General features: G+C 39.2%; 2 protein-coding genes and 1 long non-coding RNA gene across 4 annotated transcripts; 1 reads left to right on the forward strand and 2 right to left on the reverse strand.

The window, feature by feature from the left end:
• Positions 1 to 18149: 18149 nt before the first annotated feature.
• Positions 18150 to 41831, forward strand: CCDC39 (coiled-coil domain containing 39). The gene is made up of 20 exons (XM_055723633.1): positions 18150 to 18270; positions 18701 to 18820; positions 20880 to 21026; positions 22007 to 22165; positions 23138 to 23230; positions 23316 to 23444; positions 24618 to 24809; positions 26483 to 26586; positions 26925 to 27057; positions 30170 to 30364; positions 31063 to 31227; positions 32516 to 32653; positions 33989 to 34197; positions 35445 to 35568; positions 36839 to 36998; positions 38074 to 38180; positions 39436 to 39576; positions 39737 to 39913; positions 40155 to 40243; positions 40873 to 41831. The coding sequence occupies exons 1-20, from the start codon at positions 18160 to 18162 to the stop codon at positions 41036 to 41038; spliced, it is 2859 nt and encodes a 952-aa protein (XP_055579608.1). The 5' UTR covers positions 18150 to 18159; the 3' UTR covers positions 41039 to 41831.
• LOC114016671 (uncharacterized) lies at positions 23520 to 40901 on the reverse strand. Of its 2 annotated transcripts, none has more exons than XR_008734459.1 (4): positions 40765 to 40901; positions 29326 to 29382; positions 25822 to 25906; positions 23520 to 24009 (listed from the first exon to the last, which is right to left on the reverse strand). It is a non-coding gene; the product is annotated as an uncharacterized LOC114016671 (long non-coding RNA). The 2 variants fall into 2 exon arrangements; XR_008734460.1 differs by lacking the exon at positions 23520 to 24009 and adding an exon at positions 24842 to 25205.
• A 194-nt stretch (positions 41832 to 42025) lies between the features above and the next one.
• TTC14 (tetratricopeptide repeat domain 14) lies at positions 42026 to 51502 on the reverse strand. Its single transcript, XM_055723634.1, has 12 exons — positions 51291 to 51502; positions 51091 to 51212; positions 50699 to 50898; positions 50225 to 50309; positions 50014 to 50143; positions 49173 to 49325; positions 48431 to 48502; positions 47042 to 47161; positions 46835 to 46957; positions 46023 to 46140; positions 43938 to 44047; positions 42026 to 43489 (listed from the first exon to the last, which is right to left on the reverse strand). Exons 1-12 carry the CDS (start codon positions 51446 to 51448, stop codon positions 42499 to 42501), a joined length of 2382 nt encoding a protein of 793 aa, XP_055579609.1. The 5' UTR covers positions 51449 to 51502; the 3' UTR covers positions 42026 to 42498.
• Positions 51503 to 70534: the final 19032 nt, after the last annotated feature.

Genomic DNA, 70534 nt, shown 5'->3' on the forward strand with positions numbered 1-70534 from the left:
TCCTGGTTTTCCAACAGACAATTGGTTTTCATTTCTTGAGGGTCTTTTAAGTCCATAGTTCATGGTGACTTTAAGTTTAATTTTCTGTTAATGATATTATTTTGCTCTTTTAAGATAAAACTTTCTTGTGATGTGCTGAGCAACAGTGGCAATCCCATTACTGTGTGAGGAAGGACACCTCAAATTGCATTCTTTTAATATTGTCTGTATTATGCTATTTCTAATGTCATTTTAACACTTTGAGTTTGTATTTCATGTGCATTTAAACTGATAGCTACTCTGCTCCTTGAAAAAAATACAAATACACAAAAAAATCAGAAAGCCATTGTGGTCACCTGGCCAGTCAAAGCTCCCTTTGAAGTAACTGGTTGCCGATTCTAATCAGGTACTGGTTTAATGCCTTCCACTTCGGTAGACTGACTCCTGATTAGAAGTGGTGTGGGTTAGTTTGGGCCAAGGACATGCCCTAAAGGTTTCAGGCTCAATCCCTCTATTTTCAAGCCCATTAAATTTGCATCCATACCATATAATAGTGCATTAAGCCCGTCCACACAGCAGGCAATTTTCTAATGCTAACAACAATTTTGTCCATAGCTGACATCCACAGCGCTTTGCTAAACCCAGCCAATCAATGCTGGCACCGCTAAGAAATAGTCTCTGCAGTTCTTATACTAAAGCAGCTTTCCTAATGACTTCAAGCAATTATTTCAGAGGAGTTTTTCACTAAATTTACATAAAATGCATATTTGTTTGTTATCTGCCACAGGTATTATTTCATTTCACATTGCATTCTCATAGGGAACTAGAGACATACAATGCTGGCCAGCTCCCAGGCTGCTGTTTCACATTAAAACCCTGCAAATCTTAACAGCTACCTGCCACTGCGGAGGGCCGTCCTGTTGTTCCTCTACTTCCACTGCACCAGCTCCCAGTTCACAGAAGGGGAACACACCAGCGAGGCAGTTCACAGAAGTAAACTAGGAGAAAACCGCCTCCCTGGTTTTGGTAAGGTTAGTTTTCTGATAGTTGAGGTTCCTTAACTGGTTTAGCAGGGGTCTGAATAAATGCCAGAGTGGGGTAACAGAAGCGGAGACAGCATACGGCTGGCAAAGGGAAGGGGGAGCAGACCCTGTTAGGCAGCAGGTAGCTATTAGACTAACTTAGGTATGATGTGTGAAAACAATTTCCCTGGATGTCCTTAGCAAATTTGAATTCTGGTGAAGAACAAATGGTTTCTCAATGAGGTATTTCAAATGTCCATCTATGAAAAAAAGGCTCTGGACAGATGGGAGAATGAAAAATTATCAGTAGGTGTAAAACTAGACACAGATTGCAAAGAAACTGCAGAGCTCTGAAAATCTGCTGGAACCAAAACTCAAAGACTTTGTTCTTTATAAAGTTGAGTAACGAAAAAGAGAATCAGCTGAACAGTTTACGTAAATTTGGTTTCCGGGTCTTAATTTCATGTGAACACAGAGCGAGTAGGAGGTGCTGAGCATTGGGTTCTCTCTATGGCAGTTGGCACAGAATGTAGTGGCATGGCTTTGGTGGTTTTTTGGACTTGGCAAGCTTGCCCTCTGGTGATGTAATCCCCTGGGCCAGCATTCAAGATTTTAAATTCAGGTTTAAGCCACTTTTATGCATGGCCACCAGAAGTACTGTCTGTGGAGAATGAAAGTGGGTCTTCCTTTGTGGGCAGATAAAGAAATACGACCATTTAAGCTTTACTCGTCAGTAACTTTTGCCTTACTCAGGGTAATCATGTGAGAAAAGCCAAGCAGAGTGCTTGGGACTGGGATCTCAGAGAACAAGTTCTGATCACAGGAATTCATGTGTTTATCATCCCTGAAGTAACCCAGAAGTTTTTCATTCTTAAGAGTGCTTCCTGATGCTCAGTGGTGGTTGCTAATGCGGAGGCTGGTTCTATTCAGTAATCCATATTCCTACATATGTAGCTCTATAGAAACAGGATAAGTCAAACACGTTGTGCAAGGTACATTACGAATCTTTAAGAGTTTCTGCTTGGAATGTGCAATGCAAATGCAAACCATTGCATATTATATTTCTCATATTCCTAGCAAAAAGTATTTTTTTAACTGCCTAAAATGTTTCTAGAATTGGTTCATATGTACAGACCCAAACATTACTGTATACTATACAACTCTGGAAATCTCAGAATAAGTCACATAAAAGTTGAAATCTTTTCTAATACAGAACAACCTCAAATTCCTTTCCCTATTAATTTTCAAACATACACATTTGCTTTCATTTCTTAAAGTTCTGTTATCTAATCAAGAGGACAAGTGGCTAAACCACCAGTTTTTACCAATATCAAAAACATTTAAAAACTCATTACTCAGCTCCTTAAAAATAATTCAATGTTTCAGCTATAAATACTGTTAATAGCTACAAATACTACTAAATTTGTCTCTGATTTTGAGAATTTTAGACTGTACTTCATAGTCTCCAGATTTAAAACTTTGCATGCATCTCCCTCCACCTTCAATGACAATTTCAATTATCATAGATTCTTGTGAATAGAGGAATGTTCTTTAATGGAAAGTACATGTTGCAAAATTTATGACAAAATTGTAAAAATTTTCAGGTAGGGTTGTAATACTGAGTTTCACACACACACAGAAAAGGTATATTATATGGTTGTATGCTTGAATAAATTGAAATGCAATGCACTAAACTTTACACAACACTGCTGTCCACAATATCTGATTATCCCCTGCAGTTTCCTATCCCTCCTGACAACTCAGTATCTGTAAATCACACCATACATTTTGACCCTACGTAGTCAAGGCCTAGGCAGTTCATCCTGATGCCTTAATGGAACACACATAATGCAAAGGTTTTAGGCACAGTGATACAAACCACCTGTGATGAATTTCTGTAATTTATGTCTTATGTTATGGGTGTACACAGTGGGTCTGGACCCCACTATGATAGATGTTAGACAAACAGAGAGAAAAATGGTCATTCTTCCTGCCAAAAGTTTGCAACCTAAATAATATAAGTTGTAGACAAATCTGTGAGCATAACACAATAAGCTACATAAATAGCTTGTGAGGAATCCATAGACTGCAACACATTGTCCTATAACAATGACAGATAATTTTGAACAATAATGAGCAATTGCATTTAAAAAAATTAAACCCCTCTGTTTCCAAATTGTTCTTGAACACAGCAATTAGAGTATTCACTTTATATAACTTACCCGGATGCAGCAGACAACACTGAGTAAAAGCCTGTCATGAATTAAAAACATTCTAAACAAAAAGGACACCAAAAACTATGACTTCTTTCCATACCCTCTCAAGTACAGAATGTCCTGTGCACTAGTAGAGGACATCCTATACTATAAGGCTGTTGAAATGCTATAATTAAAGGTCTGTCAGAGTTTCCATTAAATCCCTGATTTTCAGGGTTTAATTAATAATAACAGTGAAAATTAATGTGAGTAGAATTAAAGCCACTGTCATAGCTCTACTGCATATTAATTCCTGATTTTAAGTCTCTACAACATGTGGAACTGATCCAGCTTCCTCTCTTCAGGCAAAACTCCTATCACAGGGGAAACCTCTTTCAATGTAAAATTCCTCGTTGGAGAGAGCGGATATTTGTCTGAACACAGAAAGTGCAATCAGGCTCTGAAACTCCTCTAGCATTTGTATGGCAAGTTAAATGAACATTTCAGAAATTCCAGAATGACTGAATTGCATAAAGTTTAGGAAGAAACGTGTTAAGCACGGTTCAAACTCATATACCCTGAAACTTAAAACTGTGAACTCCTCGGTAAATTCCTTCCCATCATTTGACTCGATGTAAGTTTATCCATTTATCTTTGAAATATTAGTATTCTTAATTACTTCTATTTTTTTTGAAGTAAGAACTAAGAGGTTGGCCCCATAATGAAAGATGGAGGACATACATAAGTATTGGGAAATGGGCTTTCCCTGGCAGCATGAGAGCAAATCAGATGTTCTGTCACTAAAACAAAAGCTACTGGCATTTTGGATTTGAGTGCAAATAATTTGGAACTCAGAATGTTCCATGAGATTATTCCCTGAAAATAAGCAGTGGTATCTCACCATACAACACAAGGAAATTTAATCTTTCGCATAAAAGGATCAAATAAAACTACCTCAGTGTGGAAGTCTAGTGAGGGACCTTGCAGAATACTAGAGGATATTCAGTTCTCTTCGAAGTAAATAGTATTACAGCTGAAAAATGTGAAAGCATGAAATTTTCTCAACACTGCTGTGAGAAACAGACCCAGAAATACCAGATGTATGCAAAATACTACAGTGAAGGGTAGAGACAGTATGTTCAGAAATTGTTCAAAAATGTTAAGAATATTTTGTTTCACATAAAAGCACCTATTATAAAATATCAATTTTTTAGTCCAGATGCCAAACTAATAGGTGGCATTATTTTCTCTTACTTTAAAAACCTATGTTGTAAACCTATGTCACACACTCCAGAGGTTAACAGAGAAACAGGGCTCAATACTATTTGCTGTTGGGACCGCTAAGTAGGTCAAGGAAGTTCACAAGTAAAAAAAAATTCATGTTAAAGAAAAGTGGGGTTTTATATGGTTAATGAAATCTACACTGTCTACTACTGAAAAACAAAGTCCACCTAATTAAAAATTCACATTATATCGTATATAATCATAAATAATACGCTGAAAGTAAACGGCAGAAAAAGTAATCTGTTTTCAGTAAAGCTGAATACACTTGCAGTACAACATGGAAAGTGTGACAGAAGGCAGGCAATCAAAAAAAGCATACTGCTTCTATTGTGATCTTGTATCAGTACTGCCTTGATATCTAAATGCAGGGATGCACTGCAACTGTCACTGTGCAATTCACTAAAAGATACAGTCTTTGATCTGGACAGTTTAAAAACTAAACATATAATATGGACAAAATGTTGGAAAAGAAAGAATTATCATAGCTTTATCAATCTAGAAGCTTTATCAATTGAGACTATAGTTCCAAAGCAACCCAAACCTGAAATGTAACCTCCAGCCCATGCCTCTGTCCTCCCCTCTCTATGCGCCTCCTAGGCCACTTGCAGAGCTGCTCTGGTTCACTGTTCCAGCATAAAACCAGCCCTTCAAAACTGACATGCTTTTGCCAGACTAAGGTAGAGACATAGATCAGTAAAGGAATTGACGAATACCTGAGGCAGCAAGGGACAAACGTGTGGCCAGATGGGAGAGGATGGCGGGGAAGGACTCCTGCTTTGGGATAAGTCAAACGTAGAGATCAAGTCATTTATCCAAATTCACTTAGAAATTCTATGGCATGCATTGTATAATTTTTCCAATATGAGAGTAAGTAGCTATAAACAGATCCTGAATAGGTTTAGGATGGACACTTCAAGAAACATTTTAATCCCTAGAGTACCAAAAGTTTGCGTCAGCCATCCTGTGAGGTTAATAAGAGAAAAAATCATAAGGAGATTTTAGATGGTACTTTGCATTATACGAGATGGTTGACAGAGATGATAAAGGGTTACGACTTGAAAACTCTAAAGTGTCCTTTCAATTCTATGCATTTGAAATGGCTCAACTAATTCATAACTAAGAGAAGCTGGAAAAAGCTCTTTCAAGTACACTGTGTTGGAGGAAGTTAAATCAAATGAATGCCAATGCTAAAACCAGGAAAAAGATAAGAATCTAATTCTGCAGCCTTTAGGATCCCAGAATAGTACTTGTTAAGATTTACTAACATCACTATAAACCAGGAAACAAAGAAGAGTTACGCTCTTGATAAAGACAAATTACCAACCAAAGCAGAGTAATCTATACTATTAATCTGGAGCGCATCTTGCTCTGCTTCCATAGTCTTTCAGAGTTTAAACAGTTCAGGAACCAACCCAAAACTTCACATGGGGACACAGTTTGCTGTAACCCGTGTCATGATAAAACTAGGAACGTCTCAACCAAAATGAATGAAACCAGTAACTGTGTATACCTATTACTGAGCTATGAGCTCTTGTGTTAGATTTAAGCAAAGCATCGCACCATCCACTTTCTCCCCTCTTGTATTCTCTAATGCTGAAGTCACATGACAAACATCTGGTGATCAAAGCAAAATCATGAACTGGATAATTCCTATTTGGATGTTATTTTTTGGCTCCACTTATTGCTGCAGCTGGAGCACTTCCTTCCATCAGCTCTATGCTGTTTTGTGACCAATGCTGGCAAAGTGCCACAAATTTATGAGAAACTTGGAAGGGGCTTAGTGTTAAAGACTTCTACTTTCAAATCAGTACAGCCTGAATCAGTAACACTGCTACTAAACAGGCATAATGGAAATTTTAGAAAGCAAACCCATCTGTACGTAACACCAAAACCAGCACAAGGTCCTCCTTCTGTAACAGTGCAAATCACATTCAGAGTAAGGCCAGAGAGAAAAGGAAGATTACTTTGCATTGATTTGCTGCAAAGTTCACTACACTATTTGCTTGATAATGAATTTCAGTCATATTGTCATGTACTTCAGGCTTTATCAACAGAGTGCTACACTGCAAAAAAATATGATTTTAGCACACTGGAACAAAGGTAAAAAAGGAAAAAGAGTACACATCATTATTTGATTTTCTGCAAGTAATAATTCATAAAAATATTATTTTACTATAAACTAAATTCACATTTCTTATGCATATTAAATATGGAAGCAGAACTCCTTCACTGGATTTCATGTTCTTAACTTTCATAGTTTTATATTCATTTCAGCAGGTTTTTGGTTTTATTCCACTTCCGTACCTGCAGACAAAATACAGTATGCATTTTTTTGAGAGAGAATAAAATCCAGGAAGAGATGAGACTTTTTTGTAAGATTTTTCAAAATAAAGTTTGAGAAAACACCTTGCTCTGTCTAACCACAAATTCCCAAAAAGTGAAAGAAGTGAGAAAAGATGGAGAGTGCTGCTGGAAGAATGAACATATATTTAGGCATATGAAATTCTAATTCTGTGGTAAGATTTTTCTTCCATCAAAAACAATAAATGAGAAGAGATTGCTAAACACATTTCCGCTGCAAAGGGAAGAAAGCAATTTCTGGCATGTTGCACTTGGAACAATCTGATTTTTTTTTTTGGCTTGCCGTTATTTACAGTATCTTATCTACATTAGTAATAAATAAGACAAACATCACCTTCTGTTGCCTCTCAAGCCATACTTCCAACGTGCTCTCAAGACCAGACATACTAATCATATAAGCATGGCTTCAGGCACACCCAGAGAAAGCCTTATGATCAAGTACATGCAGTGCCTTGGTGTGTTGGAAGGCCTTCCAAACACAACATGCACACATTTTCTGTAGGCACTCCTGACAGCAGTTGGCGTGGATGGAAGAAGAAAAGCTCAGAAAGCACATGAAGCTCCTGACTTCTCTGAGTGTGCTTTTTAAAAGCTGTGCACGCTAACAGCAACTGGTTGAGTAGGTACAAGCAGTCTTCTCCTAGCTTTTGTACAAGTATGGACCCAATTGTAAGTAATGAAAGGATTTATTGGTCAGGTCAGGTTACAGAAGCTGTAGCACACAATAGGGGATAGTCAGGTTTGTGGCTCAGATTCCCATGGGATAGAATAGTTACAGTATTACACAATGCTTGGTCCCTCTCCTTTCCCCTTACGTGTAGACTCTGGCTGCTTTTGCTCATACAGCTGCTCTTCTCAAGCCTGCGGCTATGCTTTTGAATTAGCAGAAGTAACTGGACATGGAGGCAGAGAACAGTTGCTTTTACCACAGGTCTTGTAAAGAATTTGCTGGGAATTCTTCAAGAAAACTGTTCTCAGAATTGAAACTTTTCACAGGAGTTTAGCAGTTTTAGTGAAACTTCCAGAGAGAAAAGTATCTCAAGTCAAAGACAGGATTTCTGACAAAGGTAAGAAAGAGAGACCTGGCCAGCATCCCAGGATATAGGTACCAGCCTGGAATGTCGAAGACAAACATTCAAGTGAACCTGAGGCAGTGTTTGTAAATTTCTAAATACAATATTGCACTTATCAAAATATCTAGATTTTCCAGATTGTTACCAGAAGGTGCTTGGGGGCACGAGACTCCTGGGTGTTGACTCAAGTTATGGCCTTTACAACACTAACACCGTTCATAAAGAACCATCTTTCCCAAGAAAGTCAGAAGTACGGTGCTGGTTGAATGCCCAGCATGCCTAGAAACCTCAGTCTTAGGGAAGATGTAAATAGGAGCTTATCATCAGCATAGAGAAGTGACAACTGGAAAGTTGCCTAAGGACTGTGAAAGTGCTGTTGCAACATCCATTTGATAATAAAATTACTCCAATGAGTTCAGTGAAATTATCCTTACTTTACACAGGGGTCAGAGAAAAGTGAAGGTGCTTAAACTGTAAAAACCTACCTTGTACATCTTACCGTGCAAATTAAATTAAAAAAACCCCATGAAAATAGTCCAGAGAACTTTCTCTGCATGTAGCTGTGAGTCATTTAAGTCACTCAGTGAGACGGGATAATGGCCATTATTTTTCACTTGGCCAGTTCATATTGTGACACTAGGAGAAAGACAGTCTGTCAAGTTTTTGTCTGCAGCGTCTAATTTTTCACCACACTGCTCCTGCCCTCCCTCCATTGTGTCAGGAGTGCATTAGGTGTTGGAAGGGCAACAAGAGACTCAACCAGTGGGTAGAAAGGCTGGAGAAGGGGGACTGAATTATAGGCAGCCTGCAGAGTGTGTCTGAAAGGCTGTGCTGTTTCTCTTTATGGCTGATATGTATCTGTGTCCCCATGCCATATTACATGGAAGGGATTAGAAATAGGATTTCTGATATTTCAGCTGACATGTCAGGAGAGATCATTTCATGCAACTGCCTGTGTTGCAACCAAAATTCAAATATTCTGCCTTCTAAAGAGATTGCGTGTATTTTCATTTGTACTCCCAGGCTTAGAACCTTATTCTGCAATGACTGATACTGCAATGAAATGCATTTCAAAGAGCCTAATTCATAGGTAATATTCTGTATCTGTAGGTCTACCCTACTCACTCCCCAGTGACATAAATGACTACATGAAATGGGAATAAGTGTTAAAATAGCGCCAAAATCTATGTGTATCACAGTTTGTGAAAGTAAGTTCAGAAGTTCTTTTGTAAATCAAAAATCAAACAGTATTTTGGGGCTTCTTTTTAACCAAGGCCAAGAAAAATAAAGAAACAAAGTAACAGAAAAATATCTCAACTTAACTGTAGGTGCAAGGTATCAAGGTCATCGACTATAAATATAAATAACGCTGCTGCACATAAATCTTAAACAGCTTACTGCAGCTCCTAATACAACTGTACAGTATTTACAGGATTAATCTTTTTAAAGAAAATTACAGGATAATAATATCAAATAAGATTATGCTATGTCCTATATACTATTTTACTATACATATAGCAGTAACATGACAGCAAATAGGCACTTTAGAGACATCAAGTAACCACTGCATGAAGATGGTAACACTGCGTGCCAATACTGAGCACAGCAACAAGTTTTAGTATCATCTGATCTCCCTATACAAAATATGTTGTTAAACTCTTGACAGCCTCATTGTATGTCTAATGGCAAATGTATCATTTTTCATGTCTCCATAGAAATATGCATTCACTATTCCAACTATAACATAGAGATGTAAAGTTTTCTAACTGTTGGCTGCTGAGGCAGTAGAAATTCCAGAAATACTACAGTGCAGAAAGAATCCTTGGATCCTGCCCTTGTGACAGAATGCTAGGTTACAGGCATTTCTAGCACTCTTGCAATTGCATTTTTCATGTTGAATTCAGGCAGACCACAGTCTGCACCGGATGCACTTAGCATAGCTCTGTTGTTTCAGGTGAGCTATGTGCTTTATACTAGTTAAGGATCTGGTTCACTGTTTTTAAAGTTTGTCCAGCATGCAAAACAAATGTCCGGGTGAAGGCAAGGAGTATCACCATAAGAATCCAGTTAGTAGTTCAGACCAATAGACACCCTTCTTCTGGAGCACTGAATAGTGGTAAAAACACTAGGCAGAATGCATTGCTTGCTAGAAGTTCTAGGTAGTAAAGAAAACCAAGCATCCCTTCCCTTCCAAAACTGTAAAAAATACTTGATTTATGCCAGTAGTTTAACATGGCCACATAATGACCTTGCACAACAGAACAAACACATAGAAGAGAACCCCAGTTTGGGCTGGGGTTCCTGCATATACATTAGAATGTTTTTGTCAGAAGCATAAGGTCCATCTCATTATGTTGCACCGTGTGTTAACTTCTACTTTCAATAAGCCACAATCAGATACTGTTTGCAGTAAAGAGACCACGCACATTTGTATGACATACAACAAAAGACCTTGGTTCTCTGGAGGACATTCCTGTCACTTTCTCTTCTAAGGCTCCCCAAGCAAAAGCTGTTGCCTTGACAACTCTGGGGCATTCTCTGGCTCCACATATGCCAGTAGGAGGAAGCCCAATTTCCTTCCACAAAAACCAGAACTGCTAAGAAATAAACAATTAACTACTGTTCTGATTCCCTCAGTACTGCCAAAATGAGGAAGAAAATGAAGAATCTTATTACAGACCAGAATTTTATAAGCCAGAAGCGGAAGGATTCAAGTGCTGAGGATTCACAGACACAAATGGGGAACAGAAGAAAATCGCAGTTACTTGAGACCAGCAGAACACTGGGAATGGCTATGGCTAAGGTCAAGCTAAGGCTCTTCTTCGATCCGCTTCCTATAACTGTAAGGCCACTGGCCTTCCATGGCATTGCCCTTGCTTTACCATTACACCTTTTATAAAGAAAGCGATTTAAAACCCACAATATAAAAACAATACTAAAAAAATTAAAAGGACCCATTTGCAATTTCCACTACTTTTGCATATAACCTTTCATAATATTAAGTGGCACTAACTTTCTTTACCTCTAATTTTGTGCTCCATTTTTCTTTTTTGAAGGCAACTCTTCTTCAAGTGTATTTCTGAAGAAAAAAGAAGACATCAGAAAACTGATGGTCAGGAAAGAGATCACAGTAGCTGCACTCTACTAGAAAGAACAGTGGACACAGAGGCTGCTTCTATGTAACAGAGAAAACTATAAACATGTTGCCTCGAAGCTCTGGTGTATCCTGTAACTGAGCCAGGGGCCATTCAGCTATGGAATATTCAGCTGTGTGGTCACTTTGTACCCAAAATCTCACCACAACCATGAGGAAAATCACATTCACTGGAAGTCAAAGCTTGTGTGTAGAAAGACAGATATGCTGTTGTAATCTTTAAATTCTTCATTACCTTAAGCATGTATCATGGCTTTTGGCATTTCTCTCTTATTAAACCTTCCCCTCCTTTAGGGGTCAGTCAAAGCACAAGCTATCTGTACTGCCACTAGATACCTAATGATAACCCGTTATGTGTGTCCTTCAGTAAAATGAAATTATTTTGGCAAGTAGCTATTAGTAATTAAATCTGGATTTTCAGAGTCAAAAGAAGTGAAAAGTACAGGAGAACTATGAACAATTTCATGACGCCAATCAAATCTGTAAAAAAAAGCAGCAATGCACTCTGTATTCCAAAAAGACTGCAGTATATCTATAGGCAAGTCTGCCAAAAGCACCTAAGACCACTGAAGCTCTAGCATGCATTTTATTTGTTTATTGTATTTTATTCAAGGAAAGGATAGACAAAGGCTACTGTAGTAACCCTTCCACTGGCAGTTAAATTTAACACGCAAACCATGTATGGCCAGGCTTCACGATACACCAACCTACTAGTCAAACTAATAGCATTTCTATTTTAAGTTAAATGGAAGGGGATTAGGGTAAGAAAACTCCCTCTATTGACCACTGACATTGTTTATTACATAAAAGGTAATTGCTTAGAGAAGATTCCATCTCCTTTTGCTGCAGAAAACACCTTGGTTTGCCGTTAACCCTTCTCCCATTACAGCGTAGCCACATATGTACCACTGCTCTCAGAGGCACAGAGAGCCTTCTGCAAGATTGAGGGCAAGAACTTTGTAATGCACTACCTTTATCTGTCATACTTTGGTCTGCAGCAGTAAATTTTGTACGCTTCTACTGACTAGTCCCTGGAAATATGGTAAAGATGTGGCCTTTTATGCAAAGATAAGGTACACAGAAACGATATCCAGAGAAAATACGGTAATAGAAAAGAACAGGCTCAAACAACAATGAACAGCTCACAGTCAAATCCAAAAGCATTAGAAGATTTCAGGCTGTGTTGGTAGAGTACAAATCCATCTTGGATCAAATTATTCACCCATTTACTGTGGTCCCTCGCTTGGCCTGGCAATTAGTTCAACTGTGGAATGCTACTTAGGAGTACATTCACAATCCCTACATACTCTCTACAGCACAAACGGACTTTAGAAAGAACTGGATACAGGCTACCCTATGTAAGCAAAATAGCAATTATTTCATATAGGTGTTAAAGTTGTGCCTGAAAATAAAATGCAAATAAAAACCCCTCATCTCCTACTTTGTATTCTGAGCAATGTGAGACAAGCCGCTTAACTTCTTTGTGCCTCTGTTTCATCATCTTTAAAATAAGGAACATGCTCCTGCCTTTATTGGACTCAGTGCCGATTTTTTGGATGTGATAGGGTCATGAATTTTCCCGTTACATTTACATACACGTGAGCCTTGTAATTCTGTGCACTCTTGTAAGACAATGCTCTCTCATTAGATCATCTTAACATGGAAAAAACTTATCTGACAAGTGAAAAGTTACTTTAGCAAAACTCACTTCGGCAAAACCATATCCACAAATAGGGAAAACCCAAATCTGATCTTTAACACATCCTTGAGGAACTCACCTTAGCAGACTGAAGGTAGAAATTAATGTCATTGAATAGGCCTGATCTGCAGAAATTTTTTCCATCCTGTTTAAGGAAAAAAAAGACGGAGGATGCTGGTTTTAGGATTACAATTTGAAATACCCAAGTTAGAAAACTTATGAAATGCAAAAGTATATTTTATCCTCTTTTTTTCCTACCAGTTCTGGTTCATCAATGCCTCACACAAGTTTTACAACTTACAGTAAATATCACAATTAGTTTAATCCTGTAGGGGTATAAGCTACTTTGTACTGTGTAAATAAAACTGTGTTATGCTACACAGTTAAGTCTCAGTCTCTTCCCCAAAAATGTTTAAAATAATTTTTGTTATAATTAGCAACGCCTCAGAACATAATTATTCTATGACTGGCAACTTTGCAGTAAAGACTCCCTTCCCATCAGATGGGTTTTAAACAGAAAGGTCATTTTGGCTAATAATTTCTATGATTTTATCTCCCTCACCCCCACAAAGTTAAAAGCTTGAGTTAACACATGGTATCTTAGGGGAAAGGAACATGTTTTCTTCTGGTCTTTTAGAGATGTAGTATAACCTTGACCTACACTAATAACTTCTGGAAGCAAAAGTGCAGTTCAGTTTCTCAGAGTAAGTCCTTGGCTTTACTCCCAGATTCCTCAGAAGGCTGCTAATCATAGCATCAAACAAAAGGGTGATTTTTAACAAGTTTTGTGCTCGAGTCTGTAGGATTTGCTCATCTAAAGCACAGTGCTGCTTTTCTTTTGCATTTTCCTGCTTCCACCCAGTGTAAGCAGGTCCTTAGTTACCTTTCAGCTGACTAGTGTCAATGATAATAACAATAATTTTTTATTTTTAGAATACTCAAATCTAAAGGCCAGTTAGCTTTGCACATGTATGCACGCACACACAAATGTAAGTAATATCTGAACGTTTCCAAAGGACAACAAGTCCTTTTGGAATAGTAATGAATAGAGAAATCATCTTGTGCCCTGCATGAGATAGGTGCATTTCAAAATTTTCCTGTATAGCTTCCATGAAAATTGGCCCCTAAGCAAGGGTGTGAGTCATTGATGAATACAGCTCTAAGGCTTCATGCTGTGCAGCACGAGCTGTAAAAGGCATTAGAGGAACACAGGGGAGGAGGAGGAGAGAGAGAGGGGGGGGGGGGGTTATGAGGTTATTAAATAAAACCTAGTAATGGTTTTACATGAACATTTTCTGCAGTGTTTTGAAAACGCACATCCTAGCCCACTGGGTACCGCTCAGATTGCTGGCTGCAGTGCCCTCTGTTGTCTGACGCTCAAAGGGGGTGTACAAGTACCGACCCTTCGCCACCGACATAAAATAAGCTTTTGTCTATACGTAAAGGGATTTGTTGTTAACAGCTACCCTACCAGCCTCTTAGTGAAACTCAGGTTGGACAAGTATATTACCCTATGTTGGTATGGCTTATAGTAATTTTTCAAATTAATATTGCCACAAAAGGATGGGTTTTTCTCCTCTGCACCCATATCCACCACACAAAAGCCCATGCCCGCAGCACTGTACCAGCATAAATCACAGCTTTTACCAGCACAACTATGCAAAAAGTATAGAACGGGCCAAAGAGAACTACTGGTGACAAATTTAAATTTCCTTAGACTTCAGAGGTACTTGATTTCAGCTTATATTTGTCTTTTTTTTCCTAAGAGCAATGTATTAAACTTGGCGTCAATTTATATCATTCACTGGTTAGCAGTAAACTACATGTAACTGCTAACAGATCAGACCTGGATTATGAGCAATTTTCCTTTTTATGCAACCAAGTTTTTTCCTATGTCAGGAGATCCAGGTTTCAAGACATCAGATTGTAGTCAATACATAAGTCATTATCGTGCCAGATTCTCCATCCATCAGACTTCCTGCATGTTCTGATCTCATACTTGTTTGGTCCCCTCAATCTCTCTTCCCATTTTGCTTCTTCTATTGTGTTATCAGTCTTAGTGCACCCATTTGAAAGAAAAGATACAATGTGGCCCATTACCCCCCATTATCGAACACCCTGCGACTCAGAGGAAAAGGTTCACGTGAGAAATTTATTATAAACAATGGTTAAATGACACTAACTGGCTACACTGGGTTAGTCATAAATAATCAAATAACCTTTCAAATGAGTCCTATTTCAGTAGGTGGCTTAGATGTATAGCCAGGAAAAAAACATTTCCCTGTATTTAGGTAACAAAAGTATCACTTCTTAGAAAGCAAATCATAATTGAAATCTTTGTTTTCACACAGATAACCATTTAAGGTGTTGGGGCATAAACAAACAAGAAATGATTTTTTATTTTATATTTTTTTTACCAGGCACAAGAGGAGCTGTAAGTCTTTTAAAGGCCAGAAACGGTAGGATTACATTTATATAATTTGAACAAAAGGGCACAGTGGTCTACATAATTGAAAAGTCAATCCAAAAGGAATGTTGACAGAGAAAAATAGTTTCTCATGTTACAATTACTTTTGTTTCTCTAACAGCTTTAAAAATAACACACATAATTTAGAGAAAAACCTTCTCTGTATGTGTATATATATTTAAGAATATGAATTATATATTCCCTTTTAACTGAGGAGTCCATAACTACTGTTGTTAAAAACAAACAAAAAAACCCACAACAACAACCAAAAAACCACCCTGAAATACACAGGCACGCAGCACCACCTGCTGGATCAGCACGCCTGCCAGGCACTTACGCATTTACAGAATATATTGCCACAGGCAGAAGGGAAAAGCCATACAAACAAAAGCATATCATGGAAATTTGTTTAGTCAGGATCAGGCAAGAGAAATCACAGAGTGTAGCATTTCCATAATAATTGTGAAATAATACTCTTTACTCATATAACACTTTACATTTTTCAGGCATAAAGTGTACATACTGTACTCATAAAAACGCGAACAGAACACAATTACAAAATTTCAAAAGTTCAGTATGTGTTCTAAATAACTACATCAAGATTGATTTAATTTGGTTTCTTGCATGTATCATTATGGTACATGATTATAAATTATCATTTTTTTCACTGGATGCCCATCTTAATTAGTGAATAGGACTGACTGTTCACCTAATAACAAAAAGCTATCCGATAATTTGCCTTTCTTCTCAGGCTCATGTGTTACTTAACACACAAGCTTTGCTTGGATAACGTAAGATTATCAAGTGCTCATCACCACAACACTACATGGCATTACAGATTTTAATTTAAAATCCCTCCAAGGTGAGTTGCATTTATTTTTCACATACAGTGAGTAAAAGAAGGTTCTCATTTTGGGTAGGAAAGGAAGGGGCCCCTAATATGTACACAGTGATGCGCCATTGTAATCTCTGCTGTCTTTCTAGTAGCTTGTAGTGTCTTTGGAATTCAACCTTTTCATTCAGTCAGGTCACCTAACTGCACTCTGCAATACCTTGCTCTTGGCACGCTACCCTCCAGTGGGTCAAAAAGCACAGTACTTAGCAGGCAGCCCTTTCACCTGACACCTTCCAAACAGCTGAAGCTTCCGCCTTGTTATCACACCAATGCATCACCTCTGCACCGATGCCTTTTGTGCTTACCCACATTTCTGATGCAGTGCTGAGCGCTGCTGGTCCTCAGAATTCATTTTGAAAAGCTAGCTGTCTTCACACATCAATCTTCTAGAAGTCTCCTCCACATATGCTAGAATCAAGAATACACAGATCTTAAGAAGCCCGATTTTCTGCCTATAGAAATTTCCCTTTTTCTTAATTGCCATATATTTCAGCTTTTCTCCTCCTGCAGATGACTATCTTTGTCTTGTCCACACTCCACAATCATTCCACATTCCTCTGGAAGACACTAACTATACTCTGCACACTATTCTCACAATCAGATGGACATCACCCCTGAGCTACAGACTGTAAAAGCATACAGCAAGGTGATCAAGAGAGGACTTTGGCCATCACAACTTCATACATCCCAGCAGACAAACAGAAGGTGACAGGAGGCTGGCAATTACCATCTTAAGCCACTACATTTTCCTGCTAAGCTCGCTTCTTCAAAAATATTATTCAGCACATCTTAGAACCATCCATTATCTACCACACAGTGTAAGACAACAGAGGCAAAAAAGATCTTCCTCATGACCTCTGTGTTTGTTTCACAAGTAGCTTGAGGCACTGAACCTTATACCATCCCTCTATTTTCAAGAAACAAGGTTGCCTCCTCACATTTTTTTTCTTTCAATACTTTTAACTTTTTAAAGAATAGTTTTTTAAGAATAAGACTTTTCACAGAAGCGACTAACAATGACAGACCAGCAATAATCTGCACAACACTGCAAGATGCCGTTTTGGTGCATCCTCATCAGGTCTGAATTTCACTGTTCTTCAGCTATTTTTAATTCTCTGAAAATATGCAGGTATCTAGTAAGATCAACATCTCCTGCTATGGTCAGCATTGCTACCATGCCACAGGCCCACATTTTATAACAAACCTCACAGCAAACTCCTTGCTTCTCCAAACCATACCCCAACCATTCCTCAGTGCTTATTGCTGTTTCATTGCTCTGTTAAGCAACAGACACTTTTAAATTATGTTTTGATAACTCCTTTAATGCCTTTTCAGATGTTTCAGCCAGACAGTCACCAGCAGAGGGTTTCTGCAGCAAGGCTATACTTCTTGCCCAACCTGGCATGCCTTTCTCCATCTATGAATGATAGAACTCAGTGGTACAGGAGAATTTGTAACCCAGAAGTACAGAAGATTTCAAAAAGGTAACAGTAAAACTCATGAACGATATACCATTAGTATTTACGGCCACCCAAATGCAGTCTGGCTCAAGAAACCCACCTGTTGGTCACTGGGAAGAAAAGGCCAGAGGCCCGTTCAGAAGCAGGGCACGTACCACGTACCCTCCGAGAAACCTGCTGCTGGGTGTTACCAGCAACAGGTGAGCGGCCCTGATCCCCGAGCTGCGGCAGCTGTGACCAGCCCGGTGCTGTGACTGCCCGGTGCTCTGGCGCGGGCCCCTAAGGAGCTGCCCGGCCGCACGCCAGCCACGGGCACCGGGCCTGACGGCTACAGGCGGCTCGGTAACCCCGCCAGCCGCTGCTGAGGAGCTGCTGCTGGCACAGACCGGCCGCTCCCCAGGGCAGCGCCCCGGGCCGCACGGCAGAGCCGCCGCCGGGCGGGAAGGGCCGGTCCCGGGGCGGAGCAGCAGCCGCCTCCCGCCCCCGCCACTTCCCGTTTGGCCGGTGGCCGTTGCCAAGCGCCCGGCGACGCCGGCCGCGGTTGCTCTTTGCCTGCCGCCGCCAGCAGCCATGGGCAGCGCCGGCCGCCGCCCCGCCGCCTCAGTGCTGGCCGAGCTCCGCTGGGACGATGGCTACGCCGTCCCCGTGGCCAACGCGGAGAACAAGGCGCTGGAGGACGAAGTGAGCGCGGGGCTGCGGCCGGGGAGGACGAGGACCCGGACCCCGCGGGCCGTGCCCCCGGCTCTGAGGGGGCCCCGGCGCGCTGCCCTTCCCCTCCCCGCCCGCCTCAGGGCGCGGGGCGGCCGCAGCTTCCTCCGCCGGGGGGGAGCGGGGAGGGCCGCCCGGGTTCCGCGGGGGGAAGGAGGCAGCGAGGCCCTGGCCTGGCAGCCGGGCGGGGGCGGGGGGCGCGGGCAGCCCTCGCCCCTCAGCGGGCGGGCAGGGCTCCCTCAGCAGCGCGCCGTCCTCCCGCCCGCGTCTCAGTCTGTCACGGAACGTGGCGCACGCTTCTTGTATTTTGCGACCAGTAATTGCAATGGCTCTGTTTTTAAGGAGTTGCAGGTGATAGCACTCGACTAAAACTAGTCTCTTGGCCGTTTTAACTTTTAAATAGCTGCAGAAGGTGCAAAAGGAAAAGGCAGACCTGCAAAATGAGTTGGCTGACTTTGAAGAGCGCACAAAAGCGATGGCGTCTCATTCCAAAAACCTAAGACAAGAGTTAAGCTTCACCCAGGTAAATTGCTGCCTCTAGCAGATCCGTTTGACCGGACAGACTTGTCACCTGAGCGTCTTTCTGTGGTTGGTATCGCTATACATTTCGCCAGCTGTGTTAGAGATTTGTCAGGCCTTTATTCTAGGATTTTCACAGGAAACCCAAGTTACACTGTGTACCGGCAATATTATTAAAAAGACCTTCCGAGATCCAATGACTATACCTAGAAGAAGGCCAAGAAGGATGCATTTTTGAATCCCTTACGAATGGGGACTTCTGTAGATGATAAGAAAAAAATTGGTCAGGGAACATTAACCAGTGTAAAGAGAAAACCAGATGTATAGCCTTTTTAATGGTCAAGAGTTAGTTGTGAAATGTGAGTGAAGAGTTAATTCATGGACATGCAAAATGAAGTGAAATGGTTAAGGCTGTAAGTCTGTGCTTACACTCTAGTTGGCCATACTGGGTCCTTTAGATTTCTGAAGAGTCCTGAGTCAAAGCTGCATACGTTTCATGTAAAATATCCTAGGTGAAAAAGTCTGAAGAAACTTCCCTGCAGCAGAACAACTTTAAATATTTTTGGTGCTAGATTCAAGTGTTAAACTTTTAATCTGTTACAAGTGGTGTCTCTCAGGGGTCTGTACTGGCACCAGTAATAGCTTCATCAATGCCGTAGGTTTGAGTGTGCCCCGATGACACCACACTGAGTGGCACAGCTGACATGCCTGCAGGATGGGATGCCATCCAGAGGGACCTGGACAAGCTTGAGACGGGAGCCCATGTGAACCTCATGAGGCCATGTATAAGGTCCTGCACCTGGATCAGGGCAACCCCCGGTATCAGTACAGGCTGGGGGATGAAGGGATTCAGAGCAGCCCTGCAGAAGAGGACATGGGGATACTGGCAGATGAAAAACTGGACGTGACCTGGCAATGTGCACTTGCAGCCCAGAAAGCCAACCTTTTCCTGGGCTGCATCAAAAGAAGCATGTCGAGCAGGCCAAGGGAGGTGACTCTCCCCCTCTGCTCTGCTCTTGTGAGACCCACCTGGAGCACTGCATTCAGCTCTGGGGCCCGCAACATAACAAGGACATGGACCTGTTGGAGCGAGCCCAGGGGCGGCCACAAAGATGATCGGGGGCTGGAGCACCTCTCCTGGGAAGACAGGCTGAGAGTTGGGTTGTTCAGCCTGGAGAAGGGAAGGCTCCGGGGACACCTTAGAGCATCAGCCTTCCAGTCCTAAAGGGGTTTATAGGAAAGATGCGGACAAACTTTTTAGTAGGACATGTAGTGATAGGACAAGGGGTGATGGTTTTAGACTGAAAGAGGGTAGATTTAGACTAGATATAAGAAAGACATTTTTTACTATGAGGCTGGTGGAACACTGGAACAGGTTGCCCAGAGAGGTGGTAGATGCCCCATCCCTGGAAACTCAAGGTCAGGCTGGATGGGGGGGCTCTGAGCAGCCTGGTCTAGTGGAAGTTGTCCCTGCTTGTTTGCAGCGTGGCTGGACTAGATGACCATTAAACGTCCCTTCCAACCCAAAATATTCTATGATTTTATGATTTAAGCGAAGCTTCTAGTAATAGATTTCTTATTATACAAGGGGAAACCCCCACTTTTAAATCACTTTTGTCAGAACAATTAGACAGTACAGAGATATTGCTATAGGGCAGCCTGGTGGTGGTCTGTCTCAGCACAAAACAATAAAATTATTTCTTTTGCTGTGCCTCCTGAACCTGCTGTAAATTTGCTGTTTATCAAGAGACTAAGGTTTTGATGTTGAAAGATTAAGATTCTGAATTTTGGGTGAAAAATCCTTCAATTCAGTTTTTAGGACTACGAACGGTTGATCTATGGATATCTGATACAATGCAATGTGTGTGCCTATACAAATACTAGAATACATATGTTTGAGATACTAAAATCCAAATGATAAATTTGCTCTGAAAATTCCCATATTTACATGATGATATCATACCATTCTCTTGGGATTTGGTTGTATGTAAGAAGAGGGATTTTTTTATGATGTATGCCTATTGTTTATTGTAAAATGCTGAACTGTATGTATTATTCTCTAGTCTCTTTACAAAGCTCGAGAGAATGAAAGTGAAACTGAACAGCACTTTAAAGTCCTTGCCGAGAGACAATGCGAACGCCTCAAAAGTGAGATTAAACAACTGCAAGATGAGATAGTTTCCTTAAGAGAGAAGAAAAACAGTCAAGAAGTAAGGTTTACAATTTTTGTAAGACAACACCCATATTGCAATTAGATTTTATGACTTGTGCTCGCTTGTGCTTACAGAAATACAAGTCCAGAATAACTGATTATAATTAAGACTTCTAAACTATAATAGATGATCTGGATGTGCTTTTCCATGTGTAGGCAAGTAGTATGACACTGAGGATCTCCTTGCATAGATTGGACAAGACTTAGCAAATATTAAGTAGATATTGAAAGACTTCTGTTCTTAATGCCAGATACATCCATATCACCATTTTGTTAATTCTTGCAGGTATTTTCTTTATGGTTTAAAAATTAAATTGTTGGTAGCAAATCTTCTTCTCCACATAAAATATACTTGGGGCATGAGTTCAAGATCAAAAATTTGCTTTACGTTAAAAAAAAATAACAATCTAATGCTATCTAATTACAGTTTTTTTCCTGATTAATGGAACTATCTCTTTTTCTTTCTATGAAGAATTTAAATTATGTTTACTTTTTAATTTATTTGCTCTTTTTCTTCTTGTTAGGTCTGTAAACTCCAGTTTCTCAGAATGGGTAGCAGGATGAAGATATCCTTGCTATTCAGCTGGGTCTGGATTCTCTCATGTTTGTGTCAGGAAGTCCCTTGTCATGTAGGGCCATCTGTAAATTGATATGCAGGATAAGGATCTAAGAACTGAGCCTCAATGTAAGAGAGACAGATTTTAACCTATGATGTTTCAGATCAGTTTATTATGTGGAATAACCAGAGGTTGACTTTTCTGTTTAGTATTATTTGCTTTTTAAGTTTGTGATAACTGTCTTCTTTAAGAACAGGACATCTATTGGTGTTCCTCAAGTGTAACACACAATTAATAAAAAAGGAAACTAGCAATTCTGTTGACAACAGTATGTGTGAAAATAGCTTGAACTGGTTGTTTTGATTGCTATTCAAAAATATTGGACACTTTAATATTAACTCTTTATATCTAATTTTATTAGAATACTATAAATAAAACCACTAAGAAGTTGGAAAATTTAAAACAACAGATGAACTGTCATGAGGATGTTCTGGACAGTTGGATAAAGGAATCAAATCGTAAAGATAATGATGTTATCACAATCCAGAAGTATGCACAACAAGATGAAGGGAAACTAGGAGTAAGTAGAAATGACAGCAATTTTCCGAGACAAAACAGAAAACCATTTTAGCATTTGAAGACCTGTTATGTTGTCAAATCAGGTTAAGACTGAGACAAGATGTTGTACAACAGTGCTTTTACGCTGGTTTCTGCTTAGCACAACAGTGCTATTCCATATGAGGTTCTTTATAAAGAGAGAGAGATCAGATATATATCAGAGACAACAGGTTTTACAAAAGGTGAAAGGCATAAGTGGAAGACATTAATTTGGTCATCTGGGTAAAATTGAAGTTTTAATTTTTCTGAGAAAGTGCACAAATAGATAATCAAGTCTAGAAAACTGCTACTGAATTGAGAGGACTTTGTTCAAAAGTGCATGCCAAATATGGACAAATAGTGTGGACTTTCCCATTAGAACTGAATTTGTTAATATTACTGAGAAAAAAGTACAGTTACTGCAGTAAAGCTGTCTGGAATAATGGAAGATGGTATAAATAGAGACTCCAGTCACAAGTTCAGACTTTGTAAGGGTTAGTTCTCAAGTATATTGTTAATTTAGAGATAAGTAACCCTGGTTAATGTTCTTTTGAGCCTTTAAATACAAGGAGGAGAAATTTGATTTTTACTCATTAAATACTTAAAAACTTTAGCTTGCACAGTCTCACTGATATCAGTTACATTAGCAAGTCACACAGCATAGTGGGAAGAGTAAAGTGAAATACCTGATGCTGAGGAAACCACATCCACATTTATACACAGTGGAGGGTTACTTTGGCCTTGCTGCAATCCAGTCCCAAGGGCTGACAAGAGGTTGGCTTCTTGTATGACCAAATATTTGGGAAGCTAAGATTCTCAGTTTTTTGTTCTCTAAAACACAATAAAATTGATGGCTCAATAATTCCACCCCTAAATGTAGCAGAGCTTTAAGAATTTATAAGACATTATAGATTTGTTTTCAAATACATTTTATATTCATATCTTTTCATTTTAGGCATTAACCCTTCAAGTAGAAAAGTTGACCGTGCAAGCAAATCACAAGCGCAGAGCTCTTGATAATGAGCTTACAGAAACCATGACAGCACAGGTTTGTGCTTAAGGTTCTTGAAGATACCCTGTTACATGTGGAATTTTTAATATCAGAAATCATGAGGGTGCTTTCTTTTGAACAGATAGAGCTTGACAAGACAGTTGAAGATTTTCGCAGAGTACATCAAGAAAGGCAAGAAGTCATAAGGCAGTGGGAGAATGCAGTACAACAGATGCAAAAAAGGGATCAACAGATTGATCATTGTGCTTTGGTAACACTGCTGTTAACTGATCCATATCAGTATATCAGCCTACTTTTGTGTCTATGATATTCATAAGGATTTTGCCATTCACATGTAGAATGATTGGGTCTTTTAATGTTCAGTGTTCTCTTTGTATTTACCTCTGTTTTATTAAGGTGTTTCCAAGTTCAGGTATTACTGAAAGTGCTGCAGGGCAATAGAACAGATGCACCAGAAAAAGCTTGAAGGATCAGTGTAAAGAAAAATTTTATAAATGTGGATTCCAAAGTAACAATGGCTTTTTTGAAGGTGGGGGAAAGCATAACTGCATGTACAAGAAGGCTCTACCTAAATCCTTAGCTCTGCTGGTATGATATTTTCCTGCTGAAAGAATATCAGCTTTAAGTTGCCCATACGGGTATTACATATACCCTGAGCAGAAACATGGTTTAAACAGGCTTAAGATATAACACTAAAAAAATAAAGTAACAATAGAAGAATGACAAGCCAGAAGAAATACTACCAAACACAAAATATAAGGGTCTAATTTAGCTGAAGTATTTTGGATTTCATAGTATTTCAGGTCAGAAGGTTCCTGCAAAGCACAAACAACAAACAGATATAAAAAAGCAATAACAAAAATACCCCAGCAGTGGCCAATCTCCCATATACAGTAGTCCATAGAATAGTCCCACTGGTGCTTTTGTAAACAGTTTTGTTTTGTTCTTTTACACTAGAACTACACTCTAATTTTCCCAGTAGCTATCTTTTACTTAACCCTTCAAAATAAACAATTTTCATCGAATAGCTGTAAATCTGTCAGCTAGAGTAAGCATCACTACTATTGGTAATTTTCCTCTTACATTTCCTCTGTGTCAAGTCTATCTGAAGTTTTGTTCACATAGCTTGTTTTTCTTCTTTATTCAGTCAATCAAAAACTATTTTTATTTCACCTAAGTTCATAGTGTTATCTTTTTTAGAAGTTACTGGAATATTTTGGAAGTTGCCAATCCAAACAATTGTAGTATTTGTTTTTGTGATATATGACCAGAATGAAGTAATTTAAGGATGTAAGGATGATGTGATATATGGGCTGTCTAATGCAAGCAGTAGTCTTAATAGCAATTTGTCTTCTGGTTGTACTCTATTAATTTAACACATCTTAACTAGTGCAAGCCATCTGAAATGTTTTTATCATGATAGCTAATAACAGAGATAAAACAGGAGATCAGAAAGAAAGAAATTGTGCTGAAAGAGAAGAATTCCTTTTTGGTAAATGAAACTCTTAACAATGTGGAATACGAGAAGAAAATTTCTTCTGCTGAACGGGAAGCTACCAGCCTCCAAAATGAGTCTCAAACTCAGGATACTTACAGGGTTCAGCTGCAGGATCAGGTAAGGATGACCAAACCGTTCTGAAAGTATAACTTTTGAATAGATGGAGGAAATACAGGAATAGCATTTGCTTTTCTTTGGCTTTAATTCAACAAAATGTCTGTTTTTCCCAGTGTACTCATGATAATTTGGATCTGAACCCTCAGCTTAATTCTGTCATTGATACTGGTGAAGAGATTAGCTTGTATTCTCTGTTGTGTTGGTATAAAATGGATGAATTTTCTTTTAAATGGTGTAACACTGTTAGATGCTTCAGAAGGAGGCATGTCTTGCCTTCAGCATACATGGACTGCAGTATCGTATAAAGATGAGAGAAAGCTCTTCGGGATTCCAAACATTTTCTATCCTGTGCTCTCAGAAGTGAGTGTTGATGGCCCTTGTAGTCAGGTTAAAATTCTTGAAAATAAAAAAAACCCAACTTACTTTCATATGGCTTTCTAATCAAGAGGCAGCAGGATAGGCTGCCCTGTGAACAAGCCATGCTTGCTGCTGTTTGTACTTACTCTGTTACTTGTAGTTAATCTGCACTTAAAGCTAGGAATGAGCTGCACTGCTTAATTACTAAAATATCTGTATAAGTATTTCTAAGAGGTATTCAAATCTCATGGCTCTGTTGAGAAGGGATACACTCGTATCATCTAGTACATTTTTCTGTTAACAAGAAAATGGTAACACTGGGCTACTTAGCAAGCTTTGTGATTTAAAAAAAAACACAATGCACCTGCTGTTGCGTTAACTTTGGATACCTTTTCTGTAGCAGGTGCTTCAAACTGATACCCTAATTAAACTGTAGGTAGCTCAAACAAGGTGTAGGCTATTAGATTACCCTATAATTCACACAAACTTGAGGGTTCACAGGATTGGTAGGTTTTCATCTCTAAGCTGTGAGATTCTTGCTTGAAGTTTTTTACAATTAAAACTACATAATGTGATAATGAGAACAGTCTCCAATTATTAGGTGTTAGAACATCTGTGGCATGCAAGTGAGAAACAGGGAAAGAAACAGACTTACAGTTCAACAGATGCCTGACCTCCTGGTTCCTCATTCTGGTACAGAGAGAAACCAGCTACATACACCCTTGATCAGGTTTCTTCATCTGTGAAAGTGAAGACAATTACACATCCATTGTTAAGTGATACTGTGAAGACTAATGAGCTACCTACCGATTGCAAAGTATCCCTATCCTGTTTAATAAGTGTATGCTGTCATGTATTTTTTTACCAAATTAATTGTCTATTTTTGTCACAGTGTACCCTTATCTTAATCAAAATAATTTTATGTACCCAACAAAGTTTGAATTGGAAATATTTATTAGCTATATAAGGGTATCCCATGTTTACAAAGACCCTCATCAGTCAGCTGTGCTCTATAAAACCATGGTTCCACTTATGCAGCTGCTGCTGGACAAGAATTGCAGCCCACAGCACCTTTGTAATTCATTCTGTATTCTTAAGTATTTTGTCCTAGTATTCAGATTAAGTAAATTAATCTATTGAGTTTACTAGCTGTGCTGATTTACAGCACCTCAGAATTTGCAGCACTTCCTATATGGAAAACACTGTTAAAAAGAAACAGAATACTTTCCAATAAATAGCTCCCTTACAATGTAAAATATCCTGACATGTACCAAAGTAAATAAAGAACCCAATTGCTCCATTTTGTAATTTGTTAGCTGGATGCTTTGAAATCCACTGTGGACAGAACTGCTTCTGATCTAGAGTCTTTGAGAACACAAGTAACCAATCTGAAGAAAGAAATACAGAAAAAACAAGCCAGGTAAGAAACAGACCTTCAAAAGTACCATTTGTAAGGGTTAATAGTATAATCAAATCCTTGAGGTAGCAAAGAACCTTAAATAATGTTCATGATTAAAGCCTCCAACTTTCTGGTTACTTTATGCTCTGCACAGTTTCTGGCACCAGGGAATTTAGGAAATACTCCTGGTAATCCTTGTTTTTGAAGGGCATGAAAAGATCAGTTAGGGCCTTGGTTATCATAGGTTCAAGTTTAGCTTGCTTTATTAGGCAACTGCTTAGTAAGGTATGCTGCTTATTTTTGGCAGTGTTGTATATGCAATGTACATTTAACTTGTTAAATTGTGTAATTTTGTTTAGGTTAAGCTTTCTTAATGGAAAAAATGCAAGTCTTTCCAATAAGCTGAAGCTTGTGACTGAGGAGACACTCAGTTCAGAAGACAAAGCTTTGAAGATGGAAGAAATACTCAAGGAAGAAGAAAAAATTGTCAAGGTGAGATGTTTTTCATGGTTTCTGCAAATGAGGTTTCATTTGAATTTGCAACATCTATCTAGGACACTCATTTTAATCCATAAATGTTTAAGTATTAATATGATATGTAGCTATTTCATCAAATGATGAAGTAATGTGCATATAGATAAGCTGGTATCTGTGCTGGGGAAACTGGAGGAAAATAAGTGGTACTAGTAATTCAGAAGATGATGTCCCCATATATTAATATATGATACTGGCACTGGCATTGCACAGATCAGATATAAAACCAGAATTCTGACTCTGCCAGTGTACTGAACAGGCATTTATCTCTAACATCACCTAAAAGCTACTTACAACTTCTCGGCTTGACTGAAATAAAATTTGGGCAAATTTTGTTATAAAGACACATTAATGTTTTGCTTCTGCTTTGTAACAATACTGAAAATTTTCAAAATCTTGTATTTTTGCTTAGCCCTTTGGGGAATTTGCCTCTAAACATTCTATTTTATGGACTACTGAGGAACAAGGGTCCTTGAACTTCCTTTTCATCTTGTCAGAATGACTTTTCAGTAGCATTACCACTGACAATTCTTGGCTTTAGTAAAACACCACTGAAAGTTAGAAACGTGTGAAGAACTATAATTTTGGCAAACTGACGTTTAAAAAGATTTTGAAATCTTTTAATCCAATTTGGCTGGCCTAGTCTCCTCTTCATTATTTTAATTCTACTACGTGATACTCTGATACATCTAACTTGTGGACATTTAAAGAATTACTGGCTCACTTCAGATTTCATTTTCACGATGAGTAAAAATTTTTGATACGGAAATTGACAAGCATAAGCTGTAATATGGTGTCTGCTTTTTAACATGTCTAATAATACTTTTTATTAAAAAAAATTCAAAACCCACTTCTTTCTTACATTGCAAATTAAGTATAGGAATAAATATATCCTAATTAATTATCACGTGACTAACTGCAAAGGGCTTTTGAATAAATGCAATGTTGTAATGCAATGATCTGAACTTTCCCACATCTCAGAAAATGTTTCTACTGTTTTGTTATTTTGCTACTAATTCTCTTAAAAATATTCTACTGCTTAACTTCTGACTGAACTTGATACAATTTTTTTATTTTTACATTTTGCTGGACAATTCAAGTATTGGATATGCTGAAGCCTTCTTCACAGTAAAATGACCACGTTAAATTAACATGTCAGCAGGTGTTCCGACACATGACAATAAAGCTGTGTCTGTGCATAGCACTGTATACCTTTTTTTCCCCCCTATTTTGTTTCCTGTGGCATGTATGTGAAATAATCCCTTGCAGCAGACTGTTATTTTTCAAACTTAGTAACCCCACAGGCATTAGCTGTACATCTTAAATATACTTAGAGAAACTAGAGAGGGGATGTCTTTCTTTACAGAGAGTTTCTTGAATTACAGGCCTTACTCACTGTTTTGGTTTTTCAGATAATCTGAAAACAAATTGTAATCATATAACGATTTATGGAAGTAAAAGCCTTATTTGCTTCCCCTTAAGACTGTTACCAGGGTGGCCAAACCATTAGCAGAGTTTCTTTACTTGCGTCTGTGGCGGATAACCTAAGATGACATTGAGCCTGGCAGCTCCACAGCTTCAGGGTAATATTTTAACTAGAATGAACTGTTCTTGAACAATGTCTGTGATGTATTAGTCAGAAACATGCTTTCCATCACCATTAGACACACATGGCTATTTGCTGCATCTATTAATTTACTGTGAAAGGATATTTAAGGAACAATGTGGATGAAATGTCACCATTTTGCGCTTTAGTTCTGAGATACTTCTCTCTCTCCAATCTGTGGCAAAGCAGTGCAGCACAGTGAAGCTTACTGAATATCTTATCTCTATTAACGACCTCACTTAAAGGGAGAGAAACAATTTCTATTAAATAAATGGATTTAGATACGCAAGAAAGACTATGAAATGAAGGTCAAATTGTGATCCAGTTTTAGTAGACAAATTCATCATTGTCATTAGCTTCAGAAAGAGCTCAGAATTGGGCACATGCATAAGAACAGTTTACTTCTGAAATTAAATTCCTGTGTTCAGGCATGATCTAAAGCCCACTGACATCAGTGTGAAATGCTACGGGCTATAAACAATTTAATATTAAACTTACACCTGCTTTTTTACTTCCTGAGTTTTGGATTTGGAATTTGACCTACAGCAAGTTCAAATACAAGAAAAAAAATCTGTTTGGTAGAATGTGATTACAAACTCTTAGAGAGGGAGCTGACTTACCTTTCACCATTGTTAAAACCAGCAAGATGGTTCGCAAGCGAAGTTCACCATGTATACCTATAAAATCAAGAATAAGCACATTTTTAATCAGTGCAGAAATGTGAATTCTAAGGTGTTTTGCTATATTAATTTAAACGTGCATCTTCAAACTCTGTACCAGGCTTGAGCTAAACATAAATGAGTCTTTTGGAACAGCACTGTGATGTCACGTCACTGGTTTTAGAGATGTACCTTACAGGAAGCTAGTATGCTGCACAGCCTGAGCTTTAGAAGGTCTTTGATATTTGGGGGGGGGGGGGGGGTGTGGTGTGGTGGTGGAAGGAGGGAAAGACTGACATTGTCTTCCTTGTTAGGGTTATAGAAAGAAAATAATTTCAATTTTGTTTGTTTTCAGTACATTTCAGGTTACCTGAAATGTTCAGCATTGTCTTACTGTAGCAAACCCTACTAAAACCTAATTTCCTGCACTGACGTAGGTGTAAATGGCACGTATTTCTCCAAATATTCACATATACTGGAAGCAATAAGGAGGGGTCTTTTGGAAAAAGTGGCAGGATTTTAGTTTTCTGAAAGGCTAAAATCAGTAGTATTCCTATAATGGGGAAAAAAGGTCATGCAATAGTGGGGTAGGATCCAAATTTTTTTTTAAAAAATAAATAATTTTAAATCAAAGACTTTTCCTGCCAACCATTCTGAAGACTTAAGAAATTCCATGTTCATATTAATGGATATAATATTGAAATTTTTTAATCTTCCTATATATGCTTAATAAAGGCAAGTAATTCCTCAGAAATTACTTCTGATGTGATTACTTACTTACTTCTAATTATTGATTTGTCACCAGGAAAAAGAAACAGAAATGAACCAGTTAAAAGAACTACTTTTCAAGAAGACTCAAGAGTTAAAGGTGCAGAAGGATAAGGAGAAGTGTGTTCTAGCAGAAATTGAGGGAAGTCGAACATCACTTAAAAATCTTAAAAGTCGGCTGCACAGACTTGATGCAGATGGATTAAAACAACAAGAATTGATATATAATCAGGTAAAATGTTAACATTCATACCATCATTGTTTCTTGGGTCTAACAAGAATAAATAGCTTGAGTTCTGTAATGTTTGTCTACATCTTACCATTTTGGAAGTGCTGTGCAGTATGATTTGAAGTCTGCATTTATTCCTGTCTCTACATGTATGGATAAAATGGAGACTTTCTGTAGTATCACCTACATCATGCGCTTGTGTATTTCATTATTTTTTGGATCTGCTGCTTTTCCCACTAATCTCCAATCAGTTCTTTACTTTGATCCCTCTGAACCACAGACACCTCAGGGTAAATTTTTAAAGCAATACAAGAGGTACATGCCAAAATCCTGTTATTTACTAATTGGATTTTGTGTCTATTTCCTATGCACCACTTTGAAAATTTGCTTTTATATAAGCATTTTCTGGTAACAGCAAGATGGCAACTCCACTGTAAGCCTCCCTACAGCAGACTGTGCCGAGTATGCTTTGTTACTGCTCTGGAAGATTACTCCTGAACCATCACTGTGCATCAGTCAACTAAGAATATTCTCCTAATGAGGTCTATAAGCCATAAATTATTATAAAAACAATAGCTTAATTGGGTGACTGTCCTAAAGCCAACATTTAGATCCAAGTTTATATCCAGTGTTTTAGCTTTATAGGAAGGCTGTAATTGCTTATCTCAGACTATGAATTCTCTCAAAAATTATTTTAACAGGATTTTCATATTCAGCAAGTTCAGAGACGGCTGTCACGGTTAGAAGGGGAGGTTAATGAAGATGAAAAACAAGTTTTGGAAGCCAAAGTTGCTGAACTTAAGAAAACCTTAGAAGAAAAGAAAAACATGTACAATGTTTTAAATGCACAGCACAAGAAACTTCAGGTAGCTTCCTTAGAACATCAGGTTGACCGTGTAACATCTGGAAACTTCCGTGAATTAAGTAGATTGGGTCTTATAAATTAATACCTTGGTTTTAGATTAACAGATAAATGAATTTTGTGTAAACTGTGTGGAAAACTTTGTATGCTCCCTCTACCTTCCAGAAAAATAGGTCATTACTGCACAACTGAGACACCTTAGCATGAAGACAAGCACTGAAACATTGGAAAGGCAAGCTTAGCTTTCATGTCAAGATGTGACTGACTGCTTGGAAACATCTGAGTTTATTGTTAGGACCATGTAGATATAGGAGAATATTATTCTGTGATGCTACTACTTACTTTTTATTTTTCATAAAAAAAGTACAGTTGCATTTAAAATTGTACAAAGTAACAGCATTTGAGTTAGTTGACCCCAATCCTGATACGTGGTTCAGAAATACTATTTTTTTGGTCTTTATTCATGTGTGCAAATTTTGCATATGCATGCTTGTTCTCTGGTTTTCCACTATCCAGTGACCCTCATTAATTCTCAAAAAATACCCTTACCTTTTTTGTAGCTATGAACCAGTCAGTTACTCTGTAGCCAATTTATAATTTCTTTTCATAAAAAATGTATGTTTCTTGATCAGCTACATTTTAGCACATTTATAAACCTCTTTTCAAAGAGAAACCGTACAGAGACAAAAGTCAGGTTTTTAATGAAACATACCCAAGTGGTTTCTCAAAGTGATAGTTAAGAAAAAAATTGACCTATTTAGTGAGGGGAAAAACCTGCACATAGAAGAGCCATTTAACTGCAGTTCCATGCAATAACAAGATTTAAGGTCGGGCAACCGGTGCCCACACTTCAGTTTTGAGGAGATAGACAATTTGAGCAGCAAATATAATTGACAAACATTGAAACACACCTCCAGGAATTTATTCATACTCTGGAGTGTTATCAAAGACAGGTGGGTTTATGAAGATGAATTCTAGACATAAAAGTCATGGTCAGACATGCCAGGATTTTTTTTTTTTTTCATCTAGACCAAAATACATGATTGTATCAGAATTGCCTTAATGGCTGCAAGATCTATACTGTATAAATAACAGTTTCTACGCTCCAAATAAAACAAGCAATGACTTTAATATTGCAACAGCACTCTAGGCACTGTTTGCAGAGCAGTATATGGACAGAAGATGATGGTGGTTCCTGTGATCCAGGACTTAAAAATATCTCATTTAAAATGAACTGGTAGCTTTTCTTGCAACTTACATTCACTGAAATAAATTAACTTATTTGAAAACAGAGTGATGTCCATTTCATCAAGAGAGCAATGGATAAGACAGGAGAAGAAACAAGTGATGTGATGATCAAGATAAATGAACTAAATCTTTTTAATGAGAGATCAGATCAGGAACTAAAAAAAGCTAAAGCCATTAAGCAGGTACAGTATTATTTCATAACATTAGTAACACAGGACACGTTTGTTTTTTCTAAAACATGAACTCATGACTTAATCTGAAGGCTGCTGTCTGCCTCCCACAGTGCTATATATCACTATATCCATAAGAACCCTCTCTGTAGTTTCTTGACTACACCTTGCTTTCCAAACTTTGCAATTATTTTCATCACTGTTACCTTACTAGGCACAGTGTTTTTTTCTCCCCGGTATAAAGCATGAAGTTTGTTTGGGTTATCAGTTTAATCACACATTACTTATACCACAATATCCACCTGGTCAGGTGGATATTTTCCCTGCCTTTAAAATAGGAAATGTGTTTACTGTTCAAGGACATCTTTAATTAACACTGTATTTTTTTTCTTGATGTGTGATGCCAGCTAATAAGTTTGGCACAGTTTTGTTATTAAATTGTGAAATTTTTTCCCCCAGCAGATGGTTTGGATCTATTGATATTCCAATTTAAGAAATTTGAAATAAAATAGAAGTCCTTTCCTCATGTTTTGATAAACAGACCCACCCATCCCCTCCCTGGTCCCTATGCTCTAATTGCTGAATATTTTTTCCTGCAGTAAGTTTTAGCCTCCCTAAAGGAGGCACTAAGGTAGCAGAACAATACAGGGGCTAAGCAGCAGGGGAAAGAATTTTGCTATTGACTTAACTGGTGCACTCGCTCCTCAGTGAAAACTCTCTCTTTCTCTAAACTGGAATTTTTCTTTGGGGATGAAATTTAAAGAGACGAAAGAAAGAAGCTGATGGCATAAAAGAACTCAGAGAAAAAATGATACAGAGTTTGGGATCCGTAAGAGATTTTTCAAAAAATGATTCAAAGTGTTTGCATGCTAATGAAGTTCTTGCTGCTTTTCATAAGCTTTGGTAGATAAAAATTTGCTTATCTAACACCACTACTTGTAGACCTACCGAATCAAACAAATTCCGAGACTGTCCTAATGTTCAAGTGAGATATTAACAGCTTCAGAAATTTCCTTCTAAGGTCTGCTTAATTTCTTTGAAGCCACCTAAACTGAAAGGAAGTTGTAGATGGAAGTCTTACCCACCCATAACTTGGTCTGAATTAGAAAGTCTGATGAATTTGTATAAAACTATGTAGGACAGAGTCTACCTCTATTGCACTCGCCATGTAAACTGTTTAGCAAATGAGAAAGTGAGAACGCTTCTAAATGCAGAGCAAAATGAGTCTTACAGTTGTACATATATGAGAGATAAAATAACAGATGCTTTATAAAAAATTAACTGTTACAAATAGTCTTAACAAAACCCGATGCTTTCTTATTTTGAGACCTTTTTGGCATTTTTTAGGAGATGATGGTTGAAGATAATCTCTTAAAACTAGAACTGAACCGTCTTCAAGATGCTCTGTGTAATAAAACAGAGAAAGTTTTAACACTGGAAAAACAAAAACTGGAGTTAAAGAAAGCCATAGCAGAAAGAACTGAGGAAATTAAGATTCATAAGGCAATGCTGGATTCCCAGATAAGACTCGTGGATCAGGAGCGGCAACGTATACGGTAACTATTATATAAATTAAACTTGTAACTTTTATTGAGTACATTTTATATGGGGACTGAAAAACTGAAGCATTTAACCTCATTTCACCAATTGGAGAAATTGAAGATGAAAAAAATCTTGCTCAAAGTTACGTACTGGGACAGTTGAGGCTAGCAAGAGATCCCTTCTCTGAAGTCCAGCCCACAGCTTTAAGTACTTGGTGAACATGAGATTACACTTTATTCCATTAGGGAGGATCCTCTGCAGTACTGAGAGGAAAACTCAGCTGCAGACATTTTCTTAAAGTAAATGACATGTGTGTGACCCTGCCTTTTTAAAAAATAATCGTGAAATGTGCAATCATATGTCTGGAGGTATAAGAAAGTACGTGAAACAGAAGATGCTTTTAAAGAGAGTTTATTCCCAGCTGCTTGATAAAACTGTAATTTCTTTGACTGGTACAGTAAGTCTGTCTGTTTAGGGTTTTCTTTGCCTTTAACAAATGAGCTCTCCCTTATGTGTCGTATAAAAAAAAATTAAATCTTCTGAGTTATATACGTATTGTCTTCTAAAGCAACCGCATTATGACATACTTTGCACTGATGACAGAAGGGAAAAGTTATCTGGGACAGTTTGAGCTTTGAAATCCCCGTATCTGTATCCAGCCAAAAGTCAACCCTTCAGCAGCTGAACTGCTGAAATCTGGCAGGCTTTTTATTCACCACTCTGCTAACCACACCCCACACAATAGGAAATTAGAGTGATTTAGTGTGACTCAAGCTTAACTGCACACCCAGAGTACAGACTGTGTGGCTTTTTTCCTTTGATAATTACACAGCTAATTGATACTTCCATGTAATTTGATTTGGGGTTGTTGCCTACTGTTGCTTATGCTCATTTATAGTGGCAATATTCAGATAATAGCAGCAGGGGGCAGCTTGTGCAGCTGTAGGATTTAAATGCCAAACCTTTAAACATTTTTGGGAAGGACTGTGGCACAGCCTCCCAGGATGCAGAGATCTGGAATATGAAAATAAATTTGACTCAGTTCAGAACTACAAGAGAAGCGTAGGTAACCAGAGAAACAAATGACTGTGGCTGGGAGAACGTAGAAAGCAACAAAAAACCAGCAGCTGCACAACTGCTGCCCTGCCTGCCTCCTGGTACACGGGCAGGCTGCTGGAATAACACCAGTAAAGTTGCTATAGCAAGAATTGCCCACAGAAACACTCTCTCACCCCACTTATTTTTTCCCAAAATCAATCAGTGCTGAATTTCAAGATCGCCTAAACAAAATTGATAAACTGAGATGCAGGTATGAAATTCTTACTGTTGTCATGATGCCACCTGAAGGAGAAGAGGAGAAAACTCATACCTACTATGCAATTAAGGTATTTTATTAACATAATTCATTATAATTCAAGCATTTAAGATACAGATTTCCCTGGGCTCTATTCAAGTAAATAAGACAACCTCCTTGCCTACTGCTCACTTTCAGTCTGGTTGTTTTACCTATCTGACGCTGTTGGTTATTAAAACGATACAGCAATTTCACATGAATCTCCATGGTCACTCCTACTGTCAGTGGAGCCTTGATCTTGAGCAGTTTGAAAATTTTCACTTCAGTGCTTGTTAATTTTTATAAAGGCATAAGTAGTACTGGTCACGTATGTGGTAATCCACTAAAAACTGAAAAGTAGTTTATCACAGTCTCACATGATCTTAAATTCTTCTACAGATTTCAGAGTTATTTTTAAGTATTTATTTTACCATATAGTGTTTATACCTTGAAGAATGTCAGGTTTATCACCTATGCATACTTCAGCTTTTCACTGGAAAAAAAATGAAATCAGTCTTTATTCATAATGCAATACCCTGATTCTGGAACAACAATCTATTATTTTTGATCTCCTCAAATTCTCAGAGTTCCTCTTAAAGCAAAATGCTTCTAGCTGTGATCTTGGCTGTGAAGTCCACCTTTTTCTGATTCTTAAGTGTTAAATTTCTTAATGATGGTATTTGTGCTACTGTGAGATCAAGCACAGCAGTGACCCTGGGTGAAACCCCAGTGGTCACTGGGGGTGTGTACCCTCTACAACTACACAGATTTTTCACTGTATCAGATGTTCTGAAGGGCCATAGAAACTGCTTCCCTTCACCAGCTGGCTGTGTTTATTAAATCTCACTGATCAGATAAATGAAGACTTTCAAGTGAGTAATTCCCAGACAAACTGGATGACTTGACGCTTTTTCAGTGGTTTTTATACAACATACAATCTCAACTCTTAGCTGGATTCTGTGGGTAAAGGAAACTGATGTGAAGCGTGTGCTACAGTTCCCATCAGCAGTGCGAAGCATGGAGGCTGCTTTGTACACAGTGTGGATACTGCTAATCAGGGCTTTGTGAGCTTAGATGGACAGGCAGACACCTACAACAAAATGCACATGGATGAAATACCTCAAAGAACTTCCACTACTGCAAATTACTCCTTCCAGCTACCTCGTAACTCAGATCTCAGTTCAGGCCTGACAACACAGATAAGCCCCATATTCTGCCTAGGATTTTAACTCTTATATATTGCAGGTATTTTTTTCCCTGTACAATTGTCCTAGTATTTTCAGTATGCGTGCAGTCACCTAAAATATCAGTTTTATTTTCAGGCTGCACAGGAAAAGGAAGCACTACAGCGTGAAGGCGATGATTTAAATGCAAAGATCTGCAAAGCTGAAAAAGAAATTGTAGCTCTGGAAAACACTTTGTGTGTACTCAATAACTGCAACAGCAATTACCGGAACTCCTTCAGGGAAGTCACTGAGACAAGTATGTAAAATAGAAATTGCTATTTGCTGTGTAACTCTTGGAATTTCCCAACTATATACCTGGCACAAAAGAATGAATCGTACAGAGACTAAACCAATAGCAGCAAAAAGCATAGGTGATTCACATGCTGCTGTGATTAGTCCATCAGAATAAGCACAGAAGAAAATGCAGTAGGGTGTATATACAACTTATGTGACAGTCTCTAAGAGTATATTATATAAATTTTGTGAACAGTCCTAAGTAGGAACACTCAGAAGAGGCAAAGCATAATAGATTATTACTGGGGGGAGAAAAGCCATTACTGGGATAGAACTGCACAGTACAAAAAGCACTACCTTCTCTGGAGCGATGCATCACAGTTATTAATTCAGATTTCAGAAGGACAAGCCATGCCACTGCTGACCTTCTTGCAGTAGACTGAGCCAGCTGGGGCACAAAACTATACCCAGAGCAATGATACCAGCAGCCTGGGTACGTGTACTGTAGTGCTGAAGGTGGATCCCTTAGCTACGCCATCATTATCTCGAATTTTCACATGGAAGTGGGGGGAAAAAAAAAGTAGTAACCTGTCACCTGGGAAAACGATGAGTAAGAGTACAACAAACTGCACTACTGTAGCGTAGTGTCAGCAGATTTTAGAATACACACTATGTAACTGCAAGTTTTTGTATATTGGAAATTCCTCAGATTTCTGGAAAGTATCTTCATCTGTTGTTTCTGTTGCCACTTAGACCTCATGAGCTTGCTTGCCATCAGGGGAACTTTGCTGAGTGTATAAAAAGTATCACCATAAGAAATGACATAAACGTCTAGAAAATATTTGATTATTAAACTTTTGTGCCCTCTGCTGGCTCTGGAAACAATAGCTCTTAAATCATTCTCATGAAGCCAGTTTTCCACAGTGATTTGGAAAGAGTAGTACAGTATTCAAAAAAACCTTAAACCTCGAGGTCTCTGTAATACTGCCAACACTAACATAGTAATGCACTTTAAAGTAACTTACTTTGAAGTGAAAAATTGAGCTGTATACACTGCTTGTCCAGCAATAATGCTGCCTCATTGTTTGGGATCACAGATGAGGAATATGAGGAAAAGTTGAAACTAGAGGAGGAGAAAAAGGCTGCTGATGAAAAATACAGATACAAACGAAGACAGATCAAGGAACTTCAGGAAAATCTTGAGGTAAAATACAAGCAAAAGTTTGACCAGACAGACAAGGCTGCAGCACATAGCTTAATCCATCCAAGCCATCCTATTGAAAGAATAGGAAATTCTCGGACAAATTTTTGCCTGTTTTTTGTATCTAATGCTTTGTGTGAACAGACACAATTTTTTAGAATGCTGTACCTCTCTTTTCAGAAATTGAGTGCTTATTTGCATTTCCTCTAAATCACAATGAGGCTTCTGGCTTTTTAGACACATACAGCTAGAAGTTTCAAAATCCCAGATGCATGCTGAGAGATGCTCTATTTTGGCAGCCAAGAAAGCAGTTGTATTTCTGTGCACATACACCACTATTGTATCATCCTGCCTCGTACCACAGAGATTAAAATTCACACTCCTTGTGTCCTCTGGCATCCATGTCCCAGGATTTTTCTAGGGCAACATATTCTGTTTTATTAGCATTCAGGATACTTCAGTTTAAACAGTATTAATTTAGCTCAAGAGAGCCAGCTGACCCAACTTAGCAGGCTGAGCACTAAATGCACGTAAAGGATAGCTTGGGTTCAGGCTCCTCCTCAAGGACTTACTCTTGGTTCCCCTTGTTATCAAAGGGCCCACCTGGCCCTTAGGAATAACAGCTGATGTGTGACATTTTAGGCAGAAGAAATCAAAGGCACCCTGTTATATCCCACATGATGACTCTTAAGCCCCAAGTGACTGGCTACAGGTCAACAAACATTCCTATTGCTTATTCTGCCACCACAGACATATACCTTAAGAAATAGCATCTCTGAAACGAGACACACATCTTCATCAGGGAATAAGTCCTAGGCTATAATGAGGTGTTAATGCATACCCTTTCATTTATTTTTTAAGAAAAGCCACTCTTACAGAGCTGATTTTATTAATTCCACTTAAAGATTTCCATCTCTTACCACAGGAAACAATGTTGTTTTTCTTAGGATAGCTTGCACTGGGAAGTTGGTACTGTGCCAAGTCAATCCTTTGTAGGCACATCTGAAAATACCTACTTAGAACTTAATTCACAGTACCTTTAAAGTAGTTTTTTTAAGGATATCTAAACTACCTGGTGGTCTCTTTATCCAGGTATTCATACACTAAACAGGCAGAAAGTTTTGAGTTGTAATTAGTACTAATTGCTTGAGCTACACTTAGAAACAAGTAGTAGCAATAACAGGCCCTTCCACCAAATAATACAAGATAGGATAACAGAACTGCTTTATAAACTAAAACTGTTCAAATGAATTTGCAGAGCATGGAAAAAGATTTTGATGTATTACTGAAGAAGGGGGCCCTCTTCCAAGAGCAAAAGAAGGAAAAAGCAGCTCTTATTTTGCAGCTGAACAAAGACACAGAAGAACAAAAGCCAAAACTAGAAAGGGTAATAAAACAGGTTTGTATGTTAATTAATGACAACTTAATAACTTCATAGACAGTAGTATGTTTATAAACAATAGCACAATTAAAACCCACAGAATTTAAAGCTTAGCAGCTTTCTGAAAGTATGTTGCATTTTCATAATAGCAATGCTTTAAAAATATTTGTGTTAAAAGTGTTCCAGACTATCCAGAGAAATTCAGTCTCTGAAGAAAACTAACACAGAAACACAGGAAGGAGACATTGATCTTCGTGAATTGAAAAGCTTCAATAGAACCATCGACAAATTGTTAGCTGATGTTCTAGAAGCAAATCCTGATTTAACTACACCCTTTCAAATGTACTTTCACCAGGTGAGCTTTCCAGTTAACTGCCACCAAAATCTTGATCAGTAGCTCTAGTCTACTGATGAGCATCTTTCAAGGGCAACTCCTAAATTCAACCATAAATTCTATCTACTGTAAGACAGAAAAAAGCATTCATCTGCTTTCAACATGTCTTCTAATACAAAGGATTATAAACCCTCCTGATATACCCAGTCCTATTATACAACCGTTAGGTCAACTTTTTTTTTTTTTTTCCTAAATTTTCTAGTCTAGTTTAGAGCTTCCTACAATTACTTCTGCTGGTGGTAGTCAAAGATCTCAATCACCATCCACACAAAGCTCACTAGCTTCTACGAGGTATGTGCAAGCAATGGGGTTTTGGGGGGGCTTTTTTTGCTTTTTACAGTTAAAGTTTAAACCAGTAAAATTAGTCCCTAAATGACAGAATTCCTGACTCCTAAAGGCCTTCTCAATCTTGTCTCTACTTCCTGAACACTCTATAAAACTTTCTCCTTATACTGCCCCACTTTAAGTTTACTAATTTTTCTAGCACAAAGTTTACTTCAGCGTCCATCAGTTATAAAACAGTAATTACAGAATAATTACATGGATTTTTGCTAACCATGCTCTAATTAAGAGGTGGTTTCACATTATATAGAAGCACAAGTTTGAGCTCCAGCCACATTTTGTATTTTGTAGTGTGAGCTCCCTTTCCTAATTAAAAAGGGAAGACGGACATGTATGCTTTTACTGATACTTTCTTCCCCTGTTCAATTAATAGTGCATATGACATGCCAAGTCAGTTGTGATTAACGTTCCCACAGGTTACTTAAGCAATTAATGGCAATGTCTACAACAATCTTTGCAGGGAATCTTACCTAGAGAGCTACTGAGCACTAGTGTTTATACTGTATGCCACCGTTAGCAACTTGTATTTTAGGTACAGAGTTCCCTGTATACTCATGGGTCAATGTTTTGTCTTTCAGATCCTCCAGAAGCACAAATTCAGGGTCCGGTCACAGGCCGTCGCTGACAGTCATAGATCTGAGCTTGCCCATCAACACCGCTGCAGAAGCGGCTGCTGGCGGTTCAGAGCCACCCAGCAGAGCTAGCACCTCCAGCATTGTAAACACAAAAAAAAGACTTAAGTAATTTTTTTGAAGGCCATAGTAAAGGCTTCACACTAGTTAAGTTACAGATGAATCAATTAAGAAGCCTTAACTTCTTTACCAAGGTATACTGGCAATCTTAGCATTAATTTCTATCAGAACTTTATGTAGGTTTTAACTTTCTTCTACAGTACGCAATACATTATTACATAAAACATCTGGTTTAAGTTCTAGATAAAATAAATTAACCTTTAACTTATTTTCTCATTTTGCTGTTGGAGAACTAAAGATCTGCAAAACGCTTCAGAAGCCATTAATTCGCTTTTCTTATAATGAAAACAAGAGTTGTTAGAGCCATTAGTTTTCATAAATTGGTATCTTCACTGTCAAAATAAGTTTTAGATTACATTGCAGCAGCCCAGGAAACAAAAACGCATACTTGATTTCAAGATCAACCTCGACTATTAATCAAATAGTCATCTCAGGTCATATAAGAGCATATGATTTAAGTCAGTAAAACAGTGCTTTTTCTATTCAAAATTACAGAGCACCTTTTTTTGTACCTGACCTGTACCTACTGAATTACTTGGAAATCTTGCAGCTGAAGTACAACTGGTATTGTGTAGTCTGCCGGCTGTTAGCTCCTTCACATGTTCTGCCAACATCTTTGGCAATCGCATTGTAAGAAGTGCGTAACTTTTTCCACAGCAACACAACCACTGCCTTAAAGCTACTTGTAAAGCAAACAGAAAACAGCAGAAAAACAGGCCTCCAAAAAGGCCCACACTTGAACTTACCTAGACAATAAACACTTTTAAAACTCTTCTTCTACTTCAGTTGGCTTGTTTTGTGTGGGTTTTGTTTTGGTTTTTATTTTTTTTTTCCTTACATTAGAGAAGATATTTGACGCATTTCAAGTATGTAATATACTTGCCTTCACAGATACCGGAGGGTTCCACTCACTTAAGCAGCATATATAACAAGTGCACCAGTACAAAACAGCAGCATTAACAAAAATCAAGACAGAAAATTAAGAAAAATTAAGAAAATTTAATGATCAAATGAACTATACACATTGATGGCACATGACTAATTCAGTTATCCCCTTGCTATAGCTGGAAGTTAAGTTTGATACAAAATAGTACTCCAGGGGACAAGAAAAACCAAACAAAACCTATCTGTTGTTAAAGTGCAGATTTGATGCGAGTTACAGCTAACTACAAGTCCAGGGTATCAAAGGATTTCAAACCATCAAACAGAATATTGTACCGGAACACCCCAAATTAAAAGCACAGGAAACTTAAGATTTTAAATAATAACTGATATTTTATGTAAGATACCCTTTCATCTCTTTCCACCATACAGTCTTTTAGAGTTCTCTGACATTCTGCAAGACAGAACAAATTCTGCATTTCTATCACTCTTCATATGTATTTCCTCAAGAGATACTCAGATCAAAGTTCATTTAACTACACTCATCAGAACAGTGTTTTCCCAGGTACTTCATTGTTTCTTCTGCTTATTTCCTTTTTCCCTCTCAAACTCAGCTATCTGATTGAATATGTTAACTAAGTTCTGGGGCAGGTTTCTTTTAACACCGCTTTCTGTTTGTTCTGTATCATTTTGCCCTGGGTTTGAAACATTTAAAGCCATTTCCTCATCTGGTTCCTTTGTTGTATGAGTCTCCTCATACCTTCTTTTCCTACTCTTAGAGTCACTTTCATTTTTATGCTGACTTAACGCATGCCTATCACTACGGTAACTTTTGTCACCCTCACGTAAGGAGGTGCCAGAATATGATCTGTGCTTTCCCACTGACTTGCCAGAATAGTCAGACCCTGATGGAGACATGTAATACCTGTCTTGACCTGAGCCGTGTTTTTTAAACTGCTCTTTTCTCCCCTCTACATCCCTTTCGAATTTCCTAAAATAATGCATCCTGGGTTTGTCATCTGACTTATGATATGAACCTGAAGGACCCCTCCGACTTGAGAACAATCTATCCGTTTTACCATATGTTTCAGTTTTGCTACTACCTGGCAGAGTTCTGGAGCTACTACTGTAAGAATCTCTTGAATCTTCAGACCTACCTCCAAAAGTGTCTTCATCATCACCTGAAGTCCTTGAAAAAGAACAGTGTCTGTCTTTCTCTTTTACCTCTGTTTTTGGACACACTAAGCTGTCCTGCCTTTCCAGCAGTTTTTCCACTTCAAAACTTTGGTTAAGAAAAGAAGCAGAGGTATCAGCCGGAGGCGAATACCACTCCTCTTTCCTAATCTGATCTTTATAATGGGAAGAAGCTCTAGATGAGCTTTTTTTGGAGCTGCGGGCAGACTCTGATCTATTCCGACGCTTTTTCCTATGTTTCTTGTGATCAGAGGAAGAGGAGGAGGAAGAAACTGATACATCTGATGAAGAATCACTTGAGGAGGAAGAGGAGGAGGAGGAGGAGGAGGAGGAGGAGGAAGTTGATACTTTCCTTTTCTTCTTCAACCTAGAAAATGTGAGATAATCTTCAGTATCAGGCAAAAATTATACATAGCAAGCAAAACTGCACTCCCCAGATTTAGCTGAGATTTGACTGTAAGGCATGAATGGAAACTGAGCTTGAGCTGGCCAGACAATTTCAAATGTCATTTCTTTATTAAAAAAAATAAGATTAAATCCACCAAATTGTTCATTGTAAAAGGCATCTTTCCCACTTTAGTATGGCATTACACTTCACAAATACTTCACATTGCAAAGTATTTTTAAATGACTTCTGTTCCACATCTATCTCCATTAAAGGACACAACCCACAAAAAAATTCCAGAGGAAAAGCAGCTTACCTAGGTAGATGTTCTACCTGGCTTGCTGTTGGACACACTGTCTGCGAATGGATTGCTCACAGCCTTATCTGCACTTATTGCCACATAATCAGGATACTGAATATAACAAGTTACCTTTTTTCTTCTTTTAAGAGCTTACGCAATTTTTCTGCACTTGTTTCTACTTTCTTTTCTTTCTGTCTCTCTTCTTTGGCAGCTTGTTTCTCCCTCATTTCCAAAGATTTCTTTTTTGAACCCAAGCATCATAAAAAAAATTACATTAAAAGTGTTAACATGGGTATTTTTCCCCCATGTCCCCCAACCCCATTCAAATATATAATTACACCAGGGATGTTTTACCAGGATTCCCAGATCAAGAATTAATATTGTTCAGGAGTTTGGTATTGGCCATTGTTATAATCAGGTTTACATTAAGGACCATATTGCAGTTTTTGTTTCATTAAAAAAAATACATTTGACCAGCCATTGCAGTGGAACCCGTGATCCAGCACGCCGTGAAGCATGAAGGCCAGAAGGCATAGATAGAATATTCAAGAAAAACCGCAGAATTACCAATATGAAGAGGAGAGGGAAAAAAAAACCCAATAGGTTTGAAAGAAAGTATCATTATTGGAGTTTACAAGTAAAACATGGCAGAACCCATTTTGAAATGTATTCAAGTTGGCCATGTTTGAATACAAACCGTTTTGTAACAATTTCACAGACCAGTTTGATGCATAGTTTACGTAAGAAATCATGTTCCAAGGGTTTGTGGGTGATGAGCAGCACCAGATGTCAGATACAGCAACAACGGTCCAATTCAGAAGAAAATGCATTGGAGAAAAACACATAATCAGTATTACAGGAAAACATCCTTCAGTGCTTTTTCAGCCATTCTAGCACAACAGTGATAGTATGAGGCATATGGATTAAAATACAGGTAAATGCAGAAAAGCATCTCATCAGATGATTAATCTTGAAACTACTTAAGAGAACAGACTTCTGCCATCTACAGCCCTGAACAACAGCTCTGCTGATACTAAGAGCACGCAGAAAGTCTGATTATCGTTTTCAAAACTTAGGAATTGTCTTAACAGTTACAATAAAAGAAACCCTTCATTGCAGTTAAGGCTATGCAAACCAAACCATAGCTAACACTGTGGGTTTTTATCTGCTCTATCAATGACCCATTATGCTATGAAAATGCTAAAGAAGAGAAAAATTTATCTGCTACTTGCTGAGAACATTCTTTATCATGTTAACAAGCCAACACATCTTTCTAAAGCAGCCAAATATGAGTAGTGCTCAAATACCATGCAACAGTTTGCCTACGATGTAGTTCAGTTTATTAAGGAGATTGTCATATCTCCTCTTCCCCTTCTTTCAACACAACCTGTCAGCATTATGGCTCCACCAACTGAAGAAGTGTTGATTAAGGCCATCTACACGAGTCTACATTACTTCCTTACATGCAGAAGCATAGAACAAAACAAGCCTGTTCCTCAGTGCTCTATTTTACTCTTTGATCCTCTCTGGAAGACAGTACAAGTAGAGGAGGTAAATAAAAGAAAAAAAGACAACTCAGATCAGCGCAGAGACCCACCAGGGCTCACCTGGGAAACAAGCTGCATGCAAGAGAAGAGAGGAAAAAAAACAGCAGAGAAAGCCAAGGTATTCAAATTGCCTGCCCACCCACCCTCCACCTCCTGCTGTTTTCCTTTAAATTACCTCTTAATTACCCCTCTCATGTGATCTTTCTGTGAGTTAGCTTTGGCTGGTCTTGCTCTATCTTTTCATCATTACTCCAAACGACAAGGATCTGACCAGCAAGATGGTAAGGAAGGAAAATAAATACCGCACAAGTGTTTCACACTTCACATGTTTGCATTCACAGAATGTTTTAATTTAACATTATCAGTCATGTTTGTGCGATGCAATATTCTTATCCTTGTTTTAGCTGAGAGGCTTCGCTCTTTCCCTGTCTCCACTATTTGGCATTTCTTTACTATGCTGTTCAAAACAGTGGAGTCATCAAGAGGTACCTTTCTTCTGGTAGGTACAGCCATAATGCTCACTATAAAATATCTACTGTAGAGAAGGGAAGCAGAGAATAAGACAAACCATCAGCTTAAATTCTCCCTGTTCAAAATCTTTAACACGATTTTTGATGTTCATTTATTGCCATTGAGAACACTATCTGAAGAGAAAGTAAAGAATCACCTGCATATGCTTACGGAGTTTCGTTAAGGCCTCTTCTGCCTCCTGAAAAGTCTCATCCAAACTTAAGGCTTTTTTATAGTAACTCTCAGCATTTAGTAGCTTGTCTTCCTCTTCCAACCTAAAATTCAAGTGATAGTTCATGTACAGTTCAGTTGCACATTTGTGACAGGTTTTTGATATTTTTAGGACCACCTTTCTTATTCCCACTATGACACTACCACTCTTATCACAGCACTGAGGAATCCCTCCAAGACCCTCTCTATCATACTAGCCCACCTCAGAGAAGTAGTAAAACGGTATTTCTGATGCATTATTAACTCCTAATCACCATCAGTAATACTGTTCTTTAAAATTTCAATTCCAGTTTCAAAATCAGTGTCTCTCTCCTCTTAACACAGTTAGAATTATTGCCTGAATATTCAAAAGCAAAATTCTGCGTTACAGTAGTTAATCAGTATTTCAGTAGAGTAACAGAACGTAATTTTGGTACAAGCCCCTCCTTTAAAAAAAACCCAAACACAACCTATTGGAATATATTCAAACATTTCACAAGACATTATGCAAGCCTGATACCCTTTCACTGGTAGGGTACCCATGATGAAACCTCAAATATCTTGCCAGGATTTTAACTCCGACAGAGGAGAAAGCATAAATCAACTGCACAAGCAGGTACATTTCCAGAGACATTTTTTTAAAACACAAAGCAAGGAAGCAAAAAGGCTATTCTGTATCCTAACTAGTATGGTAATAAAAAAAACATACTATGAGAAAAATTGTTAACAACCAAACAAAACCCCAACCCCAACACTTACTGCCCGCCTCTTTCCACAAGTGTCTGACAGAGGTATTTTCTTGCATTTCTATGGGTAGGACAGTTTTCTAAAGCGATTTCAAAATCACTTATGGCTTTGTTCAGACTTCCTTTTGTTGCATAGCTAGAACAACAGAAAAGTTGCATGGACTTTAGTGATGTTTCTCTTTCACAAAGTAGAAAAACCCACAGAAACCAGCAGACTTACAGAGCTCCACGTGCTACCAAAGCTTCAACATTTTGTGGATCGATTTCCAAAGCCTTGTTGTACTCATTCATAGCTTCCACGTGACGCCCAACCTTAAAATACTCAACCCCAGCCTTCACACTAGAGAAAAATATTTAGAAAATCTTACAGTTACCCTATATTGGTTTTATACTGTTAAATACTCACAAATTATGGTTCCAAATGAGTGACAGGTAATAAAACTTGACTTTGTTATCACGTACTTAACACTAGCATATCAGATGAATGTGGTATTGACATAATTGTCTTTAATCCAAAATCTTAAGGCACCACAGAGCGTTTCTGCAGATGGTACTACTACATTACACAGGTTTTCTCTTATGGAATGAACATTTAGAAATGCATGCTTTTCTGCACAAAAGCCTGTGTGTGCGACCTACCACGGTTAAACTGGAAAAGGCTTAATTACATCCATCCATAATCACCATTAGACCAATGGCATGAGGTGAGACGGGTAGATGGTTCAAATTGAAATCAGTTCAAACTCAAATATTTTTAGTTTTATATCTCCTATTACCCAAACTTTTCATCCGCATTTACCAGGAGGTTAACTTATTGGAAGAGAACTGATAAGTTGAATTTCAGAAGTTTTATTTATAGACTTTTTAAAAAACATAAAACATATTTTATATTTAATATATTTAAAAATTGTATTTGATTTAACTTACAAGCAACGTTTTCTGCAATTAATCAAAGTTGCAAAACACTATTGTTTTAAGAAAAACACTTCTTTGTCAATACAGAAATCAGAAATTCTGATGCTTCACACAGATTTTGGTTTTTGAACTAGTATATTCAAGAGAAGTTTTTCCACAAAAAATGTACCCTTTTAGGAGAAAAAGTGTCTCTTACTTCTGCCTGCCCCACCCTGTAGCACGCCCAAGGACAGTGCAGAGTGTAAAAGCAATAGCACCTATCCAGAGCTGCTGTTCCAAACGCAGGCAGGGAAACACATTTACCTTTTCAAAGACAGCAAGCGCACTTGTTAAATCTACAGTTTGAAGCTTAAGTGGCAGGACAAGTAGTAGTATGTCATTCAACACCCAATTATAACATGGAAAATTGGGTACTTGGTATTGTAACAAATCTTACTCTCATCTCAATGGACCAGCTAGTTATAAATACTCTGAGAAGTTCTCCCTCAAACTTAACACATATTTTGGAACTGAATCTTGAGACTATCACACACCCACTTGGCAGTTAGGGTTACTTCCAGGAAGATCTTCCTTGTTATACCACTACGCATGCTGTGGAAAAACTGATTCAACATTTATTTTTGTTTAAGAAATAAAAACTGTAACCTAACCTGACCAGACAAAGACCTCTGACAAGACGCAAGTACTGCCATACCATTTCAAGGCCCAGGATTCAGACTGCTTTTTCCTCAATGCAGGGGCAAAATCTTCTTCACTGAAATTTTTCCTTTAAGGAAAAAACAAATAGAAACATCAAGTTGGTCTTCTGAGACTACAACTAAACTCAGAATACATAATGCAGCTGAAACAAGCTGAAATATTATTTATACAATGCCTTACTGCTCTCCCTCACTCAGTCAGAAATATTCTTTCCTATTTCTGAAACCAGTTTTTCCCAACCCATTCTAGAAGTGCTGAACTGACCCAGTACAGCTGCAGTCCATTTAACAGGAATACGCCACATTCACACCTGCTTTGGGGCCTAATACATAGGGGGCTCACAACATCAACTGGTGTGTATGTTTGAGCCTATTTTACTAAAGTGGTCAGATCTATTACTAAAATAAACACCTAACAAAAACCACTAAAACTTAATCATCCTGCGTTTCAATCCAAAGCTGTCAACAAGATCTAAGCAATAAATTCCTGAACTATTTGGTATCAAACATTTTGTGTGATAAGATGCCTTTCTTATTCAGAGCTACAGAATTTCACATGTAGATTTCTTACTCTAGAGGAGTTTGCTTTTAAATATTTAAGGACATGTAAGCTGCAGTCAAGCGAATCAAAACGAAAAAGGTTGAAGTGGTCTAGGACTTCCGCTCACAAGTCTATTTCAAAGGATTAGAGTAATCTCCACAAAGCTATAGGATAGGAATAATGTAAAAATCACTTACATTTGAAGACTTCTCATCAACGACGGTGGATTTGTTTCACTTAGTCCTAGCTTTTCTGCTAAATATTCAACTAATGATGGATTAGCAAATCCTGGGGAACGATGCAAAACCTCTTCAAATGTCTCTGCTGTATTAGCAACTTCCATGCTTCGCCTTACAAAAAATAAAAGTGCCAGTGTACATAAACACAACCTCGCAGATGCTATACTCTATTTTATGATGCTTATGTTTAAAATAAAAATGCCTATACCAATATTTATCACTGCTCAGAAGCTGTTCTCTTTTACAGACATATATTTTCCCACTAGTTAGCAACCCTTATATCCTTTAACTTAAGTGAGCTTCTGAAATATATTTTGACACCCATCTATTTATCTCCAGGACATACAAAAACATTATAAAAATTACAGATAGCTGTGTCCTTCTGTCTTCTAAGAACAATTTTAAAAATGTAAGAATTTCGTATTCCAGTCTCCCAAGGTTTTTGTTTCTTGGTTGTGTGTTTTTTGGGTTGGTTTTTTTTTTTGGGGGGGGGGGGCGGGGAGCAGGGCTTTTTTTGTTGTTTAATTTTTTTATTTTCATTAACAAGGTCCCACAGTGACAGACACCTCACACTGATTTTTGCTTTTCTTACATTTAAGGAAAGATGCTAAAAGACCAACCACACATTACATATCCACAAACAAGCATGTTACAGAGATGAACAAGATGTATGTAATCATCCAATTAAATCAGAAACACCGTCAACAAATTTGAAGAAAAAAATGTCAAATTTTGTCAAAGCCGCTCTTCAGACACACTGAATACACCTAGCAAGTACGGCTGAACAGCACAGTATTACCTATAATGTAATGGGAAGTCATCTGAAGTAATTACACCTAGTTTTGTACTGGAAAGATTGGGTGGAAGGGCTGAGCTGTAAAGTGACACTGTGAGCTTCTCGTGGTAACGATCAACATCCTTGACTGCAGCTACAAAAACAAAGTTAAGATAAAATTACAGAAGTGTCTCAAACCCCAAACAGATTTTTGACAGCTATTGCAGTTACTTACCTCGAATAAGGTCTCCAGTTTGATAGTAAGATAAAGGATCTCCATGGTTGCTTTGAGAAGGCACATCTCTCAAAGGACAAAGAGCCTGCAACAGAAAAAAGCAGGAATACTGTGACCAAAGCCAGAAGTTGTTTGGTTTTTTCTCCCCAAGATTAAACCAGAAGATTAGCCTCCATGCACAGCAGAACCGTGATAGTTAAAAGCATGGTTTGGTTCAAATAAAAATTTATGCACCCATAAATGATAAACTTTTCAACTCCAAAGCAATAACTATTGAGTATGGGTCATAAAAGGAAGCACGTGCTGTCTCAGCAGAGCATCAGGAGCTGTCCACAGGTTCAGATGCCACCCACCATCCCACGGTTCAGTTTCACCTTTATATATACCACTCCATTAAGAGATACAAGAAATAGCTAATACATTAAAAAGCTTCTACTTAACAAGAACAAAATAATGATCAAAGCCGTATCTTACAGTGATTTCTAAATCTGAAATTTCCCGTATGAGACCACTGCCCAGACAAATCAACACCATGAAGAAGCCAAATTCACGAATAGATGTAATCCTCCCGATCACGATATCGCCACGTTCGATGTCTTGAAAAAATAATTCTCTTCGTTCTTCCCTGGGCACCTCCATGAATCGCTCCAGGGGAGGCATGACAGCGTAACACTCTGCAATGCAAGGCACGCACAGTCACACAGCAGCCAAGGCACACCGCAAAACACCCGGCGATAGCGAAACATTGAAAACCTGGTGTAACCGGACTAACAGGCGATTTGTGCACAGCCTATAAAAAGCAGCAGGCGACATCCCCACCCTGGTTTTACGGGGGGCTAATGCCAAGCGCCAGCCCCCGGCCTGACCTTCATTCTCCTCAATCACGTCGGCCAGCGGCCCGTTGGGCTTCCACGAGTGGGCGAACAGCAGGTCGGCTTTTTTGGCGATGAAGCGCTTTATCTCGAGGTCCAGGCTCGCATCCTCTTTCCTGGAAGAAGAAGGAGCCGGTGAGATCCGGTGAGAGCCCCGGCGGCCCCGCCCGCGGCACCCACCCGCCGCCCCTCACCAGGCGCCCGGCGGGGCCCCGCGGGGCGGCTCCAGGGCAGTCCCCGGCGGCGGCAGCAGCCCGCGGAAGTCGGGGTTGTCGTGCTGCTCGGCGCGGAGCAGGGAGAGCAGCGCGGGGCCGTGGTAGCTCAGCGCCTGCCGCAGCAACTCCCGGTCCATCCCGCCGCCGGGCCCGGAACAGGAACCCGCGACCCGACACCCCGCGTCGGCGCCCCGGCAACGCGCACGCGCCAGGCCGAGGGGCGGGACCAAGCGCGGGGTGCGCGCGGGCGGCCGCAGCGCCCCCTGGGCAGCGGGAGGACCGCGGAGGGGGGTAGCGGGGGGACCGCAGGGGCGGGGGGGCGGGTAGCGCCGGGACGGCGGGGGTGGGAGCGGCAGCAGCGGCTGCCGGCCGGGCCCGCGCTCAGCTTGCGGGGCCCGGGCCAGGGTGGCCGCTGCCCGCGTTTACAAAGCGCGGCGAGAACAAGAAACGGTAAAACCCTGGAAGGTGACGGATACGGAGACTGGAATTCTCGGCAGCGGCAGGGAGCGGCGGCGGCGCCAGGGCTGTGCCGGCAGGGGGCGCTGCGCCCCCGCGGTGCCGCGCCGCGCCCTGCTGGGGCCGCCGCTCGAAGGGACGGGGCTGCGCCTCGCCGCGGCCCGAGGGTGCGCAGCCTGGGCGCTTCCCCGAGCGCTGGCCGAGGCCTGGCCGGTCCCGAGGGAAGAGGCTCCTCCGGCCTGAGGGGACCCGGCGCTCAGGGAGTGCTCGGCCGGTGCTCGGGTGCCGCACTCAGAACGGCGGAGCGCCAGCGCCCGGGGCCGTGCAGGGCCGGAGCTCGCCCCGGAGGGGACACAGGCACCCGCCAACAGCCACCACGTCCATGGCGCTGCCCCTTGAACTGCCCTCGGGCGGGCTGCCCCTCAGGAACTCGCTCATACACGGGAAAAAAATAAGCGTGGGGGCAAGAGATGCAGCGGCTTTGCCAGAAGAGCTGTGCTGGGAGGGGGCAAACAGGCGGTGACCTCGGGCACAGGCCACACGGTGACCACGGCCCTCGTGCAGGGTTCAGCAGCTCGGTTTGCCAGCGCTAACTTCAAATGCTAAAAAGACGCTTAACTCGGGAGGCTCTTCACGATAATCACCTCTTCTAGCTAATGGAGAAAGGTGCTTCAACCCAGCTGGAGTTAATCCAAGTCGATTAGAAAGATCACAGTTCTTCAGTCCCTAAGAATAATTTGTCCCTGGCATCACATCTAATAATTCATTTTGAAAGGGAGAGGGAAGGAAAAAAACAGCCCACAGCCCCACTGCAAACGGCATAATGTCACATCCACCCTCAGTACAACGTTGAAGAAAAAATAGCAATCTGCTGTCAGCAGAGCAGTGACACAACTCCTCTAGGAAGCAGCATGACTGAGAGGGCACGGATCGTATCAAAGACACAGGTCTCAGAAGCTCACTTCAAAGCCGGCAGGGATATCGCTAGTCTAGCAGACTTGGGGAAGACACTAGAAGGGCAAATTTATCTTTTATTTTCATTTCATGTTCCCCTGTTTTAATATAACAGAAGATAAAGGAGGCATAACACTTGCGATGCACCAAACAGCTGTCAGGATTTTGATTTAAAGTCTCCCTGATCTGTATAAGATCAGGTATGTGCTTAGATTTCTGGTTACCATGGTGGAAAAAAAAAAAAAAAAGAATGCAAGACAAAAATTTCTGAACATTAGGACTGATCAGAGACAGATTGCCATGGAAAGGTTAATGCACCCGCAAAGCCCCAGTGCAGAAAGGGGGCCTTTCCTGGATGAATCACACTGCAAGTGCCCTGTCCTGAACTGTGTTGCACAATTGTAAATAACGACAGTTTTATTTGAGGAAATGGTATTTTGGGGAAGAGTTAATTTGTGTTGCTTAGCAAGTAGAAGGAGCTAGCAATAAAAAAATTGTTTGAAGCACAATCTCTGCTTGTGTAAGCATTTCTCCAGTCTAATATGCAGATACACACACACACAATGTACAAGAAGTAAGACATTATGAATAAATACTTTAAATGTGCTGTAGCTTCTGGACTTAATATACCAGCAAAGAATCATGGCAAAAGCTGAACCACCTATAATTATGAACACTTCTTACACACATTTTCTTCTATGAGTGGAAATGAATTGCATTTTAGGAAATTCAGTGGTTCATATCACATCAACACACAGAATGTAGATCAGTTGCCCCTGAATGTGAGGGTTAACTTCCTATTTAAAGTGATCCTTTCTTTAATTGGGCCCAACAGATTCTGAAGTTATCTTAGTCAAACAAAGTACTCCAAATAATTCCACCTTCAGAAAAAACTTTGCCAGAGCAGGGTATGTGAGCATGAACTTGTAGTTTTCTGTCCTATTTTTTAGGATATAGTGATGAACTCAGAAGCAAAGCAAGACTATGGCATACTGGGCATTGTTCCACGTCACTCAGGGCACACAAAAGCCTTTCCCATCCTTTTCTTTCATGGGATACTGCCTGGATAGCCACTGTGCTTTTAAAAATGACTCTGCGTGTTTTCAGTGGCAGATTTTTTTTCTTTCTTTTCAATTTTTGCTTGCTTTTCCTTCAGTTACCGAATAGGAAATATTTTTGATAAAAGGATATAGCAGCCACCACAGTTCAGGCAGGGATAGTGCTAAATACAACAGTATAGAATAAACCCTGAGGTATATATACAGCTTAAGAGACCCCAGGCCTGAGGAGAGGGCATGCTCCGCATGCTACGATGTCATTAATCCTCTGATCCATTGAATTAGGAACTTCCTGGATGAATAGTGCTTCATCCCATATGCTAAATAAACAAAGAGGGTGGGCAGGAATTGTCCTGGTTCTGCAGGAGAAAGTGATACATGTCAACACATCGCACTACTCCAAGAGGAGCATTGCAGATACTCTGAAACCAGACACGTCTGAATGAGTTTGATGTAAGTTTTCCGACAGTTTAGGTCAATACATGGTAAAAAGGCAGCTCCCCATATCCATCATGCAGCTGTAACTCCCACAATTCAAAGCTTATGAATTTACACCAAGCTGGCTTTGAACCCAGGGTCAAACTCACAGTGATAGGGCCGCTGAACAACCCAAAAAACTGATAGGCATGATGGAATTTCAAAGCGGATATGTGAAATACTAAGCAGATTTTCATCAAACTCCAGTAAGCACAGTTTGAATGCAACAAGGTCAAGCTGCTTTTCAAATGTTCCCAAGTATCCAGTATCAGTGATAAAGCTTACAAGAAAATCCTATGGAGGAAAGGATTTTGTCACAAAACCCACATTTTTTCGCTGACAAAAAGATTAGATCCTCCAAGATCATGTCTGTCAAATCACTGTTTTCTGCAAAGTTTGGGCAGATTTGAGATAAATTTTAGCCTATTGCAGACAGGAGTGAAATGTTCAACTAAATTCATTCTTTGGGCAAAGAAAGATAAAACTAATAGTACTAATGAGAATTAATATGAGGAGCTGTACTTCTAGCTGTGTTGTCAGATTTTTGACAAATTCTGTCAAAAGCAGCCCTGCTGCCCAAGCTTCCTGTTAATTTACTAAGCAGCAAAGGGATTGTTCAAAGATGACATGATATTCAAGATATTATTTTAGCTCAAGAGTAATGAGAGGGAAGTTCAGCACAAAATAATTGCTAGCCAGTTAGTAGCTTTACTTTGAGGAAAACATGTCTGCAGGCATAATCAGCAAATATGATGAAGGAGGTATGGAAACAACAAGCTCTTGAGTGATGGAACAACCCAGGCTGTGTCCGTTCAAGCAGTTCCCTTTTTAACAAGTTCATCATTAAGTCCAACTAAGAAACTGTGAGAGAGTTACGGTTTCAGTGACATGTAGACTCACCTGGAGATACGCTGAGCACCTGCTTCTGGTGTTATGGACCTTTGTACTTCTCAGATTTCTGGAAATGTGTAGACAAAGAACAGTCGGTTGCATGTAATAAATACGCAAAGACAAACTGTGGAAACTGCCCAGGCTCTGAATCAGCAATTAGACCCTGTTGGAATACAACAGCAATAATGGTTAAGAAATGTCAGCTGAGAACCCCCTCTGACTTCTGGTGATTTCTGTCAAACTGCAGGCAGTGGCACTGCTGAGCCTTTGTATGGCTATAAGGATTACTGCTTGTGCTCTTAGTGCAGCATTTTTTGCTTGCAGATTAGTGACAAATGTGTGAAGGCTTCAGGTGAGACCAAAAACGTTACTGGAGGAAACACTGGCATTGACTTTTTCTTTCCTAAATGTGAAAAAAACAGGCTGTTGTGAATGAAAGTTTGCTTATTTAACAGGAACACCAGTCAGGCAACTTAGTGGTAAACATGACACAGACAATATGTGTACACCCACCTGTACAGCTTGCAACAGATCTAGAAATCCTGCGTACAGAACAAATTCCTGAGATACATGAGGGACCCAGCAGAAGGCATGCTGGCAAGGCAGGGTTTTGTAGTTTTTTTATGAATATTCCAGTTTCTAACACTCCACAGACTGAAAGTATCTACTGCTTTATAGCAAGGGACGGTCATCCTGGTTTCTGAGTTTTAGAGTAAGTCATGCCAACTTAGAGTCAGCACCACAACTTCCCAGTCAGCAGAGCAGATCACTGCTTACAACCTAAAATTCTACTTCCAGTGTATAGCAAAATACAGTAAGAATATTTGATCTCAAGTCTGCAAGCACTACCAGATGATGTTTAACTTTAAGCATCCAACTCCTCTCAATTATTGTCTCTTATCCATAGCAGAGCAGTATTCATGTTTTCATTGTAAAATTCTTTTTCCAGCAATTGTCATCTTTCTAAATTTTCATGTCACATATGTGAACTTTCCAAACATGTTCAAAGAAATCTCTAAAGTGTTTTGAATATCTATAGACTGGTTGGAGTTCTTCTATTCCTGGTAAAACAAGCTAATTATTTTTGTATCTCATGGGTGGTTGCTCTAACATTCCATTGTGCAGCATATGTAATAAATACTGGCTAAAGAGCGCTTAAAAATATCAGAAGTTGTTTTTTTAATTGCTTGCAATGAACCAGGCATGTAACCATTGTCACAAACTAATTAGCATCCTCTTAATTTCTCTAAAATTTGTCACTGTTTAAACTAGACTAAAATTAAAAAGTTGAAACTCTTTTAATTAACTCACAGAAGTTAAAATAGTTGGCAACTTCACAATAAAGATTAATTGTCTCATGTTTGTTCCCATTTAATGCATGAACATACCTTTATTTAAACCAAATAAAACATATAAAAAAATTAGTTTTGTCCTAAGCAGGTGCAACTCCCATTAAAGTTGACAAGCTGAGTTGGTGTGATATGATTTCCAATTAATTTTTATCTCAATAAGAATTGCCTGGAAATACACTGATTAACAAAAACTTTTGCAAATAGAGAAGTTAATTCCAGTATTATCTGGATGGTATAATTCCAATAACTAATAACTATAAGTAGGGACCCTCATGTGTAGACATTCATTACTCTCCTGACAGATCAGGTTTGTTTTCATTACATAATCAGCAACCAAAAGAAGAGGCCAAATGGAATAGTGAAATGCCAAACTGATGTATGTATCTGGTATTTGTTTGTTTAAACATTTGGTGAATTCCTGACAGAGTTAAATCCAGAAAGCTGGACTGATTTGCAAGTAAATTAACAAGCCATAAAAAAAAAAAAAGGCAAAAAAAAAAAGGGAAAAAAAATCTGCTCTGCATGTTATGATATCCTTAGAGGTTTATAATGTATTATTGGAAGTTTCTAATTTGTATCATAAAACTTATAAAATCTGTAAGTAAAATCTGTTGCCTAGTGTTCCAGTCTGCCTTTTGGCTCAGTGAACAAGTTACAAAGGCTGAGCCAGAAACAAATGCCACTGTTTTCAGTGAGAAATGTGGTGCCTCTGATGGATTTTGGATGGAGGCTTTTGAGGGCTTCTATTGACTTCAGCAGATTTCGGGTCAAGCGTGAAAGTCAGAAATCAGTCATTAAACTTTCTGTGCTTGCACTGCTGTCTACAATTAGGAAAGCATTAATCACAACACATCAGTGCAACCAAGTGTCAGAGTCCAGACACTGTTTGGCTGGGGCTGTTGAAATGTAAGTAATACACATCTGTTGATTTTCTCTAGGTTCTTGTCTTACTGAGGCAGTTGAACTCAAATACATAATCACAGGGAACAGAAGCTCTGAAACAAATGAAAATCTAAAGCAGAAATGAGAAAAGAGGAGGTAGCTTGAAATGTGAAAAAACCAGTACTTCTGTGGAAAGAAAGATGTGTATGTGAGCAGGTAACAATCATGGACATAGAGTAGAAGGGACCCATGTCAAAAGTACGTCAAGAGCCAGTAGCTCTTTAAAAATTCTCTTAAAAATTAAATTATCTTAAAAAAAAATAGTACAGCCTCTAATATTGTGTCCCAAACCAAATACAGAAACAAACTGAAATGAAAAGTATGCATTTCATTCACGCTCTTTTGTAGCATATTCTATGACAATGATAGCAAATTCTGTTTTTAAAGGTATTGGCAGCTAAAGTCACAGGATGAGTGCATAAGAAGGTTTCAAAAAAAAAGGCATAGGTTAGGCATGTAAATACCTTTGCAAATTCTGCCCTAAGAAAGGATGATAATTAGTACCACAAATGAAGTTCTTACATATGCAAATGAAATTGTTTGCTGTCACAACTAATTAGAGAGGTAGCTCTGTGCTGAGTTGATTGTGAGAGAGGAATAAACACACAAATTTAAAACACTGGTGTTTAAAACTCCCCTCTTGTAATTGAGATGATCTGATCCTTCTAAAACTGGCAAATATATACATGAGGGACTGTGTGTACATGTGTAGGAGAACAGCAAGTGGGAGAAAGAAATCCAGATTTTTCCATCTGTACAAAATGTCAACATACTGCCGGTTAAAAATGGTCAACAAAATCCTTATAAACACAATTCAGTTTGGTCAAGTTCTAGTCTGTCCTCACCTGCAGCTTCACTGACAGTGAGAGGTTAATGAAAGCTCCAATACAATGTTTCCTTCAGAAGCTGGAAGGAAATGATGTAGCACTTTCAAAAATTCTATAAGGCTTGGTTAATGCTAGATAGCATATGTACAATCAAAAGTTTAAACAGAAGGTTAATAGTCCAGGAGAAGATTGGTCCTGAAAAGGAACACTTCAAGCAGATGTGGCTGAACTGTCTTGTCGGCTCCCACTGCCAGAATGTGCCTCTGAGAAATTTAAGTGACAGCTAGGGAAATAGATTATTGTCAGGTCCTTAAATGCAGTGTTCCATCATTTTTTATCTTTCACTTCTCTAACTTGGTTTTTAATCTTATAATGCAAATTTAGCGCTTTGCTTCTCTAAAACTGGAAAAGACTGCCTTGTTTTAAGATTGATCACAAAGTATATCTGAAAAATACAAGGAACAGTTTTTCTTCAAAATCAGTGAATTCAAATAACGTACAGCATCCAAAAGCATTGTGGGTCCTGCAATCCAGACAAATTTTAGAAAATCTAAAATGTCAGAAGGGGTTTTCCTCAGAGTGCAAGGGTTATTTGGCACTGAGTGCCAAGATACAACCAGAGCTAGCAGTGTTATCTTGTAAGGCGTGGGCAGCAGAGAAACAATAGAAACCATCTAGAGTCTTTGACAAGTCATTTGTTGCAAAGTGCTGTCAACCCCCCCCAAAATCCAACAACAAGGGAGGATGTAGGACAGGGAAATTATAGGGGAAAAGTAGATTAATATACATAGTATCTGCCATAGGGCCAAACAGAGGTATCAAAATGTAACTAGGGCTATAATGAGAAGTCTAGGATGTAATTGCAGACTCTGAGCAGTAGTAGGTTTCTGTTGGTACCAAAAATGGGCCATAATCCTCTGTATTCTACTTCAGAAATTGCGTCTTGCACAGCTGGGAGATGAAACAATCATTTGGTCTCTTTAAGAGCTATGTTGGAAGCCAGAAAGAGCAGGAGAAAGCGGCAGCTTGGCTAGTGTGATACTCAAATCTTTTTTTCACAGGGAAAATATATTATTGCCTTCATGCTTTAAAATAACAATCATAGAGAAGAAAAATATATTGTTAAGTAAGATAAGAGTACAAGAGCTGTTTAGCTTCACTGATACCAGAATGGAAGTGCAGACGCTTTTTTGTAGTTTAACTGGAAAGAAGGAAAGCCATTAGTAGCAAAAATCTGTAGATTACTTAGGTAGGAAAATATACAGCATAAATAGTTTACATTTTCAGTGGGGAGCATCCTTTGGTGCATCAAGCTGTCATGCAGCTTAGCAGCATGACACATCTTAGTGATTAAATGCTGGCTCCCTTGCAAAACCCAAAAAACAAAATAAATGAGTTTTTTTCAGTGGAGAAAGCCACTGTTCTCTTATCTTGTATGGTGGCTCACAGCTGAAAAGACACAGCTGCAGGATGGTAGACATTAAAGTCTCTCAGCAGGTGAAGTGTCGTTTGAACATACCACTGAACAGGGTATCTCTAGCTGCCTTCAGTCTCATTCATCTGTTTGGGTAAAATACAGAAGTACTTAAAAATTGTACTTCAGTTGTTGACTATGCAACGTGCTGGACCTTAGAAAGCAATTACTATGGCAGTCCACATACTTTATTTTGAACCCCCAAACTGAAGAGAGTTAACTCAGTTACTCAGGTACATGAAATCAGTAAAGTGACAAAACTATCAGAGAGCAGCAAGGGCCACCAGCACATGGAAGGGAAGGTGAGCTGGGTGGTGAGCACAAGGAGGCCAGTGGGAGCAGTGACCCCACCAAGGAGCCAGGATGTAGATCAGCAAGTCAGTGTCGGCATCAGGGCTGGGGACAGTGATCAGGGTCAGACACAGCCCAGTGATTGCCCAGTGAGTTCCCGGTGACGAGGCAGCTCCAAGCTGGGAAGACCAGCCAGTGGCTTTGGGTCTAGGTCCAAGTTTGGAGGTCAGAGCTTGGTGCAGACAGCTGCAACACGGCTGTGAAGTAACACAGGGAAAGCAATAGTAAACCCTCAGTTTAAAAGCAGCTTCTGAGGGAAATGAAGGGCAGGCCCTCACTTCTCCTTTTCTTCACAGTAGTTCTTGTCAGCGAAGGAGCTGGTCTTAGCCCCCTAAACTCCTTAGTTCAGCCAACTAAACTCCAGAGGGGCATGCTCTCAAGGCACTGGCACAAACTCAGGCTTTGCGTTTTGACCACTGCAAAAGCAGCTGTAGCATATGGTACAGGTCCATTTCATCATGCAGGTGGCCTCCTTGTACGTGACTCATCTGCCAGTCTGAAAAGCAGAATTATTTATATTTCTTGACACTGTTACTGGTCCCAGCAGTATGTTACCGTCTGAAAAGTCAGCTTTGGCTTACTTCAAATGGTACAAAAAAGTATTGGTTTTTTGGGTATGTTAGTAGTGTTTATCCACCTTTGTTTTCTTTATGCTGTTTTCAGTTCCAAAGTGGTCACATTCAGCAGCTGACCATGAAAAATATTCTCCTTGGATCAAGGAAAGCTACTGGGAGTTCAGAGCAGAAGCCACATCATGTGGGGGCTGATGAAATGCATGCACTAAGACTTGACAGGATAGCAATTATCATGTAGTTTAATAATATGTTAATCATCTTAGAGTCATTATTCGCTCCCAGACAGACTGTATTCCCATATTGGCATTAAAAAACCCCAGCAACAAACTACACCAGAGGACATTTCTACAGGGCAAAACACATTTGAAAACGGTCTCTTCATCTGTCCTAGAACACAAAACCAGCAGAAAGGCAGTGTAATTTTGTGCTAGAAAGGTAGTGTAATTTTGTGCTACTTCATACTGGTCACCCCAAATCTTTTGGGATATAGTTCCATAGACTTTTATTTACTGAATTTAATAATAATGTGAATGTAAGGGTATAACTTAGTCTTGGCATCATATGAGCACACTGTGGTAGCATCAGCAAAAACTTCCCCAACACCAGTATCTTACTGGGTTGGAAAACCTTCTGTAGGGAATCTGTCTTTGGTTCATTTTTGTGTAACATACCTGTGACTTCCAACAGAGTTGTCATTGCCAGGTGCAGCAGTAGCTTTTGGCATTATCTGGATCATCTGTGATTTGAGGTCACATTACTTTCAGGTATGCTACCAAACAGTCAAGAGGCTTTTAATTTTGTCTGAACCTGTCAGAATTACAGGTGGGATATGAGTACTGTGAGAGGTTGCAATGGACAGTAAGAGTTTGATTTGGGCATTCTCTGTCTGCAAATATTCCTTAAAAGTGTGTCGAGTTCTATGGATCCATCTAGCCCATGGTAAGACTGCTCCTTCCCATGAAGCAACAGAGCCTGCTTGGTGAAGATGTCTCACTGGCGCAATCGGGAAAAAGAAGAATGAGAAAATTGCAGTAAGGAGCTTTGCCTGCAAAGGCAGAGACACTTAGTGCTCCAATGAAAAAAATTCCTAAGGACCAGAACTGAAAGTCATTGAGCTGTCAAAACGTAAATCTGGAAGGAAAGACACAACCTGCAAACTCACAAACAGTGAAGACAGACTTTTTTTTAGATTTGTGTTCACTTCAGAGTTGGTTATAGATAAAGAAGTTAATTACTGTAGTTTATATTCTAATATAACCTGACTTACAAGTTTGAAAGTCTTTTGGAAGTACTCACTCAATGTAGAACTACACAGAGGTTGGACTGGTCCCAGGTCTTGTCATGGGTCTGAACTGCATTTGTTTGGAGTTTGCTGTACCCCAGCCAAGTGTTAGCAGCCAGCCTGGTCGGTCCTTGCTGCCACTTTGTAAGGCACATACAAAATGCACCCAAGTTAATGGGAGTTTGTGAGAAGGTCACGGCCTGATGCTAATGGAAATAAATTATTTGCTGAAATATGTTTAGTCAAGACTTTGTCCAAATCTTCAAGCAATGAGGTTTAAATAGCTCCCTGGGAGAATTTTACACTGTATAGTTCATCTTGGTAGCAGAGTTTTTATCTTAGTATTCAGCCTAAATTTTAATTTCTCCCTTCCTTCTGCCTCAGAACATCCTAAATAATTCCTCTTTCTTCTTGCTGCTTATCCCATTTGTAAATTGTTGGCAAGTTTGATTCTCAGCCACTTAACCTTCCTTTCACCAGCCTATAAATATTGATCAATCTTCTCTCTTCTGTCCTGAATGACCTTCAATTTGTTTATTGTAATGAGCTACCTAGAAATGCATGTATTCTTCTGTCAGACTTGTATGGAGAAGAACAATTACCTCTTTATTCACGTTGCATCAGCACAAGCACTCCAATAATTTCTCAGTCCTTCACATTACTGCTTTCCAGATTTGTCCATCACAGTAAGTACGTACAACTTGAATTATTTTTCTTGAGATAGATTAGCTGGCATTTTTCCATGTTGAATCAAATTTTTCTTGCATTTCATCAAGCTTTTAAGATCTCCAAGAAACAGACGATTTGTTTCCCAGTTGCTTTCTATCCTTTTTTTCATAACTCATCCAGAGTACGTCCAAAGCACAGTCGGGAGGTTTCACTAACGTGTGACTTACTTCTTTGTCTAGGTTATTAGTGACTCTATTTTCCCAGAAGCTACCAGTGATCTCTGCTGTACAATTAGTCACCTTATTCTAACCCAGCATTTGCCCACTTATCAAACTGGATCTTGGTGTTGATCTTGACTCATCATTAGCTTTAGGAAACAAACAGCTGTTTGGCTGACATTAAAATGTATCATATCAATTGAATCATATTCCAGCAATGGAGACAACTACAATTTTGGTATACATATATATAAGTACCAGATATATTTATGAAAATGAGTATGATTCACTGCACATTATAATTTTACATTTCATACTCAAAATTACTTCAATCAGTTTCTAGTAATGTAGTAGATACTGCAGCAATAGCTCATGCAAGCTTGCAGCCATAGACGTTGTTATAACATACTATGCAACCATAGTATAAGCTGCCCTGGATGGTGAACTGAAATTGTCAAGAACTTTCTGCATATTCCTAGTAACAAAACTTGTCTCAGTAGTCATAGAATTACTTCTAGTTAATATCTATGTACAAAAGAAGCCTGAAAGTCTGTTTGAGGGAGTTATTCTTAGATCAGTTGTCTGTTCAGAAGAAATTTTCCTTCTGCATTCCAGCCAGAGCAAATGAGATGCCACTGGGCTTTTGGAAGCACAGCCCATAGCCACCTGCCTCTTTCTGGCCTTAGTCTGAGTCCTTTGGATTTAGACAAGTAAGACATCATGTAGCAAAATCCCACTGTTCAGGGCTTACAGCACCTGCTAAAAACATCTGGTTATTGCTATTTAGCTAAAGCTCAGAATCTTTTCATCTTGTGTGTTTCCTCAAGCTTGTCCTCACAGAAGGTCACAGAATAGAAGAAAGCACTCCCTTTATGTGACCCTTGGGTAATCCTATTGATTTACGCTGTGTTCAACCCAGTTAATTTCAATTTACCCTTTTATGATTTGTTTCCCTCAAAGTTAATAAACCTATGCTAACCGTTTTAGTTCCAGCTATTATTTGTTTGTGCCAAACCACTGGGGAGTAAAATGAATGGTGATCTCCTGTGCTGTGCCTCTAAGCGATGCAGCACTGAAATCCCAGCCCACAGCATGGCAAGCCCTGATGGCTTGCACAGGGCTAGAGACAACTGAAATGAAACTGGTGGACTGTGCATCTGCTCCCAATACGCAGCCACACTGGGTGATAACTGTGGTTGGTTCATGTCACCTCAGCCCCTTGGGAATACCTGCCCTGTGGCTTGATAGAGGATTCAACTTAAGTTTGATGAACTCTCTGGGCTGTGACATAAATCAGGATCTACACATCAATATACAGTCTGATCTATGATATCCACAAAAATCCTACAGGCATCTCTCTGTGGCAATAGGTGCATCGTTAGGAGAACCCATAACTACTGCTGGCCAGCACTAGGACGTTCAGATAGTATGCACAGCATCAAGGTCTTGACAGCAACATAGCTGCTTTGCTATGGCGCCAAACCTGAGGTAATAACACCAGCTTCACCAGCAGACTCATTAGTTCAGGAAGATTGCACTAGAGAAGTTACACTGCTCTCAATTTCATTGTGGTGCAGGTGTGCCCTTCACGATGCCTGAGCATAGGAAGTTCTCTCCTGGCTTGCACCCTCTTCTGCTATTGTACTTCTTTCAGTCAGATGTAACAACAGAACCTACCAATTTCATCACACACAAGACAAAAGAAATCGGGAGAGATCAGGATGTATGACAATGTAATCTGTACACCTCTGGACCAAGCATACCTTCAAGTGATACGTTGAACAGGGATATACTTTTAAGGAATGGCCTCTGCATTCTCTTGTGATAATCCCCTGAATGTATTTTGTAGTGTCTTGGGACCTCCTCAAAACTTGCTGAAATCTCTATGAATTCTGAAGGCTATGTCGCTCTCCACAAGCTTTCTGATAATATTGATATAGGAAGGTCAGAATTTCATGATAGCAAACATTACTTAATTCACAACATTTAGGGTAGCAATGAATTTAGCCCAAATGCATCAGTCTACAATGCTTATTTTTCAAAACATTTACAGGAAACCGTATCCATGCCCAATGCCATAGAACCTGGTCTGTCTTTCTGAACGTTCTCTCTAAAATCCAGTTCTAGAGGATATCTGTATGATCTTAACTTTCTTCAGCCAGCAGTTATTTCAGCTCATCTCTGAATTTGAGGCCTGTGGCTTAGAGAAAAAGAAATATTTGAGAAAAGATAAGCTCAGAAGTGTGGTATTAGGTGGCAAAGCAGTGCTGAAACTTATCACACTGTGGCCTCCACATTACCCCTATTTCAGCTAAGGCAAACATTTTCCCAAGAGAAACAAATATGTAACTATTATCTTGTACCAGTATTATTTTAATTAAATTTGTAGCAAAGAGAAAGCACAATATATAATCGCTGAGTGACTCAAAACCAGCTTCAACTACAAACAATAAGAAACAGGTTAGAGCAGGGCATGGCGCCTGGCGATTTTACCAGGCAGCAGATCAAACAGCTGAACTCTTGACAAACTGCAGCTTTCCTTTGCCTGCTGTTTCCTGGAGCAGTGAATTCAGCAGCCATTTGTGAGTCACTGGCCAGTTCATCTACACAAACCATTAATGTCACATCTGAACTTTCAAATATCACAATAGAAACAGCTACCATTAAAAAAAAAAAAATCCAACTCAGAAGTTTCTTGTTTCTCAAAGAATAGTTTCATTGTACTTTTTGGAAAGATTTTTGGAATGTGCATTTCGGATGATTGACAGTCCTACGCCTGACATAAGTTTAGGTGGAAAAAATCTACATAAAAGCCCTTAAAATGTTCTTTTACTGTTATTCTTCCACTGAATAAATATTTTTATCACGATCAAGCATCAAATGCAAAGTGCCATTTCATGAGTGCTTGCTGAGGGCTTTTAAGTTTTCTTTTATTGAGAAAATTAGTGTAATTTCCCCACAGTTCCCCAGGGAACTAATGCATTTTACTCCAGAGAGAAGCACAAGGACATAAAGCTCTACAGGCATGTATTTTTAAAACAATTTTACTCATTGATTTCATGCCTTAAGGAGTCCAGAGTTCAGAACATCCTTTTGTGTGCCGCAACAGTGAAGATACCAGCCAGTGGCATTTATAAATCTATTATTAATTGCACATGCTTGTATGCCTAGGCTCTAATGCAAAATGCTTTGAATCACATATCTAACAAGGTCCAAAATAAAATGTGCCAAAGATGATGATGAGGGGAAATCATCCTACAGGGATGAAGAGCCATACACTCTCCTGGCCACCAGCTCTCCAAGGCTCTGTTTGATCAGCAAAGCCTAAGGCTGAGAAGGGTTACCTGCAATGCTACCACTGCTATTCTTGTTCCATCTAGTGTCACCGGGGCACTATTTATCTCCAGAACAGTCTTGTTAATGCTGGCTCCCCAGCTGTGAAAAGCAGGCAAAGATGCGAACAACAAGAGCTCACCTCTGCCTTGCTCATGAGCAAACTCTTAACAGGAGCACAGCTCCTCAGATCTAATTATAGTCAAAAATTCCCTCTCCGCTGACTGCGAAGAGGCATGGAGTAAATCTTACCTGATTCAAAGCTAAAATTTGACTGAGATTATTTTTTGCTGGAGACATATAATATATTTTTCTTTAAAACATTTTAAAAATATTAGAAATATTATCAATGCTCTGAAATGATTAAAATCAGGCATCAAGAATATCATTATATGCTTCTCAGGGCAGCATATCATCTCAGGATGGTCTGACCTGTCACACAGCAATGATTTACAGTCAAGGGAGGTGAGAGCTCTGAACTTTTCAGGAAGACCTTGTATACAATAAATCCCAAAAGAAATAAATTCATTCATATGGAAAAAGAATTATATATGAAAAAAATGAATCTCATATTTCCACAAACTGCCTTGTTTCATTTAAGTCTTTTCTTATCGCTTTGAATGATAAACGAAACTGTGCTGATTACCAAGATGGAGGCATTGTACAAAACAAACTCATAAAAATAATACTGTCCTCATACAGCACTTGCAATCAGTAGGTCCCAAAGTAATATACAGCAGTACTGTTATCCTCAGTATCTAGAGGGGGAAACTGAGGTACACAGAGGTGAAATCACTTGCCTAAAATCCTCCAGCGGGTCAAAAATCTCAGTGAAAAGACCAGATTTCAAAGCCTTTGCAACAACTTGATGTGCTGAAGTATTCCAAAAAGGCATTACTGACATTCAGGTCCATTCATAACCTGAAAATGAAAATTCAGGTTCTTGAATTACCTGAATACTCATAATGAGCATCTGGTATTGCCACGAAAGTTAACCTCCCTAACTAGGTAGGGGAACATAATATACTAGGTATGTCGTATAAAATTAGTAAATATTAGTGTTTTTCTTGGAAAGGTAAAATTATAGTCCTTTTTGTTATCAAAAATTCTTTCTTACATCTTAAAAGAGTTTCACAATTTTGTCTCCCTTGCTATTAATTACATATCTGTTTCTTAAAGTTTTCAAGTAACAGCTGCCTCAGAGATCAAAGCCGATCAAAGTAACAGGGGTGCTGGGAAGGAGTTGTATTCTTTTTAGTACATTCCTGTGGTTTTGATCAAACTATACAGAGAATCACATTATGCAGAGACTGAATTTAGTGGGAAGCAGCCATATTCAGCTGACAAATAGAAAAATAATCTCCTCTAGTTTATTGAATACATAAATCTATGTTTATCCTCTTTTTGTCTCTCATCTCCTTTTTTTCCTACAAAGTGTTCATTATATATGTGCAAACTTGAATGGGTTCAGGGGTGTTCAAGAGTAGAATCTATCCCATAAACCGATTAGGGTCACAACTGCTTTCACTTTGCCTTCTCCATTATGTTCTCAATTGGCAAACTCTGTAACCATCAAAGCACAGCTGTAACAGCACAATGAGGAGTTGCAGTAAAGGTGTGTAGAAAACATTAAAGAGTAATTGTTAATGTAGATGGCCCCAGGCTTTGCTTTTGTGAACAGAATAATTACCACTATGCATAAATCCAAACTTTCAGGGCAGAATACACTGCTTAGATGTGTCTTGTATTGCTTAGGAAAGGGGTCCAGAAGGCCATTGTCATATATGTTTGAAATGGAAAAAAACTACCTTTATATGACTACTCAGATCCACCTAAACAGAAAACTGACTGCCAAACAGATACAATAGCCTTTTTAAGGTTGTATTATTTTCCAGTGCCAAATGTTCATAAATTGACCCTTCAACAGAAGCAAGGAAATCCATAGGTATCTTTAATTTTTTGGTGCACGTAGGATGATTATGTGAGAAAGTAGTTTTCATATAAGATAAACCAGATTCCATACCAGTGTAATTACATCAACACAAAAGGTTTTGCATATCCTATTATTTTAGTGAGAAGCTAAATTTAGCTTGTTGCCAACTCAATTAAAATGTTATTAACAATTTCACATAAACAAACAAACAAAAAAAATAAACCACTCAAACTGAACTAAAAGAAACCCAAGTTCTTCTGCACTGGTTTAACCATATTAGATTAAATTCATATTTTAAATTATACCAGTGCAATTCTGTGGTAAAAATAAGACCGTAAATAAGCATGTTCATTAAAACCATGGAAAAATAAATTAAATACCAGGGAAATGAAACATGCGATCAAGGGCAAAGTATATGCATCCATCAGGCTTCATAAAACCCATAAACTATTCCTAAAGTTAAATAAAACACACATATGGTCAAGGTCCCAGACATTTTTGTAAAGACTAAAAGTCTGAAGACTTCATTGTTAGATAAACAGAGAGAAGCTCAGTTTTGTGGTATTAGACGAAAGCAATAATTCTTGCATAAAATATTTTGTTTCTTTTGAAAAAAATACTTAAAATATTCAGTTTCATAATGAAAGTAGAAATGTCAATATATCATTTGAAGACTAATTGACTTTTTATTATTATTTTAGAAAAACTGGGGGAAAATCCCTTCAACTTTTTATTAACTGGCAAGCACTCTCTGGCCCATCTCTACAAGACTCTCCAGGCCAGCAGTTCTTCAGTGTCAGGCCAATTCAGTTTGTTGCCAAGAACACAGAAGTCCTTTGAGCAGGTGGGACGAGGTGAAGACTCATGCAGGATGTGCTCCGCATCACAGCATGTGGCACACGGTAAGTCCCACCTCCTCAGAGCTACACAGCCGAGGCACGCTCAATGCATTGGGATGCGGTGATGATGTGGAGATGCGGGCTGGAGTCCTGCCACAGTACTGCAAATAGCTAAATTGTTTTTTTAGCAGTGGCTTGAAAAAGGGAGGCATGGGTTATTCTGTGTGCAGGCATGCAGACCAGATATTTGTTCTGTGCCTATGGTTCAGGGGAAAAAACCAGCTGGGCAAAGGGTGAGCTCTGGCCTGGGGAGTGTAGGACATGGGGTCCAACAGCTGCACTTCGGCAGGGTGCCCAAGACCAGGCAGACTGCCCCACCGTGCCTGATTTCGGAGGAGCATGCTGCCATAGTACACAGTCCAGCCAAACATTTACATTTTGACATTTATCAGCATTCTCCAAAGGAAACACATTCCTCCAGAAAATTTCCAATGAGCTTTTATTATGTGTCCACAGTGAAATGCCAGCACAGCCAAACTGCACTTTTCTAATTTCATTTTTTATCTATGCATCTAAATTTTCCCTTTTCCATTTGGGATCTCTTCCTCTTCCTGTCCTGAACTCGGCTGTGACAGTCATTATACAACACTGCAGTGCTCTTTTGCCCTCTTAAAGGCTTTTGCTAAGTGGTAGATTATTACTTATTTATAGTTAGATAGCTACTCACTTAGAAAGGGCCTAATTCTGCTTTTGCAGTCTCCTTCATTGTGAGACACTGCAAGGAAAATACGTACGTGGTGAACAAATTGGGAGAAAGATAAGGTCAAGCCCAAACTGATGAGGTTCTCTAGAATAAAAAGGAGTTATATAAATAGAAGATTGTATTTTCTCATTAACAAGAAAGTTTTTCTTTTTCTTTCTGTGGCCTTGAATCTGCTGTTCAAGTCAGCATGAACTTTGGTTTTCAGTGCCTAACCGGTTTTTCTCAAAAACTTCTAATAAACAGTTTAGCTTGCAACCTACTTTGACGCAGATGTCTGTGATAAACATTAGTGGGCAAGGGATGAAAATATGTCTGTCTTAATGCCTAGCGGCCAAATTCTGCTTGCAGATTCCTCAGCATAAATCAAAAGCAACACTATCACAATCATGGGTGTTAGAAAGGTAAAATCCTAATGAACGAGAGGAAAACAAAACCTCAGGGGGTTTAAGAAAGTGGATTAGTTTGGGTAATTTTGAGCAACTACTCTGAAGAAAGCACTTGGGGGCAGTTAAGTTTAATTAGGCTACAGCTCGTCCTAGCTGTGGGTGGTTTTCTTTCTGCCACGAACCTCTTTTCCTCTCCTCTCACGTGTACCAGTGAGTACTGCTGATAAACCACTGACATTGCTCCTGGTTGATAACGAGGGAAAGGAGAGGTGACTGGGCCTTTCTGCGACAGAGGTGTGAGTGGAATCACCCTTGTCGCTTTTGAATTGACTAGAGCTAAACCTCACTGCAAGAGGCAGGGTTGGGCGGGAGGAGGTACTTGTACGTGTGAGCTGGTCTGACAAACAACACTTTGTCCGCCTTAACTAGCTCTGGCAGTGTGA

Source organism: Falco cherrug, chromosome 11 (genome assembly GCF_023634085.1).
Source record: "Falco cherrug isolate bFalChe1 chromosome 11, bFalChe1.pri, whole genome shotgun sequence".
Classification (NCBI taxonomy): Eukaryota; Metazoa; Chordata; class Aves; order Falconiformes; family Falconidae; genus Falco; species Falco cherrug.

Excerpts from the sequence above, each read along its gene's own strand:
- CCDC39 (XM_055723633.1), top strand. The coding sequence starts at position 18,160 with ATGGGCAGCGCCGGCCGCCGCCCCGCCGCCTCAGTGCTGGCCGAGCTC. Across the intron at positions 24,810-26,482 it reads GGGTTCAGCTGCAGGATCAG|CTGGATGCTTTGAAATCCAC; the intron begins GTAAGGATGACC and ends GTAATTTGTTAG. Across the intron at positions 31,228-32,515 it reads CACAGCACAAGAAACTTCAG|AGTGATGTCCATTTCATCAA; the intron begins GTAGCTTCCTTA and ends ATTTGAAAACAG.
- TTC14 (XM_055723634.1), bottom strand. The coding sequence starts at position 51,448 with ATGGACCGGGAGTTGCTGCGGCAGGCGCTGAGCTACCACGGCCCCGCG. Across the intron at positions 50,144-50,224 it reads AACTGGAGACCTTATTCGAG|CTGCAGTCAAGGATGTTGAT; the intron begins GTAAGTAACTGC and ends TTGTTTTTGTAG. Across the intron at positions 49,326-50,013 it reads GACTTCCCATTACATTATAG|GCGAAGCATGGAAGTTGCTA; the intron begins GTAATACTGTGC and ends ATTTTTTGTAAG.